The sequence below is a fragment of the Phaseolus vulgaris genome, chromosome 3, assembly GCF_051622355.1.
Source record: "Phaseolus vulgaris cultivar YP4 chromosome 3, ASM5162235v1, whole genome shotgun sequence".
NCBI classification, from domain to species: domain Eukaryota; kingdom Viridiplantae; phylum Streptophyta; class Magnoliopsida; order Fabales; family Fabaceae; genus Phaseolus; species Phaseolus vulgaris.
In genome coordinates this window covers 7,817,146-7,889,234 of record NC_143500.1, presented here as the reverse complement: position 1 = coordinate 7,889,234, position 72,089 = coordinate 7,817,146, and the positions used below count along the sequence as shown (strand labels likewise).

The following is a 72,089-nucleotide window of genomic DNA, read 5'->3' as shown; positions in this document are numbered from 1 at the left end:
ACAAAAATTATTTCCAAATTTAAAAATACTTTCCAAATTATATAATTTAGAATTTATATTTATAAATAAAAAAAATATTTTAAATAATAGAATTTGAAAAGTATAAATAAAAAATACATATTATAAAATCTAAAATATATATTTTAAAGAAAAAATAATATTTACTTAACCCTTTGGAATAGAGAAAAAGTTATGGAAGTGCAAGAACTCATGGCTTAGAAAATAGGATACTGTATATTTAGAATTTAATCATTATTTATTGTCAGTTTAAAATATTTTACATTACTAAAGGATGAAAGTAATTATAGATATAATTTTTAAAATATTTTTCTTCAAAAGAAATAAATTTATCATATCATGTATAGTAAGTTACAATTGAATAATAATATAAAATGATTCTATATTTAATTTAATTGCTTATTTTATCACTTAATTATTATATTTTTGCTTATTGTTTAGGAATATTTTTTATTATGCAGTCTAAAAGTCTTCCAAATTAAATAATTTGAAATAATAATTTTATATTCAGTGAAGTTATACGTTAAACTATTTGAATATTAATTCCAGGATTCAATATTATATATGTATTTATAATACATTGACTTTTAGATGACACAATTAGCATAAAACACCTCACTAAAAAAATTTGAGATTATCTAATTCAAAATTTTAATTTTAATTTTAAATTTTGGACCATCAAATGTATAAATTATTTTTGAAACATCAATTTGAAAATATAATTATAAATTTCAATTATTATTCCGAAAATACTTATGGATTAATTCATAATATATTTTATATATTCTAAATTAAACAATGTAAAAAATATTTTGAATTATACAATAATAAAACTGAATTACACGGATAAACTTGTAGGGTACCTCATTTACTTAATGTACCTCAAACTCAAAAAAAAAAAAAAAAATAACAGAAGATGGAAAACGTGGACTTGATAGCAAGGCCATTAACTAAGATGTAAAATAAAATGAAATTGTTATTTACACCTTTAATTTGTATTGTTAAAAATATTAAAATTTTATTTTAGTCCTTTTGAGAAAGCTTCTTTTGAAAGTCAATTTTAAAAAAGAAAAAGAAATACTTTTCATCATAAAAAAAAAGAAAAAAAGATAGTACATATTTCGAATTTAATGATTATTTATTGTTATTTAAAATAGTTAACACTAGTTACCTATCTAAATAATTATTGATATAATTTTTAAAATATTTATGTTTATCATGTATGTAAAACAATTCATGTACTATAAACTTATTAAAGTAAAGTAATTCAAAATATAAATTTAAACATATATATCATGTATATAAAATATAAATATTTATAAAAGGAGGATTAAAATAAAACAAAAATCTATCTTCCTCATATGTTTTTCCTATACTTCTACGTACTACAATCATCGTAATTCATAATACAAACAAATACATGCAAATATTAGCTATTGAAATAAATCTCTAATATACAATCACATAGATCTCACATGAATCTACACATCCAGGATATTCAACAAACAGAATAATATTTGACGCCTTCTGGAAGATACGTCTTAAGTAAGTCATACCAGAGACTAACACTTGATCCAAAGATTACCAGCGAATCCAATATAAATGATCAAGGTACGTTCAACACAACACAAATTGTGCATCTCATATGTCATGGTGTACATGAACTCCCCCATTAACTTATCACCACATGATATCTTAGTCTGTGTGACTTAGATTATCAGTGAAGCTTGGAGATCTCTGTTACCACATACACATCAATACTTAATACACAACAAACCTCAGTCCATGCATTATCCCAAATGTCGAAATTCAATTCCATACCATTTTCATCATACAATATCATTCAAAATGTGATCCACAACATTCAAAAGTATATTTAACATAAAAAAATAACACTTAAATACTAAACCATCAAAATCTAATATTTCTACAAGTTTAAATAATATATAAACAAACAACACAATATATAAACACACAACATCTCTATAAGAGAAATTGAATATTGGGACCAAGTCCCCTCCACATCTAGATCTTCTAGCCTAGGAGGATGCTATTCAAAATTAAATTTAGCTTCTCTTACCTTAATTGTTTGCTTTCCTAGAAACTTCTAAAATTTTATCCTCCGAGTCTAGATAAGCTTCAAGATTTAAGGGTCTAATGCAAGTTATCCAAACAGAACAAAAAATCAGTATATAGTAGAATAAGTTGGGAGGATTAATCTTCTCAATTGACCCCACCAAGATTGATGACTAAATCCTAAGGAAAAACATAAAACAAAGGATCTTTAGAGCAAAAATGAACTTACTTTGTTTGAAAATCTGATCGGGTAGAAATGTTTCTTAACTCGCCAGCTACAACGTGGTTCTATCAAATTCTAAAATAGATGAAGATTGGAAGAGGAAATTAAGAGAGAAGGGAGAGAAGAGAATATGGAGAGAGAGAAAAGAAAGAGGCAAAAAACTGTGGTGGGGGGCTTCTTTACACTTTTTCCTACGTTGTTACATATAGGTCATACATGGATCTATACATCAAGGATATTTAACAAGCAAAATATCATTTGATCCCTGCCGAAAGACCTGTATTAAGTGTGTCCTACTAGAGATTAACATTTTATCCAATTCAATACTTAGATTTCCAAGTGAATCCAATAATCACGGTATCAAGGTAAGTTTAATACAACTCAAATTGTGCATCTACATATGTCACAATGTGCTTGAACTCCCTCTCGATTTTCCACCGATTGATATCTTAGTTTATGTGACTTACACCATCAGTGAAGTTAGGCGATCAACATAAGTTTCAATACTCAATACATAATCGAACAATAGCTCGCACACTATCCCAAATATATGACCTCAATTTCATACAAATTTCACCATTCTCATTAACTATTTTCATACAATACATATAATATTAAAAAAAAATCACAAATCAATTGAATATACAAACTAATATTCTTTTTACATTTATAAAACTATTTCTACATAATCAGTTTCAAAAAGATAAGAAGAGTAGAAAATATTTTTTTTTTTATCTTGAGTGATGATAGTATGGTGCTCCATGACCTAAATTTTGTCTATAGCAAGGAAGTAACAAAGTCCACTCACTTAGTATCAATTGAGATGTATTCTTTATGTGTATTAATATCTTTATATAAAATGTGTGGTTGATAATTTCTTGAACTAAAAGCAAAGGTCGAATAATTTTAAATTTTATGAATAAATATAGAATATGATTTATAGATGAAGACAAGTCATTGGTAGGTGAAAGCAAGATGAGTGTTGAAGTTTTATAAGTTGAGTTATTCGCAAGTCTTTAATGAGTGTTTCCTGAATCCAGTGCCTGGTTCCCTTGACCCAAATTTGGGGAACTATCCCTTCATCCTATAATAATTATTCAAAAGAAAAATAAAAAATAATGCTTTAAACTTTATACACATGGCATTTTAATATAGAGTTTGACCAACATTTTAACTTCAACTACTTATCTCTAACAATTCTATCACTACTTTTATTCATATTTATTTTGCTAAATCATACTTGAAATTTATTATCGATTGACACTTTTATACATAATTCAACTTACAAAATCAGTTTATGAAATAAGATTTGGAATTATATTTCTATCTTATAATTTGATCTTATTTTTATTTAATTTGAGATTTTCAACTTTTGTTATAAAATTATTATTTTTGTTCCAATTTTATTTTATGTTCAATTATCCTTTATTTATAAAAAAAAAATAGTCTGTGGGTAAGTCTATTTATAACTAACAAAAATTAAACTATACAATGAGGGAACAAATCTCTCTTTTAGTAAAGAAGTTTTCTAAAATTTAATGTACCGATAACATCAATAAAAAAATTCAAATATTTTTTTAAATGGTAATATACGAGTATCAAACTAATAGTAAATTATTAATTTTAAATGACTTTAATAAAATTATTAAAAAAAATAAATGATCATTACGGGTTCTATATATAGTGTGGTATGTATTACAATACTAATAGACAGTTTTGTTAATATAGAATATGATAAATATTATTAGAACATCAACGTTAATAATTTTTGTGTATAATGATAATTACAATCTTAAAACCCATCACATTGTGCAGCAAACTATTCAATCTCCTGTCATACTATTATTATATAGGTTGATCACGTGGTTCTATATTGAATATCACTATAATAATCATATTTTAAATATGAAGCCACAAAATTTAAATACACAAAATATTTTATTAATAAAGAAATTTTATGTTTAAATTTTTTATTTTTAATATTCTATGACAATAAGAGTACATTCTCAATAAAAGATAATTTTGTTTCATATATATATATATATATATATATATATCAAAATTCTAAATAAACTGAAATCTTATGTAAAATATATTCGAAATCTTACCTCATTATTAAATAAACAATAATATATACTTTCTCAATAATATTTCAGATTAATAAACAAGTTTATGACATTAAATCGGATTTAAATTTTCCTACAATGATATTAAACTAACATAATTTCTTGAAATTATATTAGAGTAATTTATTACGGAAGTTCACCTAATTCCCTCAAATCCAAAAGTGCTTTTTCTTTTATTTATATATATATATATATATATATATATATATATATATATATATAAAAGTTATGTGTCTTAGTAATCCTTTCAATAAGTACAAATGAATAAAGTTTGAAGCAAATAAGCATTTTCCACTTGCTTTAAATGCACCTCCATAAGATATGGTTACATTTTTGTAATAATGCATTTATTATTTTTTATTAAACACAGGTAAATATATATCTTCAAAAATAAAACATAATAACTCTTATTATCTCTCATATATACATTTGAATGTACATAAATGGACAAGATAGTATCAGAATCCTAACATTTAATCTTAATAAAATAGTGTTCTCGATTTACAATAAAAATAAAATATACAGAATTAAAGTCCCAATAAATACTTAATTAAAACTAATATGACACAATTAAAATCAGTCAAAAAAAATATGAGAAGTTTCCTAATTAAAACTAATATATATATATATATATTTAAATTAAATTTGCTATAATATTTACAAAGTGTTTAAATACAATTTTTAAAAATATACATAGCAAAAATGTTACATTCATTACATATATTAATTATTAGAAGAAAATAATAAATAAATTATTAATGTGTATATTATTAAAATTAAAATTAAAATTAAAATATATTTTATTAACTAAATTTTTTCAAGAGTAATATTACAATATTTTTTCTATAAATTTGTTTACATTTCTTGAAATACCACAAGAGATATTTGACCTTTTTGCACACATTTTAGATTTTGAGAGGGAATTCGAAGAGTTGTGGAAAATATTGAGTTAAAAACTATTGGAATTATAATCATGGTCTTGATTTTATTGAGTTTTACACAAGCCTAATCAAATAGTAAAATTGATGCTGGAGTTTTTTGTAAAGTGAAGTATTTTCTCAAATGTAATGAATAAGTAATGCCTAAACCAAATTGTATACCAAATTGTGAATCACATTGTACTGAATGACTCTCTAATCTGATTTATAAATGTATTACTAGTTGTCAATTCACGAAGTCCATTGTCAGCAACATCAATATCTACTCTTAAAATATTTTCTTATTTTCACGATTTTATAATTTTTCTCTATATTTGATTTCATTAATTATTTTTTTCATAATCTAAATAATTAACTTTGCTTTGTTATGATTGTGACCATTGACTTTACTTGCTTCTCAGGTGCTCATGATCTTATGCACAACGTGATGAATACTTGCATGCAAGAGTGTGAAAAAAAGTTATAATTTGTAACAAGAATTTTTTAGGGAAAAATTCTTAGAAGAAATATTATTCCTACACAATTATGTGGAATAAATCTTAATCAGTAAATAATATTTGTTATTTATTTTTAAAAAAAATTCTAACTACTTTCCTCTATATTTTTATCATCATTTTTATTATTACAAGTTGGATATTAATAAATTATTATTTTTAACAAATATTATCATCAAGTTCTATTAAGAAAGACAATTAGAAAACATTCTTAAAAGAAAGTGATATATAAATTGTGTGAGAGAGATAATGACACGTCAATATATATCTATATGTATAAAATTAGGATAAATTTAAAAATATTTAATTAATTTATACTTTTCAAGTATAAAAAAAATTAAATAAATGAATAAATAGTTAAGCAATTTTTGCTAAGATTGTTAACATTGTAGTATATATGTTTATTTACATAAAGTAATAGGTTTTTTTGTTTCCATATAACATATATGAAGGAAATAATTTAAAATAGTACTTTAACTTAGTTCCAAAGAAAAATAGGAATTATAATAAATATAAAAATAACGATGTAAAATATTGTGTTGAAATAACCTTTGGTTATTTAACTTTATACTATCAAATCAATTCATTATTTTCCTTTACTTCAATTTTTTTAATGTAGTTAAAGTTACATATCCAAAAAAAAAGAGAAAATATAGAGATAAAAAATGGATTTAAAATTTCTTTTATAGGCTTTGAGCGTTCAGATTAGAAACTCACCATGGAGTGTTTCATCAAAATTTGTCCATTCCTTATAAGTACTACTTTGTTGGAATTTAATATATTATAAGAATTAATTAAGATGATCTATATTTGTAATTCTCATATCACAATCTTTTAATAGATCTCACTATATCACATATCTTTAAGATTTGATAGTTACTATGGAGGGTAGCTAATTTATCTTTATATATTTAATAATTTTTTTTTAATAATATTTATTATGTGATGACAAATGATTGTTGTTACTTGAGGTATCAGTATAGTTGAGATGTCAAGTTGTATCGTGATGCATAACATAACCGCTTTTATTTATAAAAAAAAGTTGATGTTAATAACAATTTAAATAGATATTTTCCTTTTAATCCTTTTAGGTGCTCCTAAAGATAAATCTGTGATGAAATTTCGAGTTTCAAAGTGAACAATACAGTAAATGTGGTGATCAATGATATCATCTCAAAATATTTGAAGTCGAAATATTGATATCATCTGCCAAAATAAAAAATATATTTCAAAGATAATTCTACTATAAGCTTTTTGTGGTATACCCAATGATCTCACATGCTTAAGAGTTGAGATAAAAAAAAAAATTTAAATACGCTTTCTTTCCGTAATTCTTCAAGATCCCTTTTACAAATGAACTTTAAAATAAATGATGTCTCAATTATGATAATTAACCATAAGAGTGTTATCTCACTAGACTTGATGTTGAAACATTAAATCACAATTATCATGATGCTTAAATTCCTACATTCTTAAGTGTTGGTTATAATTTTTTTAGTTAATGAGAAGTATTTAATTTAATAAAAACTATATAAAATGATTGAAAACTTAAAATCTTATATGATATAGTAAATTAAAAGATACCTAAAGGCATAAGTTTAAGTAGAACTACTATAAAATGGTGTAGAGATGCCTCATACATGCATCTAAAAAAGTGTTGCAGATGAAAGCGTGGGCATGGTTTTAGGGAGAGGTGAATATTGAAAAAATAAGAATGGAAGGACCACGCAGCAATCCACTTTGTAGGAGTTTGATTTGGACAAAATAATAGAGAGTACACGTGGTGACCAAGTGGTTGAACAGAGTGGAAAGTGATTCAATTATTAGTCAAAGGATTAGACTGCATTATCTTTTATCTTAAAAAATAATAGATTACACGAATCAAGCACAAAGGTTGTTCTTTCTTAGGCCCAATCACCAGCCCAACTACCCTTTCCTTGCTTTCCACACTTATCTTCTCACTCCACACACACTTTCCTACGTGGGACACCCTGCCATTGCATATGTCTCCCAATTTTCTAACTTCTTTTTCTTTCTACCATTTTATTTAAATAATAACTATATCTTTGGCTTCTTATCCACTTCTGTCTTCGTTTCATGTTTACTTTATTATTTCCTAGATTTTGTTTTAACAAAAAAAGTTCTGTTAAAAAAGTTGGATGCTCTCGGTTATCTTTTTATCTTCTTTTATGGTAGATGTTGGTTGATATGTCCTAATATCTTTTCTAAGGTTATGAGTTCGATTTGATGAAATATAATAAATGATTCATTTTTCGACTTTCAACTCATCAGTCTTATTGGTTTATGTATGAGACGGAGAACATGTAAGGTCATGGGTTTCCCGATGATTGATTATTTATGGGTCGTTTCTCAATTTGTGTATCTAACGTTATAAGGAAGCGCAAGTCAATGAATCTCAATCAATTAGTCTTAATCACTCAATTAAAACAGAATCATGACTAAAGTTGGGGAGGATACAATTCAGTCTATATATACTAGATTATGCTCTACAAAAAGAATTATCTAATACACAACACAAAAAATATTTCCAACTTATATTTTATACTATACTAATTATATTTTATGTTTTTACTGACTAGATCGTAAAAGTATCTTTTGCGGGTAGAGTCCTAGTAAATGGGTAGTTGCAAAAACATTCTTATGTCTAAATTAGAGTTCAGTATAAAGTAAGTGAGGATAATAAATATTGTTTAATTTATATTTTGTCTTAATTAGTGTATTTATTTATAAGTTATTATGAGCTTATAACACTGTTATAAGAAGTAAGCTTCGAAATTTAAATGTTATTCTCTATTATAATTACATTAAGCATAATATATTAACAAACATTGAGTTTATAAAATTTGTATCTACCACCTATGAAGTCTTCCGTCAGTATGATATAAATTTATGAGAAAAAACTTATAAAAATTCAATACATTATAAATAATCTCTACAAGAGATAACATAATACCTTAAAACAATATATTTATATCACCTTTTTCTTATATTATCTATTTGTTTAGTGAAAAGGCATCTAAGTTTGATAGAGGTTCCATTGATTTGCTTTCTGAAGCTCATCCATCAAGCACAACTAGGGTTCTTGATGTATCTTCATTTTATTTTTATTTTTTTTTTCAACAAAAAATTAATTAAATAAAATTGAAGGACATATGAATGTCCCAACCCTTATAAAAAAACCAAGAACCATACCTAACAGCTAAATTAAACTAACCTACTCAAACAAAACATGCCTAGGCATAAAAAAAAACAGGTTCAACAACATTCAAGACTAACAACTCTCAAAAAAAACCTCAAACCTTGCAGCAATGCTTTTAAAAAGAAGAGAGCTAATGTAGCCACTTCAGTGTTGGAGTCATAATTTAGTATTACCATTTCACGAATCACGATGCATGCCCAGTGCTTAACTTTTTACCATTAAAGCGTTTCACTGTGCTCATTAAGCTGTGTTCTTCATGGGAAATCATTTAAGCAGGGTGCCAGATTTCTTTAGGGCAACCAAAAAGGACCACCCTACGTTTTCTTTTCTGTCATAAAACCAGTATCAATTCTATTTAATTCTCTCTTCATTCACATCTATATTCTAGAATTTTCTTTTCCACACTGCCAAACAAAAATATTAACTAATATATTATCCACAATATTTACCTCAAATAACACTATTATTTATTCATCATCGATTTCACAGATAAACCAATTTAATCTCATTTTCAAATTCTTTTAAAACTAAAATTAAAAAAAGTTTTAAAATTAAAAGATTTAATATTTTATTACATTATCACAATTAAAATTTATTTTATAAAAATTGTTAAATATAATTCATATTGAGATTTTGTTAAAAAAATACCAAGCTTTTTATAAAAAAATGTAAATATTATTTAAATTAAATATTTAAGCAAATTTATAATTAAATGTATTTATTAAATTAATTAAATAACATGTGGAATACTGCTGTACATATTTAATAAATTAAATTTACTGTAATATCTTCTCTGCAATCAATAGCTAATATAAGATATACATATTTTTCTTAGTTTAATAAATATTTTAAAATTTGAATAAATATATTTAAATTAATGAAATAAATTTCAAGATATATTTTGATAATAATCATAACTTCATTTTTTAAAAATAAAATTGGTGTCTATAAATAATTTATTAAGTTATTCAATTGTGATTATTAATTATATTGAATTTAAGTATACTCTAATGACATTTTGTTAAATTTATTTCATTGAAGTAAAATAATAAAGGAGTATGTTAAAAAAGTGAGAAAAATAAGAAAAACTTTTAAAATGAAAATTAAATAGTATATTAATTATATTATCATTATTTTAATATTTAAATAATTTTATTAATGCATTATATGATATATTAAATCAAATTCTGATGTGATTACTAATAATATTACATGTAACAATTATTTATTTTTAATTTTTTACAGTATTTGAAAAATATGAGTTTTTATGTAATGAAATTTAAAAACAAGTAAAATTAAGTTGCTTATATGTGAGAAAATTATTTAATAATAAATTAAAAATTTAGATTATAATTTAAATTAATGATTTAACTTAGTATTATAAATATGCATTTCATTTTTTAATATTATAATTATCTTTCTAATATTGGAATAACTTAAAAGAATGAAATTTTGAAATGAATGTTGAAAACACAAATGTCATTCACTAAGAAGAATTGAAAAATTCAAAATTAATATACGTAACTACAGGTTGTATGTTTACTTCATGGTTAACTTTATTTTGAGAAAAATGAAAATTAATATATATAACTACAGGTTGGACCTATCATTTAATAAACAAAATTCAAATAAAACAATGATTAAATTCATAATTATTTTAATCACAAGTTTATACTATATAATAACAAGTTTGGACAAATAGTAGGCAGTTTGATTGTGTTATTGAAGTTATCAAGATGTCATCTACATTTAGAAATATCATGTCCTATCATTTTATATGAAGATAAAAATGGAGGCAACTTCTCAAATTCAATATATGCAATAAAAAGCAAAACAAGATCTTTCCACCAAAATTTGACTAGGCAAAGGAGATAGCATATTAATATCAACCAACATTCTAGCAAAAAAAAAAAAACTCTCTAGATTTATTCATGGTGTAGTCATCAAGAGAAAGAGGAGTACAGATCCCTCTCGCTCCAGAGAAAAGTTGCTTTTGATTGCCAATATTCCATAGAAAGACCATGGATCCTGGCCCAACATTGAGTTTTGGCCAGCTTCATGGAAGATGACACAAAGTCTTTTAGTTCAAGCAAAGACTTTCAACATACCCGGATTGAGATTCCAAGACCCCACTACTTGGACTCTTCTTTAAGTCTTTAAGGGAAGAAAAACCCTCTAGATTTATTCATGGTGCAGTCATCAAGAGAAAGAGGAGTACAAATCCCTCTCGCTACAGAGAAAAGTTGCTTTTGATTGCCAATATTCCATAGAAAGACCATGGATCCTGGCCCAACATTGAGCTTTGGCCAGCTTCATGGAAGATGACACAAAGTCTTTTAGTTCAAGCAAAGACTTTCAACATGCCCGGATTGAGATTCCAAGACCCCATTACTAGGACTCTTCTTTAAGTCTTCAAGGGAAGAAAAAACAACATTTTCCTATAGGAATGACTTTCCAAGATCCCAAACATTTTTAGGAAATATCCAGTTTTTTTTATATGTCCATATGAGTAAGAAGTTTGCCATCTTTAGGATAGTACTATTCTTCCATGAAGGTGATTCTTACAATCTTCAAGACCTGCGAGATACACATCTTCATCAATCTGAACAGATATCAAATCCCCTTTGATGCAATGAGAAGGTAGTTGTGAAACAGGAATATCACATGCATTATTCAAGACTTGTGCAAAAGTCTTTTTTTGTGCCCAAGTCACAAAAGATGTCTTGGCTTGTAAAGAGCAACCTTAATCCTTGAGACACCTAAAGGAATATGAAAACTCCATCCCCATCTTATAACACTAGTAAGAAAAACAACCTTAACCACTTAAAAAAGAAACACTACCATAGAAGAACAAAATCTTAATCGCCAATTAAATACTCACAAAACCTTAGCTATTATACATTCTTTCTAAAATTCTAGAAGAGCAAAATATGATATAAACAAGTTTATAATTTTAACATGTTTTATGCAAACAAAATTTTCTAACATTCGAGAAATTTAAATATATATATATATATATATATATATATATTATTTTATTTTTTTGGATGTGACACTTGTAGAATTTATGTAATACGAATGTAATTTTAACTAAATGTTATGCTATTAGTAATTTTATATGTAAATTAATTTTATTTAAGCCAACAGTTGAATTATATATCATCATAATTATTTGTATCAAATTTTATTAAAATTGAAAAAATAATAAAGTATAATGATTCAAATTTTAATATATTAAAAAATATATTATATCAATTTAGTATATATAAATAATATATATATATATATATATAATGTCTTATTTATATGTGATAAATTAACATAATATAAATGAATGATTATTAAATATATAAACAATTAAGTAATCGGAATATCTTAGTATAAATCATAAGAAAAGATAATCTTTTAGCATAATTGTAATAATGTTTAGTATCATGTCAGAACTTAATTATTATAATAATATATTTTATTACCTTACTTTTATTAACTTGATAGCATTACTTATAAAAGAACCTGTTTCAACGAAGTCAACAACTCTTTAATAGAATTCTAAGATTCTACTCTATCAACAGTAGAATTCTAAAACAATAAAAGCACGAATTTCATGACATCACCTTAATGATCATATATAACATTTCACATAATTTAAATTTGTGGGGACGTACCATCTTACAAGGAATATTTCATATTTCAATATCATTATTATATTATATTATATTATATATAACACTCCAAAAATGTATCTAGTTATTATAATACATATTTTACATACTTTTATATAAGTTTAGAGATTTTTAAAACACTCCTAATACATGATTAGGACTTATAGAAATATAAATATTTACAAATCCATAGCTTAAAATATATCTTTAAAGCCTTTAAGTCTCTCCTGTACTTTTATGGTCATTTACTCGTATATGTAGTATAGTCATCGCAGTTCGAACACGACAAGAAAAGCAAGAGTAAGCTAACGTAAAGAAATTTCATAACATAATTTATGCAAAAAGAACCAATTAGACTAATAATTTATAAACATTTCTTTAAATGTTTTCATATAAAATTTCAATACTAATTCTATCATTCATATAGACCACATATAAATCTATTTTCAATCACAATCATTGGATTTCATTTCAATGCATAACACTTTGATTTCATTTCAATCACACTGATTACACATGGATCGATCGTCTTCCGGAAGACTCATTAAGTATGCCCCTACCAGAGACTAACATCTGATCCAAAGATTACCAGGAATCCAAGAGAAAGAATCAGGATAAGTTCAAACATCTAATACCGAGTGTCTACAGCGGGACCCAGTGTGTATGAACTCCCTCTCAACTTCTCACAACCTGATATCTTAGTCCATATGACATAGATCATCAGTGAAACTAGAGGATATCCGTTAAACATAGATTTTTCATACTTAATGTTATCAAACAACAACTCATACATTACCCAAATGTATGAGATCAATTTCATATCATTTTCATCATTCATATATAATACATATCATTCAATCACATAACATTTGAAAAATCATACCATTCAAGAACTTTTCCAACATCAAAAACAATATTTAACTTTCAAACTATCAAAATATAATATGTTTACAAGTTTAAATAATATATAAACAAACAACACAATATATAACCACACAACATCAAAATCCTTGTAAAAGAAATTGAATATTGGGACCACGTCCCCTCCATATCGAGATCTTCTAGCCCATGATATGATTATCTTATCTTCTCTTTTATTTTTCAAGTGGAATCGCATCATATGAGTTTTTGCCACATTTTGACTATATCAGTGTTTTTACCACAAAGTTACTTTACTTAAGAACTAATATAAAATAGAATAGAGATGAACAAAAGAGTAGAAGGAAGACAAATGAAATGATATGAGAATGAAGATCTCTAATATTATTCTGTTGAGATCAAAACAAATAGTCTGAATATATACAAGCAGTACACTTTATTTTCTCTAACAACGTGACAATCTATTTCTATATGTTTTGTACGCTCGTGAAACACTGGATTTGTTGCAATGTATCTTGTTGAGTCATTGTCACAGTATAAAAGAGATGGTTGCTCAAAAGGAAATTTGAAATCTTGAAGAAGATAAGTTAACCATTGAATTTCACATGTAACAGTGGTCATTACCCTGTATTCAGCTTTACTAGAACTCTTTCATATTGTTCCTTGCTTCTTTCATTTCTAGGATATGAGAGAATTCCCAAGATACACACTAAAACCATATGTTTTTTTTTTCTTTTTGTTTGCTTGGCTTACTTCTTCCTGGTGCATATCAATGAATGCTTCGATGTCTTTTTCCTCCATTTTAAACAGACGATCTAGGTCAACCCCTAACTTTCAAGTATTTTGCAATATTTATGCTAAAAGGTTCTTGTCAAATTGCCTTAAGAGATTTTCATGTGACCTACCTCAAAGATCCACGACTTTGTTGTAGTCTAACATGAACAAAGGCATCTCACATCAGCCTCTCCGCAAGCATATCTCTAATAACACTCAAGTTGAGAGAAACACTTTTCTCAACTGACCCCACTAATATTGATGACTAAATCATAGAGAAAAATGGAGAATAAAGAAACTTTAGAGTAAAAATGAACTTACTCTATTTAAAAATCTGATAGGATAAAAATGTAGTTACAACATGAGGTGATTATATTTTGGAATAAATGAGATAAGAGAAAGAAATTAAAAAGAAAAGGGAGAAAGAGAAAAAGGAAAAAAAAAGCAGCTATGGATGGGGGTGCTTGCAGGTCTGTCTTTTTTTTTTTACGCTCATACACTATACACTAAGGATATAATAAATCTTTTAAATAATTTTAAAATTGTATAAAATTATATATATATATATATATTTATTGTATAAAATTTTGTCCCTTTATTTCGCTGTAGTTAAAAATCATTTATATAAAAATATTTAAAGAAAAATGAGAAACAATAATATAAATTGTTGTTTTTGTTTAATTTTTTTTCCTTGTTGTTATTCAAAAATGTTTATGTGACATTTGATGTGAAGAGTACGAAAAAACATACTTCAACGCTAAATAATTTGCTTTTTGATATTTCATGTCAACACTACTTTAAGATTGTGCAACCTTTTCCAATCAGTGGAAATTGGATCAAATTCAAGTCGAATTCACTACTTTTTTTTTTAAATAACTATATTTATATTTTTTAATATTGTGTTATAAAAAGACTTCAAACATTTCTAATATACTATAAATTATTTGTAATAAAATTTATTTACAAATAAAAATATTTTTTTATATAAATAAGTTATTTTTTAAATTAAAAAATATATAAATAATTTTATTAAACAATAAAATAATACTTTTATTTATAAATAAATTTTTTTTACCTAAATCCTAAATCTTAAACTCTACTGTCAAATAATACTTTAAGCTGTCTAAATTTAAAAATATTACTTTAAGATAGTGCCTACGAAACAGATAAAATACTGTTATTAAGTAATTATTGTTTGTTCTTTAAAAGAAACATTTTCAATTAATATTTATAATAATATATAATATTATATAATAAGATTATCTAGTTAGTTTATATATTTTAAATAATATATATATATATATGTATATATTTTAAATATAATTAACTTTTTCATAGATAAGATGTATAATTGTTAATTTTTTTTATTATCGCTTTATTCAATTTTTATTTTTAATATCTTATATATTATAATTGTTAATTTCCTAAAAAAAATTCTTTCAATTTTTATTTTTTAATATTCCATACATCAAATAAACAGAAAGATCAATTAAAATTTAAAAATCGTCTTTGATAAATTTTTAATTGTAATATTTAATAATAAATTGAATGATTATTTTTTCGTAAGGATAATATAGAAAAGAGTGAGTTAATTTCTTATAGAAGATCCACCAATTGATACTTTTAAATTTTAAAATGTTAAAATTGTATGATCGAAGTATAAAAGCATTGAACTTTTTTATTGATTTGTTTGCTGACTGTGCAAACTTTTTGTTCATTAGTTTGTTGAAATGTCCAAAGACCATCAACACAAATTTCAATGGAAAAACAGTGACAGTGTGGACTAAATTGAAAACTTAGAAGATAAGACGTGCAATAAACAGTAAAAATACTGTTTAAGATATGCTTCGTCGATAATAGACATTAATGTTGGAGAATTTTGAAATATTAGCAAAATAACAAAACTTTGAAAAGTATCCCGCGATAAAACCAGTATCCATCAAATCCTTAACATTTTGATTTTAAAAAAATCAAATCCTTAAAACAAAAAACTTTAAATAAATGTCGGAAATTTTTTTCACCATTTCAAGGTAATGATGCGTAATGTTGAAAAAGTATAATTGTACTGGTATGGTATGAGACACGAGATCGAGCTGAGCTCATCGTTTAGTCGATTGATACACTTAACTATTAACGTTCAAATTAAGATAAGTGAAATTAAACTATCATTAAAAATTAGGTAATGCAACAATAAGTGTGATTTATTCTACTAATCGGATCATTAAGTTAATTAAAATAATATAAATAGTGCACATTTTAAGAAAAAAGAGACGTCATTATTACTATACACACCCGAGTGCGCCGAATACCTTCTTTACTGACTTGAGCGTCGGATGCCTTCTGTAGGTACCTTCTCCATTTGACATTCATCCGAAATCGAGAGAGTCAAAGGAATAACACAAAGACCATAAGGATCACAACAAAACCTTAACAACCTACTCAGAAAGAAAAAAACGAAGTTTTCAATAGTTCAACAAAACCTTAACAACCTACTCGAAAGAAAGAGAAAAACGAAGTTTTCAATAGTTCTGTAGGTCTATCTCCCTAGGAACATCTCCTAGCAAGAACAATAACAAATTGGAGTTAATAGTAATAAAGAGTAAACATAAAATTTAATTAAAATTTCATTTATAAGATAAAAATTATATTGTTTTTATATATTATTAAATGTTGTTTTAATAACGTTAAATAAATAGTGGAGAAAGATGCATGGAAAGCACCATGATTGTTATCCACACCAAAGTTGTTTTAGCGAGAATGAAGAGGTGGTGGATCGACAACCTGGACCCTCTCCATTCTTTCTTCCAACCTCTTCTTCATCTTTGACCTTTGACTACCTACTGTTACCAAACCCTTCTAACCTAATCCTTTTCTCTATTTTCCATATCCCCCCTCTGCTTTCATTTATTATTCTATTATCATTCAATCACGGGTATCATGCAATTAAATTATTTATTTAATTGTTGCCTTAAAAGTTATTCGAGAAAAAAAAAATCTGAAATTATTGATGGGGAAAGTGCTTGGCAATAACTAGAACAGTGTTTTTGAAATTTCAATTTGTGTCCTGGTATAGAAGTAAGTGTTGTGGGTGTAGGGTAGCGAATCTAGGTATTATTATGTTGTGTTGGGGGAATGATACCCTATTAGCTATTGAGTTTGTAGATTTAAGAGGAGGATGTGTTGATTGATTTGAAAGTAGGTGTAAGAAAGGTGAAAAAGAGGGAAGAGGAGGGGGCAATGTGCAATGAATAATGAATGGGTGATGGTCACAGGAGTAAGATTTTAGGCAGAAGATGTGGGACCCAAGAGGAGGAGGAGGAGAGAAGAGGCATATTTGGTTTGACCAATATTTTGGCATTGGGGGAGGGTTAGATTCCAAGTTAGATAGATAGATGGCAGCACACGTGTGGGGGAAGGAGGAGTCAGATAAGGGGCAGGGGATGGCAGAACCAGTCCCTCTCTGTGCCTGTTGGGTATGTTCCTCTGTTTCATCTCATATAAGAGAAAGCAAAGCGTGACATACCTAAAGAGAATTTGCAGACCCTTCAGATTTAGCACAATTATTTTCTCAAATATTTTTTTTATCATTATTATCATTACAGATTTATCGTACCACTCACACACACTCTTCCACTCTTCCCACTACTACTACTACAAACAATGCCTGGAAGTTTAGAACCCTTGGATTTGGGGGTTCACATACCCTACCACTTCAGATGCCCCATCTCGCTGGAACTCATGAGAGACCCAGTCACCGTCTGCACCGGTCAAACCTACGACCGACCCAGCATCGACTCCTGGGTTACCGCCGGTAACATTACCTGCCCCGTCACACGTGCCACTCTCACCGACTTCACCCTTATCCCCAACCACACGCTCCGACGCCTTATCCAGGACTGGTGCGTGGCAAACCGCGCTTTCGGGGTCGAGCGAATCCCCACTCCCAAACAGCCCGCGGACCCGGCCTTGGTTCGCTCCCTTCTCAACCAAACATCCTCCGATTCCGCTCCAACTCACCTTCGCCTCTCCTCTCTCCGACGACTCAGACAACTCGCTCGCGACTCCGACAAGAATCGCTCTCTCATTTCCTCTCACAACGTCCGCCAGATCCTTCTCCCTATCGTTTTCCACGGTGCCAGCGAGTTGAACCACGAGGCGCTCGCGCTACTCGTGTTGTTCCCGCTCGGCGAGTCCGAGTGCGCCGCGCTCGCTTCCGATTCCGAGAAGGTTAATTATCTCTCGCGGTTGCTCTCGCACAACTCGCTCGACGTCCGAGTCAACTCGGCCGCGTTGATTGAGATCGTCGTCGCCGGCACGCACTCGCCGGAGCTTCGCGCATGCGTGAGCGAGGTTGATGAAATCTACGACGGTGTCGTGGACCTGCTCCGCAGCCCGATCTCGTACCCGCGCGCGCTCAAGATCGGGATCAAGGCCTTGTTCGCGCTTTGCTTGGTGAAGCAGACGCGGCACAAGGCGGTGGCCGCCGGCGCGCCGGCGGTGCTCGTCGACAGGCTCGCGGACTTCGAGAAATGCGACGCGGAGAGGGCGCTTGCCACGGTGGAGCTCCTTTGCAGGATTCCCGCGGGATGCGAGGCGTTCGCTGGCCACGCACTGACGGTGCCGATGCTGGTGAAGATAATCCTGAAGATATCGCATCGCGCGACGGAGTACGCGGCCGGAGCGTTGCTGTCGCTGTGCTCCGAATCGGAGCGGTGCCAGCGAGAGGCGGTGACGGCGGGGGTGTTGACTCAGCTTCTGCTTCTGGTGCAGAGCGATTGCACGGAGAGAGCCAAGAGGAAGGCCCAGATGTTGCTGAAGCTTCTTCGGGATTCGTGGCCGCAAGATTGCATCGGAAATTCTGACGATTTTGCATGCAGCCAGGTTGTTGTGGTTCCCTTTTGACCATTTTTAACTTTTGCTCTTGTAATAATCTCCATAATTTTAGTGAAAAAAAAAAATGAAAACTAGATTTGAAGATAAGAAAAATGGACAAAGTTTGTGAATTCGAAGCTTAATTAATTAGTCTTTTTTGTCTAGATTGGTAAATAAATAGAATTGTAATTCTGTATTTAATTATATTCCTTCTCTTTGTTTTGTATGTAAGGATTATTGTGAAGAGCGAAAGCAAAATGTCTGCTTCGTCAGAGTTTGTAATTTTTTAAAATGAAAATATCAAAATAGAGCTAACTTTCTGCTTTGTTTCTTTTTCTCTGCCATTGTTTGTTTCAACTTTCTGGTGATATAGTTTATGTTTGGGGAATTTAATTATGATCGAATTGGTTGGTCATTAGAATTGGTGAATATGGTTTGCATGTGGGAACCTTGTGGGTTATTGGGGAAAGGAAACATTCACTGGCATTGGGTGAAGTACACGTTTGTGGTAGCTCCATAGACAGAAGTGTTTTTGACTTCCGAGGAACATCATTTTGAATAATCATTATGTTGGGGAACCTAAGAAGAAAAATGTAGGTTTTTTCTTCTTCTTTTTTGATGAAGCTTTTTCTAATCCTTTTTTTGTGTACCCAATAAGATTTTAATTTATTTTGTGGTCTGAAGCATTTGATTGGTGGATGGATGAGGGTTGAATTGGAATATTTTATGATTGAGAGAGGAAGTGTATAAAGAAATAATTGAAAGAAGATGAAAAGTAGAGTTTGAGGAAGAAGAAGAAAAGAGAGGGGGCACATGTGAGGGAACATGGTGGGGTGTGGAGGGTCCTACAAGAAGGAGTGGGAAAATGGTTTATGTGGCTTAGAAATAGAGGGAGGAAGGTCACATGTTGGTGGGAATCAAACCATCGTATCACATGGCTCCTTGCTTATTTGTTATTCTCTTCAATCCTTTTTCAATTTTTGTGATGGCTACTACTACCCCTACTGCTGCTCGCACGTCACATGCCCACCCCAACTTTTTTTCTGTCCCACACTAGTAGGATATGCTTTGCTTCGATAGAGGAATGAATTTCTATTTTAAAGAGAATGAGGATTTTGTATTAAGGAAAATAGTGAAAAGTGAAAGAAAGTGAATAAATCTTGTTTTTGAGTGATATGATAGATATGGTTTATAAAAAAAGATTAATTAATAAAATTGTAATATTATAATATTCTTCTTGTGGTTAAAATTAATTTTAAATAAAATATGATTATTTATTTATTGATAGAACTTGTGTGTGTTTAAAACTTATTTCAACGATACTATGTAAATTTAGTTTTAAAAGATATGAATCATCTCATATTGTTAATACATGCAAAATTATTGATAAAATTAAACAAAATAAAAATAATTGCAGAAAATTTAACTGAAATTATAAATTTTGTAAAATTTAATAAAATAAATAAAAAAATAGTATAAAAATTCAGAACCTAATTAATAAAAATTTAAAATTATACAATACAATATGATGAGAAGATAGTTAAAATACAATAATTAGGCGAAAAAAAACATCAACAATCATTATGATAACTATTATTTAAAAGAATTTTGAAAATTATCAAATTTGTTGAAATTTGTCAATTCTTTGATGAACTCTCTCAAAACATTTGTTAACATTAATGTTTAAAGTATTTAATTCTTGTTGCAACTCATGAACACCATCCTAAATTTGTGAAAACATTTGAGCATCACGTGAGCTGGGGTTTGAGTTGCAATTCCTTCAACATTATTGTCGGGTATTGATGGATCTTGTTCATGCAATAATTGAGCAGAATTGTTGGCCCACAGAATCAATATGTTCACGAATACGTAATGCAATAATTTATCATTAATATTCATATTATCTACGACATTTCAACTATGCATCTTCGATTTGATCATTGAACTAAATGCAATATCACGATCGTAGTTGAGCTCCTCAAGGATGTTTAAAGATGACAATTTTTAAACTTGGTACTTCAAATAGCCAAAGTCAACCAATCTGAATTTGTGATTTTAATCTTCTTATTAACCTCAATTTAAAGGTTATCGAAGTTTGTGATTTTTAGATTGGAATAAAACACTTTCATCAAATTGTCAAAGTAAAAATCTTTCAACATGACAAATTGTTCCAAATCTTGAAATTGTAAAGGATTGTAAAGTAACACTTGATTGTGCAAAGAATAAGAAATTCATAATTTTAGGTGTCAAAACTATCTTGATGTAAAATCTCTTCATCTTAATAATTATTTGATCATGCTAGTTGAAGAAATGTGTTTGATGTAAGACATCCTTAATATCTGGAAGCTTTCTAGTAGGAACTCCATCAACATTATCAAGAATTTTTTAGAATTTTCCTGATGTTTCTCCGTCTTTTAGTTGATGAAGATGAAGTCATTGCTACAAAAAATTAAAACATATGAAAACACCAGTTAATGCACATTTCATAATATTACATAACAATATTTTAAACACACAGTTAGTAAGAATATAAACAATAATTTTAATTACATAAAATAAAATAGATCACATTCATGTTAAAGTACATGTGACATGATGGTATCATAATATTATATAGCCAAAAAGTAAAAAAAAAACATAACATTTTAAAAGCATGGTACAAATGAGAATTTCAACCACTACTAGTCACAATATTGAGTAACTTGTTAAAACGAAATTGTGGAGGCATGCCTAGAAGACGCTTTGCATGGGATGAGTTAATGCACAAGAATTTGTAGCACTATTCCATAATTTGGTCATCCTGTATATCATGTATGTTCAACTAACATGTCTCGAATGTCAATTTTAAAGTACCGGAAAGCTAAGTTACGATGCATCAAACTAACCTATTCACTAAGAAGTTCATGTCATTATTCAATTTCCAGGACTTGTCGTTCAAAGTATCGCACTTCTTGTTTAAACGCCATAACAACTTGTTTAGATGCCATGACCTATCTTTTAACAATGAAGACATTTTTTTTGTCAAGGCATTTCCTATTCCAATTGTATCAACAAATACATTTAGCTTAGTTGTAAGCTTGTCAAATTGAGTGTCCATGGCATCAATCATCAAGCTTTTCTTTTTGGACCTCACGATGATAACGTACCACCAAATGACACAATTGAGTCAAACTTGGGCTATTATGAATCCATTTGTGGTGGTGATGGAGGATCTTGATAAGGTGCATCATCAAATACAGGTTTCCAAGATGTATTTTATGTTGTCATTAATGTCCACAATGAAGTTTTTCTTGTGAATATGGTGTCAAACCTGCCTTAGTCCATGACATATGGCATAGTCAACTCCCCACAGTTCCTCCATCAAGTCGTAGTGCTTGATTGGATTAAACTCCCATTTAGTGAGAAAGGGGATTTCCTAAAATTAAACACGTTGAAGTACACCAGGATTTCCCTAATTATGGATGATGAAAGTATTTACTAGAGGTGTATACGTTACCTCGATCAATTCATGTAAAACTTCATCTTCAAACTTAATTTTTTTTATTGATTCATTTCATGCAAATCTACTAAATAGATCATGAATCTTGTGCCATCTGTCTTTAAGGCTCTAATATATTACATTTTTTTTTTATATCCCTACCAAACCATACTTATGCATAAACAATGTTACTATAGGCTTGGTTCGTCCAATTTTCATCGACCTTGTTTTCTAATCATGCCTTGTCCACCATTGTTGACAGAATTCGTAGGTTCTTCTTCATGGTCCATTTTGTCAACTCATAAAAACCTATGGATGACTCCAATACAACACTTTTTCATCGATTCATATTTTACCTATTGCAAAGCTTGTAGCAATACTCAATGATCCATGTTTGTTGTGTTTAGCTTCTCATCTTAATAATTACTATAAGATCTTATCATGAGTTGCTAAATTTGTCTTCTTAAGATTGGATGGTAATGTGATATTGTTAGAGTTATTGTTGTTTATAGATGCATGTTTCTCTTTTATATTCAAATTTCTTTTATCTAGCATTGTGCTTAATGGTTAGGAACAACAATTGATTGTCCATATGACATGGATGAGACCAGAAGGTGATTTCATGTTTCTGAACCCTATTCAGCCAACCATAAGATTCAATGGTTGCATAGTGCGGAGCTAAGACTATGGTGAACTGTTGTAACATCCCTATATTTTCTCATATCTAATAACCATAATCTGTATGAAATATTAAAATAAATATATAAACATAATACAAATATATCTACAATTTCATTATTATAATGTTTCAAATTATCTCTCTCTTAATAAGACTTGAAACACTTACATAAAATAAAATAAAAAAAGAAAATTTTAAAAAAAAATAAAAATTTCCATCATCCATCTTCTCACCGATGAACTTGATCACCTGTAACATCATCTACTCCCGTGTAAAATACACGATCATCACATATCAAAGAAAAACAACCACAAAAGAAAACAAAGGGTAAGCTAGATATTTTTAAAACTTATAACATAATATAACTTTAAACATCCACATAAATCCATCCTTTCTCATGCATTCCACATAACCATCAAGTGTCTATCAACAATTTCAATATTCATCTTTCTCATGTCAGACTTCTATTGACTCATAACACATAGACACTTGACTCATACTTCCGGAAGACTCATGCGTTGACTTAGACTCAGAGATCTGCACCTGTCATACTACATCACTGTGAAATCCACACAGCTATGCGCATAATTAATCTCAATATCATTTCTCTCCTAGTATGACAGGGTTAACTCATATAACAGGTCAAGTTAGTTATCTTTCAAACAACTTACCCATTCATATGAACCTCCTTCGACTCTCACCACCTGAATAACTTCATCTATATGATTTCATTATCTCAGTAGAGTCAGGATATCTTCTTCTAGACGAATCCCTAGTCAATGCACACCCTAAACAATCTTAACACGGTATTTTCTTTCCTGAAAATACTATGTCTTGATTAGAATTCACATTTTGAACCTTATAATATCCAACATCAAACAATCAAATCATACTAATGTTTAGAATTTCCAAAATACACAACAATTCATTGACTAATCATATAAATGTCTAATTAAATATATTTTCAATTAATTATACATGAAATAAAAGTTTGCATATTTTATAAGAAAAACTATATAGAAATAAATCAATCAATCTTTTAAAAGCAAATAAAATTTAGTTTAATATTTTTATTTTTATTTATTATTATTATTATTTTTATACTCTAGCTTGAGCTAGAAATTCGCCAGAGAGCAACCAGAATTTTAGCTTGAGCTAGAATTCGCTAGCTTGAGCTAAAATCCACCAGAGAGCACCCAGAATTTTAGCTTGAGCTAAAATTCGCTAGCTTGGGCTAAAATCCTCCAGAGAGCACCCATAGTTTTAGTTTGAGCTAGAATTCGCTAGCTTGAGCTAAAATCCTCTAGAGAGCACCCAAAATTTTAGCTTGAGCTAAAATTTGCTAGCTTGAGCTACAATCCTCCAGATAGCACCCAAAATTTTAGCTTGAGCTAGAATTCCCTAGATTGAGCTAAAATCCTCCAAAGAGCACCCATAATTTTTTAGCTTGAGCTAGAACTTGCTAGCTTGAGCGAAATATGCAGAAAAATTCTGCATAACTTAATATACCTATTAGATTTTAAATCAATATCTCATTCAATTCATAAATTATAAATCTACACATTACATTGACAGTTCTTGTTCAGCATGATACAATCACTCTCATTGAATCATTGAGCTATTATGTCCATCTATACATATATATTATTTCTAATTCCAAAACCATTTAAATCAAACAACCAATTATTAATCACAACACTTTCAATTTCAATCAAACTACAATCTCCTCAAAACAAGAAATCTTGCAACAAAATTTGGAATTTGTGACCACGTCACACTCACATTCAAATCTTCTAACCTAGGGTTCTATTGAAAATTTTAAACTAACTTCCCTTACCTGGACTTTAGCAGATGCTCACTAAAAGCTCCAAACCCACCAAAAGCTTAAGGACACCCTAACATGCACCACAAATTCCTGATCACAAATCTAACTATATCACTAGGACCCTGAGCTAATAGAGACTAATTTTGAAGATAAAAACCTCACATGCAAAGTTAAACTAACCTAACCAGATCAAAACTAACTAACTCAAAGGAAAAGAAGCCAAGAATGAACTTACTCTATCTAAGATTTTGATCAGTCAATCTTGTAGAGTTCACTGTCATGAGTCTAATGGCGGACTCCGATTGTTGATTTGATGAGCGAGGAGGTTGAAATTTTAGAGAGAATGTAGAGGAAAGGAAAAGGAGTTTTTAGAGAGATGATGGTTCTTTTAAAATGAAACCTGAATAACTAAATTTCTATTTATATAGCCTTTTCACTTTAATAATAAAATATTCAGGTGCCATTTTAATTGTACCATTTATACTCTAAGACTATTTTTCTCGATCCTTACAACTATTCCATATTAATGTAGAGGTATGTCATAACAATGACTTATTTTTCTAGATAACCTTGCGTGAGGGATAGACTTGGTTTGGCCAAAATAGGAACAAGGATTTTGAATAAAACATTGCATTTATAAATAACAATAACAAAGAAAATTCACAAAACTATTCCAATTCCAACATTTGTGTTATATTGCTTCTTTGCTTCAGTGATTTGTCTAACACTTCACCTCTTGATCTAAATAACTATTATTATTATTATTATTATTATTATTATTATTATTATTATTATTATTATTATTATTTATAGTTGCTATTTACAAATATTATATGCAAACCATTTGTCGATCATGTATCACTTCAACTAAAAAGATAATTATACTTTAATATCATTAATTCTTTTTGGATACAACAACATTCAGTTGTTCAGTTGTACTACGGTTGACTCGGTCCATTTTCTGAGTAAAATTGGGGGAGAGTTTAGTGAGCTAAGAACTATAATTTATATAAACCACCCGATGAACCCGATGTCAGTTTTTAGTGAGACATACTTAATATAAATTTTTCGGAGATATCCAGTGTGATAGATTAGTCTTATGTAATACGAAATACAATTGAAGATTTATGAACTCTTTAATCATTAGGAGTACTTTTTTTTATGATTACTAGAGTAAAAATGCATATGTTCTCACTATAAGAAAATCATTAAATAAAAACTAATTTTAAAGACAAAAATAATTAGTTACTATATTGACTAAATTAGAGACCATTTTAGAGACTAAAATAATTTTGGTTTCTAAATTAGTTTTTAAATGCTTCTAAATTGGTATCTAGTTAGCTACCAAGATTTTTGCTACCAAATTTAAAATCTAAATAATTGGTAGTTAAAACTTTGGTAGTTAAGTAGATACCAATTTAGAAACCAAAATTTTTTTTAGTCTCTAATTTAGTCACTATAGCAACTAATTATGTTTTGTCTCTAAAATTGGTTTCTATTTCATGATTTTCTTGTAGTGGTATTTAATATTTATATAAATAATAAACTTATATTAATAATATATGTATAAACTATTATATATAAATTTACATATAATAAGATATAATATATAATGAGTTAATATTTAATATTAATATTATTGATATTATATATATATATGTATATCAAGAAATTCATAATAGCTAATTTAAATGAAGAACATAAAAAATTATATACTTATTAATATTAATATATTTTATATTAATAAATATATAATAAGATATAGTTTATAATATCATATAACATTAATTTATTAATGTTTATGTTTACTAATTTTTATATTAACATATAATATCATTATATATTTATTAAGTTGATAGTATTTATTAAGATATAATTATAAAGTATAAGTATTTAATATTTGTCTATCAGTAATTAATGTATTAGTATATACTGATAAACTAATAACTATAAATTAATATAAATAAGTATATATTAATTCATTAAATTATTAAAATATAAATTAGTAACATAATATATAAATTCATTTATATTTTCTAGATATTAGAATATTATATATTAATAAAAATACGCTAATATATTAAATATAAATTAATTTATATTATTAATTATTAATAGTATTATTTATTTCTACTAACTCATATTAATACCAAGAATAATTTTGAAAATATAATATAATTTTAAGGCATTGATTTTGACTAATTAAATTGCTTATTTTTTTAATATTTTAAAATTATATAATCAAGTTTGTAACGTTCCTGTTAACCTATTTTAAATAAAATAGGATTTATAAAATATAAACCACATGCATAGACATAAAAGTTATTTTAAAATATTTAAACATTAGCAACTAAAATTTTTAATTTTTAAACGTAGGATAATCTTAGCAATTTTCTTAAGTTGAGTTCCACTTTTTTACTCTGGCAATTTGAATTCACTTAATTATAGTAATGTTGAGGGTTGTCATATCTACAAGAAATTAATAATATGAAAAAAAAGTTGGACATAGGTTGAATATAAGTTTTATAAATAATTAACTATTAGTAATAATAATACTACTAAATATATAGATGGAGAGGTGAAGCTTAGACAAATCACTTAAGCAATGATGTAATAGTATGTCAGAGATGTTGGAATTGAAATAACTTTGTGAATTTCGTTTGTTATTGTTATTTATAAATGCAATGTTTATTCAAAATACATGTTCCTATTTTGGTCAAACCAAGTTGATTCCTTGTGCAAAGTTATCTATAACAATAAGTCACTATTATGAGTTGCCTCTTCATTAAGATTAAACAATTCACCATTCTCCGTGCTCTATGATCATTGCATCTTATGGTTGGCTAAATAGGGTTCAAAAACATGAAATCGCCTTCTAGCCTCATTCATGCTTCATGGACAATCAATGGTTGTTCCTCACCATTGACCATTAAGCACAATACTAGACCCAATAAATTTGAATATAAAAGAGAAACATGCATCTATAAACAATAATAACTCCAAAAATATCACATTGTCATTCAATCCGAACAAGACAGATTTAACAACTCATAATAAAATCTTACAGTGAAAGTTCAAGTGTACAACAAACATGAATCCCTGAGTGTTGTGACTTGCTTAGGCTTCAAGATTTTCTTCTCCGGAGATTGACCTTTGCTTCTTTTGAGGTTTTGGCCTTGTAGCATGATTGGTTCTAAGGTTCAGACTCTCTGAGCCTAAATCAACAAAATATTTATATCCAAACCTCTTTCTGGATCTCACTTGATTTTTTTTCTACTTGATTCTCAAGTATCTTCTAAGTTTCTTACTAGCTAGGTGCCTTTCAATGCCTCTCGATGCTTTGAACATTTTCTCAAGTTCTCTATTTATATATTTTTTTGAATGGGATTCAAAGGGATTAAAGGGGATTTAACATCCGCTAAACGCAGGCTAATCCGCTCAACGGATTAGCTTTCTTCATCTTTAAGAAATCTTTGGGCTTCTTAAGATTTCTAGAGTCAGGGATTCGCTCCCAATCCAGCCGAAAACTAATATTTCTTTCTCATGAAGTAAGATTGGCTTGACTTAGGCTTCAAGCAAAATCTTCTAGTTCCCAAAACTGGTGCAATTTGGCTCAAGTCCTTTCTAAGCGAATTTGAGTTTTTTTTTTCATGGTTAAGGATTCTAATTCGCTCAACCCTTGATCTTTGGATTCTTTTTCATTTTTTTAACCTTCTCCGCGCAGTATATGCATATGCGTTTAGCATTTTGAATGTTTTTCATGGAGCTTGCTTTCTGAACTCAATTCGCTGAGTCATTCTTCATGTGTTGTGAGGATTGGCTCTATTGCTTCATCCTTGTTTGCTTGATTTACTGCACTTTTGTGCGTATTTCTTTATTTCTTCTTTGTCTTCATGTGCAGGTGTAGTTGGAGGTTCATTGACATGTTTCTTATTAGTTTGTGTAATAATTCTAACAATTTACATGCATATTGAACTATAAAAATTGCTATATTTTAACACTTATCATAATGAAAAGGTTAACATGGGCAGGAATGTCTCTGCATTTATTGTTAAACCTAAGGTTGAAATTCTTGAAAAATGCAAAGATCCAGCACTTTAATTATTCCTTGCATCATAGGTAAATAACACATTTGACAATGTTATACTTGATTTAGGAGCATCTATCAATGTTATGTCTTTATCTGTCTTTAATTCGTTGTCTCTTGACGCTTTGAAAACTACAGGTGTTGAAATCGAGTTAACCAATAGGAACACAATCCATCCTATAAGACTTATAGAAAATGTGTTGGTGCAAGTTGATGACCCACTTTTCCCTGTAAATTTTTACATACTGGACATGTAAAAAGGTTATTTACACAATGGAGTAACAACCATCATCTTAAGAAAACATTTCATGAAGACCGTCCAAACCAATATTAATATCATGCTGACAGATTGACCATGGATTTTGGTGACCATCTAATGCAATTTAACGTACTAGACCCTATAAAACATCTTGTTGAAAATTCCTCTATTTTCCATATTGATATACATTCTAGATTTGTTTATTACAATTTGCTTGAACTTTTAGACAATTTTAATTTTTTTTTATTCCACTTGTACTTACGATTGTGGTTTATGTTGTGATTCATTTGTATGGAACATTTGTGCTAAAATAATGAATCTATAATTAATGAGAAAGATTGTTTTTACTATCTTGTAAATTTGGATTCCAACCATTCTTTATGTGAACAACCCTAAAGAGACATAGCCAATTATGTATAAACCCTAAAAAACCTAAATTCCTTTGAACATCCTTCAATAAATCTATTAAATATGTATGCAAGAGTGAAATAATCGATTATATAACAAAATAATCAATTAATTGTAGATGTTTGAGATCAATTATAAAATAATAAACTATTATGGAGAATAATCAATTACATAATTGATGATAATCAATTAGATTAAGTGATAATTAATTAAAATGTTCTAAAAACATTTTTCAAATATTTTTAAAAATCTTTAAGTTAAAATAAAATCTTTAAAGCCAATATACCTTTTAATCTAAGATAAATACATACATTTAAAAGAAATTTATTACCTACTAATAATTATCTAGAGATTTTGATTTGTAGATAAATTACAAGTTACACAAAAATTTTAAAATCGAATTACTTATAAATTTTTTTATATAACAAAATTCGTATTTTTTAACGAGTTATTATTATTATTAATATTATTAATTATAATAATAATATTAATATTAATATTTCAATAATAATTAGTATTATTATAAAAATAATTATTATTATAATATAATTACAAAAATTTGTTTAAATTAGTAGTTAAATGTTCTATATATACCGACTTGTGTTCGGTTACACTAAAATGTTATAAAAATAATAATAATATTTTGCAATACGTAATTTTGAATTTAGTTCATGATTTTTAATAAAAGTAGGATTCAACTCTTATTTAAATTATGATTCATATGGCTTATAGTTTCCTGTGTACTTATAAACTCTTTTAGTACGACTATTTTGTTATGTTGGTTCTTTTTTGGTTCTCCTTCATGTTTAAACTTACATTATCTTATTCTAACAATTATTCACTAAATTATGTTATTCTAATCATTATACCGACATTAAAATATAAATGGTCGATAATTGTTTTAATCTAATTACAATTAACGTTTGAAAAAAAAAAACTGTAAAAGATATTTTAAAACAATTAATGAGTTAATAGCTTTTGAAATAAAATTAAAAAGTAATATATATATATATATATATATATATATATATATATATATATAATCATGAAGTAACAATGACATGTCGCTTTAAATTAAAACAAATTACAATAATGGATTATTATTGTATCCCATTCATTAAAAGGCCACTAACTTGTCATAAAAGATTGTTAACAAGGCATGCATATTTTAAAATATAGATTAGATATGTTTGTTGAACCTGACAATAAAAAAAAATCATCACATAAATCAATTTTAGGGATAAAAAATAATTAGTTGTTATAGTGACTAAATTAGAGATCATTTTAGAAACTAACATTTTTTTGGTTTCTATTATTTTTAAATTGGTATCTAATTAGTAACCAAAGTTTTTGCTACCAAATTTAGAATCTAAATAATTGGCAGTTAAAACCTTGGTAGCTAATTAAATACCAATTTAAAAACTATTTAACAATAATAGAAACTAATTTAGAAACCAAAACATTTTTAATTTCTAAAATGATTTCTAATTTAATCAATATAGCAACTAATTATTTTTTTCTATAAAACTGATTTTTATTTCATGATTTTCTTGTAGTGTGCAACCTGAATTTTATTTTTATTTTTATTTATAGTCTAATAAATAGTATGCTTTATGAAATATTGAAGTATATTTTTACGTAATGAATCAATATTTGCATCAGTAATGATCAGCATGAAATATTTTAATGTCATATCTCATATAGAAATTTCGTTTGTCACATAAAAGAATTGACAATGACTTATTTCAATAGTTTTATACAAGTACATCAGATGTTTAAAGTTTAGATTGAGGATGAAAACCAGTGGAAATATAAAGAAGAAAAACATATTTAACCATTTAAAATGTTAATAATACTTAAAATCAAATAAACTGATTTAAAATAAAATAAAAATAAAAGTAAACTATTTGATATAATTTTGATGAGTTTAACAAAGGTTGAGTTTGCACATGCTTAAACCACACACATAAAAGTGCACTAAAAGAAAACCAAACATATGAAACATATATTTATTTGCCTTGGGAACCATGAAGTTTAGGCATAAAAGGTTTGTAAGATGATATGAAGTATGAGTTTTTATCATCCATAATTTTAAGCGATCAATGGCATAATCTCTTCAGCAGCTTTCCTGTAAGTTTCCTCTGCTGAATTTTCATCCCAACCTTGTTTTCCCTATAACATAAACAATTCAATTAAGTTAACAAATTTAACTAAAAAGATGTTTGTAAAAAATTTATAAAGAATTTTTAAACACATAAAAAATAAACATATTTTTTCATAAATTAATAAAAGCTTTCTTAAATATATATTTTTAAAATTTTATTTTAACTTGTGAGTTATAAAATTATCAAACTCTATATCATTCTAAAATTATAAACTCTTTGTATTCTCTCTAAATTTATGGATTGGTAGTTTACTATTAGATCACACCTTTAAGGTGACATTTGTGAGAAAAAAAAAAGATAGATCAATTAGAATATTAATCTAAATAAGTTTTTTATTCTCCTATAGTTGCTTTCTTTCTTTTTCTTTGTATTTGGGGAATACTTGGTGTGCTTAAATCAATTCAAAGATGGAAACTTGTTGAACATCTAAAAAATAGAAAACTGCTAATTTTAAAATAGGCAGTTAGAGAACCACATAAACAAATTAAATCTACTAATTTAATTAAAAAGTGACTTTTTTAAAATAAATAAATTAGTCTTTATATATTTTTAAATAAAAAACATTACAAGAAAATCATTAAATAAAAACTAATGTTAGATAAAAAAAAATTAGTTGCTATAATGAGACCATTTTAAAAACTTAAAAAATTATTGGTTTCTAAATTTGTTTCCATTATTGATAAATAATTTCTAAATTGGTATCTAATTAACTACCAAAATTTTTGCTATCAAATTTAAAATCTAAATAATTGGTAGTTAAAATCTTGGTAACTAATTAGATACAAATTTATAAATTATTTATCAATAATAAAAATTAATTTAGAAACTAATAATTTGTTTAGTCTATAAAATGATATCTAATTTTTTTAAAATAAAAGTTTTAATTGTTAGGCATCACTGTGCAACAAAAAAATAGATGAGATGAGAGATAAAAAAAATAATTAATTCTTATAATGACTAAATTAGATACATAACAAAAGAATATTCCTTAAACATGCAAAGAAAGATGTATGGTGGGAATGGAGTTTTTGAAACTTACATGGACTTGAATCATGCATGTACTTCCATTTCCATTGGCTGAAATGGTGGCAGAAATGAGCTCTATGTTGTGCTTCTCCAGCACAGAAGCAATGTTGGTCATGAGTCCTGGCTTATGGACTGAGCAAATGGAGAATTGAGCTTCATTTCCTTGAATGTTGAGCACCATGTTTGAAGCAGCCCAAGTTTTATCAAAAGCTACTTTCTGCTTCCCAGAGACAGAAACTGCACCAGAAGTTGTTCCCATGATTTGTTTCAGACCACCTTCTGCCCTTTCTTGCTTCTTTCTCTCTAGCTTTTCCAGGGTTTCCTCCAGAACTTTTATGTAGTTCACTGCTTCATTCACAATGCTTGCTTTATCCACCTAAGAAACAACTACCATGTCTCAAACCATCTTAGAATAACATTCTAACCCTAACTTTCTTACTTGTCCTCTACTCACTAATTTTGGTACACACTTCTACTCACAATAATGACTCTTTATTTTAATATATTTAAAATCATCACTTTAGAGTTATCTTTCTAAAGCTTTGTTTGGATTAGGGAGTGAAAACGAAAGAGTGAATTTGAAATGATTTGAAGAGGAAGTGTAAAGAAAATTAAGGTGTTTGAATTAAGGTAAATAGAGTGGAAAGTGTAAGAAAAGTTTATAAAAGTTTGCGAATGATGTGATGGGTGTGATTAAAATTATATTTTTTTAATTGATAAAAATGTAATTTTACACATTTGCACTTACATTTAAAAATTGATAAAAAAATTATTTTGATTGATTATTTGGGAATTATAGGTAGTAGGTGATAGGTAATATGGTAAAACCAAATACTTTCTCATCAAATCTTCTCAATCCAATGGAGAAAGCTTTTTCACTTTCTGTGCTTTTCTTCTCCCTCTAATACCCACAAACTCCCAAATATAAACATGATCTTTCTTTTCTTTTCAATCCGGATGAACATTAATCACCAAGATGCAAAGAGAAAGAGAGGCTAAAAAAACTGTTTGACTTTTATCATCTATTTTCTCATCATTAAATAGGTATAATAATAATAATAATTAATAATAATAATGGTACCAAATTGGTACAAGCATATGCAATCAAACTTGGTTTTAAATTCTTTCTCTTCTCATTAATGTCAAGTCTCTCTTTCTTGTTTTATTAATTTTTTCTGATAATTACTCATTTAATTGAAGTAACAATAGTAATAACAAACAACAATACAAATTTGTTTCCAGAAAAAATTAATATATAAGATCAATCTGGAATATGGTTGTTTTCAAACATGAATTAATACATTTAGTAAATAACAGCTAGAAGAATGTGTTATATCTTATATTCAATGGCTTAAATTGAGTCATTTCCAATCATATTATTTGTAAAAAAAAAATAACCGGCCTAAATTGAGAGAATTCAAATACATTAAGTCAATAAAAATTTCTATATATTTTGGAGATTTGGTCAAATTATTTGTTATGATCATAATTTAACCCTCATCATACTTTGCTAAGATTCCTTTAAATTACTTTTAAAAAAATTATTCCTAGAAATCAATAAAAGAAAGGGTACAGATAGAAGATTGAAATGCATATATAACATGTGAGGATTGCATATTCTTTTTGTGATTGTAGGGTCATAAATACTATGATTCAATATTGTATTGGTATTTGGAAGATGTTTCTACTTGGTTAATAGAAATTTTGTATTTATAAGGTTAATTTTAAGAACACATAAATACAAAAAGATCATACAAGATACGGCATAATTATTGGGACACAATAGTACGTTAAATACTTTGAAGGTTAAATTCATAATTTCTAATGTTTTGACTTATAAGACTCCATTACAAAAAAGTATAAAGACATTATTTTCTATCGATAAAGAATGAATTCAATTGTTGCATAGTGATGCCTAACATGAAAACTTTTACTTAAAAAAAATGAATTCAATTAAATATGACATTTGAGGGATGTCACACCTTATATACACAAAAATTGAAGTCAATTTTCCCCAGGAAAGTAGAAAAAAGTTAACCTTTTGAAAACTTGTAAATAAACTCTTTTAGTAGGAAATGAATAATATGTATTAAATATTTTAGTAATTCGGAAAACTTATGAAGGGAATTTGTTTCAGGTTATATGTTTTGAGTTTTTAAGTATTACATACTTGTTCTCATGCTTTGATGGTTGTTCTGGATCAACTTGTTAATCTTCACCCCAAATTTAGTTTTGTATATGGATTGAAACACCACAAATACTCCATTTTATTTAACTATTTTTGGTGATAAAAAGGTTATTAAACAGTTTAATACTTTTGACGTAAATATTGATTATGTAAGAATGTAATGAGATCATTTGTGCAAGAAATATAATAGAGGGGGAAATTTTTTTGTCTCTAAAAACAAATCATAAATAAAGAGGAATATAGAGTGACATAATTTAAAAATTATGTTAAAAAATATTAAAATTATTAAATATCCGTAAAACCTTAAATAATGAAATACATACCTTTGAAGGAAGTTGTGGAAGTAAACCACTAAGATCGTCAAACATATCTTTCATTTTCTTCCGTCGACCTCTTTCGATCGATGGATGCACTTCATCGTTAATTTCTAGATCGTATGACCCTTCCTCACTAATAACAATTTTCTTCTCATTTTCCTCAAAAATATCTTGATGTGGCGTCTTATTCATAAGAATTTCACCTTGTTGTTGATTCGACGTCTTATTCACAAGAGTTTCACCTTGTTGTTGATTTGATAACGTTTCGTTTTTTGTAATTTCACTCGAACGATTAGAACTAGAAGAACTCCCTGAAAGATTTTCCAATAAAAAATCCATATCAAGTAAACATTGATTTTGTGCCTTGAAGGTGTGGAGAGAGAAGAAAAGGAGAGGCTAAGAGAGTGGAGTTTGAGGTTAGGGAGAAAGATTGGAGAATGGTTAATTTATAATAAGGTGACAAAGTTTAGGAAGGTGCAAAGAGAAAATATAAATGTAAAAGTAAGTAAGAACAACCCAAAATACCTTCGTAAGAACATGGCGTTACGTTGAATTCTAATAAATACATTAAATATATAGTTTAATGTTGTGTATCTCAATCTATTCTGATATCCACCACATGGTGACCCACTTGCTTCTTAGGAAGGATTTTGTTTAATTTATTTCATTCTTGAAAAATATAGTTTTTCTTTAAAACCAGTTAATTTTTTATACTATAAATATATTAAAATATTTAGCACATTTAATACATTATATGACTGTATTATCCTGCCCGTGAATCCGTGTAGTTAATGTCCATTAGATAATATGGATATTAATTATCTAGACTAATCTTGAATCATTGGTATTTGTTTGGTAGTTATTCTAAAGTAATCATGATGAATTTTGGGATGTGTATGTGAAATTTGGCATAAGATTAAAGCAATTATTTAAACACGTATTCAACTCTTATCTCTATAAATATAAATTTAGGAGGTATTTCTCACTCACTTCATATTTTTTTTTTATAAAAAGATTTTATGTTAAACACCATTATTATACAACTTGACATTTTAACTATGCTAACACTTCAAGTAATAATAATAATTTGTCATCACATAAAAAAAAGTATTATTAAAAAAATACAAAAATATGAAGGGCTAAACCAAAACTCATATGTTAACAAAAATGATACATAGGTAGACTATATCTATTGATAAAGAATTCTAAAAATAAACTAGATGGAAGACTATTATACCAATGAAATGATTCTCTATTAATAAATCTTAAATTAGCCAAATTATCAGCATATCACTTTCTTCACGAAAAAGATGAGTAATCTTAAACCTGATTTTTTCACAATAATAAACGCAACACAAATCAAGCCAGACATTAGTAAGGTAGAATCATGTTCACTCACTTGATACTTAATACTTGTTTACTACTTAAGAGTATTATTCTCTTACTGACTTTAGCATCGGAAAGTCTTTTGCAGTTGGACTTTTACTCGACATTAGTGATAAAGTTCAACAATCATTCAAAACGAAGGTCGATTATTACCAACAACTCAAATTTAATCCCTAACATAACTCAACACCAAAACCGATAAAAACAATAACATTTCTCATAAAGTTTAAAATATTTTGGTAAGATTATTAAGATAGAGTAGCAATAACAAAAATTTAATTTTACATATAATTGTGAAACTTGTCTGCTTTTGAATATTATTTTTTTTTTGTCTAAATCCTACTTGAAGATAAATTTGAAACCATTAAATGATGTTAATTGTTATTTTGATCAAAATTATTATAGTGGACATATCAAATTTGATTGAATTTTCTTTATCTTTCTCTTTTCTTCTGCATATTAAGTTTTTTTATCAGCATCATATTAAGCCTTTAAGCTCAATTCAATAAGAGTTTTTTCTTTAATGTGCATATAGATATATGATAAAAAAATAAAAATATTTTTTATACTCATTTTTTATTATAATCAACATTTATTTGGATGTATTTAAAAAAATAAAAATATTTTTTATACTCATTTTTTATTATAATCAACATTTATTTGGATGTATTTAATACTTTCACGTTATGTATTGTAAACACATAAGAATTACTTAAAATTAATATCACAAATTGGTTTTGCAAGGCTAATAAATATATATAAATTCACCTTTACCTTTTAGTGTATTGCGAATGAACTTGATTTCAATAAGAATTTAATTGGATCTTTTAGTTTTGAAAAAAGATTAGTTACTAATATTATTTAATTTTTAAAATAAAATATCTAGTCATGAAATTACATGTTAATCATTATTATTAATAGTTTCATGAATATCTTATATTAACAAGTGATATTTTTACTACCATAATTTTATGTTACTAAATGAATTATATATCAATAGTAGACAAAACAAATTGTTTAATTTTGGAAAATTATAAAATTAAATGTACAATTAAATTTGTATAAGAAAAATAAATAAATATAGGAAACAAAACTAGATTTAAGTTAATATAAAAAAATATTGTTTTACTTAAAAACACAACATTAAAGTTTCATTTGAATGATATGAAAGAAAGTGGAAGACAAGAAGAAATATAGAATGAAAAATGAAATTGTGTATATGTTATTAATAAATTTATTTATTATTTTTAATATCATTTTTGTAATAATTATATATTGATTAAATAAGATTATATTGTAGAGATAAAAAAAATTATTAGTATCTAAAGTAGTTTCTATTATCAATAAAATTTATAGACTAGTTTATAAATAGGTATTTAATTAGCTATCAATATTTTAGTTACCAGATAATTTAGATTATAAAGTTGGTAGCTAAAACATTGGTAGCTAATTAAATACCAATTTATAAGCTAATTATAGATTTTATTAATAATAGAAGTCACTTTAAATACCAATAATTCTTTATAATTTTTAAAATAATATCTAATTTAGTTAATAACTAATTATTTTGTTATTTTCAAAATTGGTTTCTATTTAATGATTTTCTTGAAATGTTATTATTATTTTATAAAAAAGAAATTACTCTTACATGTGGGTGATCATAACTAATTATGTTATTTTGATAATATCATTAATTATGTAATATAATTATTAATGAGTAAATTTTAAACCTCACTCAGTCTTATAAAATCAGTTTATAAAATAATATTTACACTCATCTATATACTATAAAATGTTTTTATTGATGTTAGATCTTCAACGATAATTAATAATTAAGTTATATTTTTACTTAGAAATCACAAGAAACAATGTAATGTAACTTCTTAAAACAACTAAAAATATGTGCACAATAAAATCTACAAAAAAATATATTCATAATCTACCTTACAATATTAGTTTTATATTATGCAATAAAAATATTAGTTATATTATTTTTAAAAGGTAAAATTATTATTATTTTTTAATATAATTTTTATATAAAATATTTATATTTTTAACTTCATCGTAATTCAATATCCAATAACCCATCCCTATGAAAAAAACAATTCACTAAATACATCCATAAAAATGTGAAACACTCACAAATTGGTACTTTGACAAAAATTACAAAATAGAAATCAAGTTTATAGTTAAAAATTAATTAATATATTGATTAAATTAAATATTATTTTAAATATTAAAAATTTATTATTATATAAAATAATTTATATTATTAATAAATAGTTTCTGATATATAATTAATTATCAATATTTTAACTATCTATTACTTTGTATTCTAACTCTTCCTCTAACTAGTCTAGATCGTTAATGATAACTAAAACTAAAATAAATTAATTTTATAACTTAAAATATACAGACAATTCTATTTTGAATTCACGATTATGAGAAAAAAGATTAAGCAGTAACAAAATAAAATAATTCTACATGATCGTGTAATCTAATGAAGACATTTATAAAAAGTTTAGTTATTTTTACAAAAATTACTTTAGAATTATACCATACTATTTTTTTATTGATGGATATAAAACCTTTTATACTATCCATAACCATTAGCTCCGCGATTATATACTTTAAAGGAATTGAAAAAATCCTTATAAATTAAGTTTGTTTTTAATGTGAATACAAAATTTATTTGTCTTAAGTTTTATATATTTATATCATGACTGGTATATTTTTATTTGGGCTTAGTTATCTTCTAAGTCTTTGCAGGACAAAAAATTATGATACGATCTAAATTTAAAAGTAATATTATTTTTTTAGGACTGTTATATTACAAAATCACAATTACAAAATAAATATAAATATTTTATTTATTTATTTTGATAATAAACATACAAATTTAGGTTAAACCTTAAACCACATATATTAAATATTCATAATAACTGGAGTTAAGCCACAAAAGTCTTCTAATACTTTTAAGAAAAACTAGTAATTACGCTAAACAGATAATAATAATAATAATAATAATAATAATAATAATAATAAAAGTTTTTTTCATCCAAAGTTTTAAGCTATCCATAGCAGAATCTCTCCTGCAGCCAGCCTATAAATTTCTTCCACTGAATTTGCATGAAGCATCTGATGTGAAGCTCGTTTCCCCTAAATCATAAAAAAGTTCATCTAAGATAAATTAACCCTAATTTTATGTTAATTAACATGCTTCTATATATACCAAAATCATGATATCATATTGTATCTTGTTTGAAACGATTTTAGCTTCTAAAAATATTTATCTTCGTATATTAAACTTAAATATTATAATAAAAAATATTCTATTTAAAAACCTACTTAAAAATTAAAAATGTATCTATATTTAAATTAAATATGTTTTTTATCCATGTATTATAACACGAAATTAGTTTTCATCCTAATTCAAACTTTACATCATTCATATACTATATACGTAAAATGATTGTTAATTTTGTTCAAAATTTGTTATTATTTTAATTATAAATTAATGTTCCGAAACTATTTTCAATCAGAAAAGTGAACTTCAAATTGAATCAATTCTACATATAGAATTATTTATTTTAATAATTTTTATATTATAAATATCTGAATAATCTAGAATTTTAAAAAAAATTAATCTCGTGTAATAGAAAAAAAAATATAATTAACAAAAAGGAAGTTTAAGAAAAACATTGAATTATTTTATGCTCTGTTTTGAAAGATTTGTAAGAGCGAATAATGTAAGAAGAATGCACAATATTCAATAAATAATTTTTTTAAAAAAACCAGAAAACAAGGAATTTTTTTTTAACTTTTTTCTTCGTGTAAATGGAAAGATTTAAGAAGAAAGTAAAGTTATTATCACGAAGATATATTTATTATATAAAATTTTATATTTTCATATTATTAATTTATTAATATTTATATCATAAAAAATAAATATAAATTATATAATCTAATATAAAAATTAATAATTGTTATTAAAATAATAAATATATTAATAAATATATAAAATAATAATTATAATAAATAATAAACTTATAAATTAACAATTATAATAAATAATAAAAATAATTATAAATAATAAATATAACTAAATAATAGTAATAATAATAAAATTAAAATTATTAATTAATTATAAAAATATTGTTTTTTATTTAGTTAAAATTAATTTATAATAATATTAATAAATAAATTATTATATATGTATATTATATTAAATATGTATTTTATAATAATTAAAATTTTACATAATACCTTTAAAAAGTCAAAATTAACCTTAATTTTATTTGAATCAAATATTTAATAATATAATTAATAAAATTAAATAATAATAAAAGTAAATATAGTTATGTATATAATAATATTATTATTAATTATAAAAATAAATAAAATTAATGAATTATTTTATTATTATTCATATATTTTTATAAATAAAAATAAATTTGTAAACCTATATTTTAAAATAACTAAAAAAATTTACACAAATATCACATCTTTCGCCGAAATTCAATAATTTTTCCTCATAAATTTATTCTAAAATATCTAAATCCAAACAATTTTATTTTCCACTCAAATCATTTCAAATTCATTTTCTAACAATCCTAATTCAAACACACAATTAAAATAAATGTCTGAATTAATGAAGCTTTTGTAGTAAACCTGTAGTAATTAATGAATTTAAGTTTTTTTTGTATTTTTAATAATTTAAAAATTACTTTATTTATAGGAAGTAATAAATGAAAAGTGCATTAGAGTTTGAAACTTACGTGAGCTTGAATCATGATTGCATTTCCATTCCCAATGCAGGAAACGTGGGCAGATAGAAGCTCTATGTTGTATTTATCCAGCACAAAGGCTACGCTGGACATGAGGCCTGGCTTATGGGCCGCGCAAATGCCGAATTGGGCCTCGTCTCCAAAAACATTCAAGACTATGTTTGAAGAGGCCCACGTTTTATGAAAAGCCACTGGCCTTTGCGCAGGGAACAAAAGCGCGTTTGAAGAAGTTCCCACAATCGCGTTTGAAAAGTTGTAATTAGAAGAAAGTCCCTGAGCAGTCATGAACGTGGAGCCACACTGGAGCCTTTCTTCTTTCTGTTTCTCCAGCTTTTCCACGGTTCTCTCAAGGCTTTTTATGTAGCTCACTGCTTCATCCACAACCGTTGATTTATCCGCCTACACAATGATCAAGCAAAAGCACGTTAATTAGAAGAAACAGTGAAAACGAAGTAACCTAATAAGAATGAAAATGGATTTTACCTTAGAAGGAAGATGGGGAAGCAAAGCATGAAGAGCAGTGAACATGTTTTTCATTTTCTTTCTCCTTTCTCTCTCAGTCCATATATGCATTTCATGATCCGATTCACGACTCTTTTCACCTTTTCCTTCTGCACTCGTAATCTTCTTCAGCTCCCCATGATTTCGCTTCTTCTTCTTCTTCATCGTCACACCTTCATCCTTTTCGTTCTTCTGCTTTTCTGCCTTCGTGTTTCCTTTGGTTTCACGCGAGTTATCGGAATCGGAGGGATCCCACCAGTGGTTTTCCCACAGGAAGTTCATATCAAGCAAACCTTCGTCTTCTGAGATCAAGACCATGATAGATAGATAGATTGAGAAGAGCTAGATTTGATGAGAAGAAGATTGGAAAAGATGGGTATATATATAGAAGTGATGAGAGAGCTTATAGGTGAAGATGCAAGAGAAGACATTAACCATGATGATTAGCCCTCTCCAAATTATAATCATAACACAATACGGTTACTTTGCATCAATACAAATATATTTAACATTTAATCTACCATGAATTTAGGAAGAGTTTTATTTAATTTATTATTCATTATTTTATATATATGTGTAATTTACTTTTCTTAATTTAATATAAATGCAATTTTAATAAGTCTATTGTATCTATTATTATGAGACATAGAGTAAATTTGGTGTATGAAGTTATAAATTATGATTTTCTTTTATATTCTTTCTTCATATTTTATGTATTTTTTCATTTACTTATATGATCAAATTATACTCTCTTTTTTTCAATGAAGGATAAAACATACATATTATTCTGAAATCAAATCACAATTATGTCATATGTAATTGTCAAAAAGGATATTATGTTCAAAACTCTCTTATCTCAAATATACTAAATTTTATTATGTTTGGTTACTTTTCCATTTCTTCTTCATATTAAAAGTCTTTAACTTCTTTAAATTACGAAGTTTTTTTGGTTGTGTGTGTATGAACATATGATAAACAAAAAAAAAATATTTATAATTATACTTAAAACGGAAAATTTATTTAGTAATTCTTTAAGCAATTAAAAATATATAAGAATAAAGTGTATCCTTTCACTTTATCATAGTAAAAATCCCTTAAATGTTTAAGAAATGGTTTCAATGTTTTCATTAAAAGTACAACTTTTATTGTGAACAATGTATTTCCACCTTGGTTTTTAATAAAAAAAATATCTATTGGTTTTGATAAATAGTTAAGAAACATTTTTGTGATATTTTATTGTGTCCAATTCCTAATAAATATGCATTCCCATTAAATTCTTCTTTTTTAAAAAAGTAATAATTAATGAGTTTTACATTTTTTATGTAATAAATATTTGTATCAATAAAACCTTTTATCTTCACCTCTAATCAATAGATATACATATCAATATTCACAATTAATGAAATATCAGTTCAATACTCGTTAACACATTATTCTCAATACAAGATTTACAGTTAAATCAAACAAATGTGAATTTATTAAATCGTATTTTCCATTAAGCTATATAATCATGCTTAGAAGATCAATATTTAAAGTCATATTATCACTTAAAAAAATAATATAATTAATTAAAAACAAAAATCATATAAATTGTATGCTTTAGATATTAATAATTTTTTAATTTATAAAATATATTTAACTTAATTAATATAATGATTAATTAATTTTAATCTCTAAATTAATTAACATTTAATTATTTTCTTGTAGTATTAGTTATATCCTATTAATAATACATATCAATTTCATAGTTATAAAAAAATATTATTAAAACTTACATTTTAAGAGTTAAATAATAATCTCTTTTGAAATTGAGATAATTATATCTTTACTTGTTCCTTTTATTTTTTTAATGCTCCTTATCTGCGTTACTTTAGAAAATCTAAACTGATAAACTTTATTTATGTGTTGTGTTAAACAAATTATTTATATTATCTTTGTAATAATTAAATAATATCCCCTGTAACAATTTTTGTTTCTATCTGCAACTCCAAATGATGGTGTTTTGTACATAAATACGTAAATATATACGTATTAGGCAATGAGTACACTCTTAGCTTTCCCAATCAGAGGAAAGATGCTAACGTTTTTTTATGGAGTAATGGTTTAGATGCATTTTGTTGCCATTCTCTAGGTAACTTATATCAACATAAAATAAAATAGAAATATTGAACATAGATTTTATTTTTAATTTAATATTTATTTTAATTTAATATTTATAAAACTGATTTAATAAAATTATATTATATTATACATATAATATTATAATTTAATCACTGTATCCTCATAAATCACGACCGATAGCAAATAGTCTAAATTAACAAATTTTATTAAAACAAAATTTAATACTATATTAAAAAATAAACTTTTAAATTTTAATTTTATAAAATAATTTATTTGAACTTCACTTAAATTGTCTTAAATAGTCTATCAATATCGAGTGACACATTTAACAATCCTATGAAAATAGAAATTAGAACACCAATTTTAAATTAACTCAATTTTACGAAATCGGTAAATTTAAGTTTACATCTATTTATAAATTATAATTATAATTTGATTGTCTTATTAATCATAAAACAATTTGATTTGTTTATTTGCCAAGCAAAGTGAGACGTTTACAAAGTAGTTTTCTAATGTTTTATTTATTTATTTTAACAAGAAAAAATATTTCAGCCAAAAAAATTATTAAATAGAAACTAATTTTATAAAAAAAAATTAGTTATTACAATTACTAAATTAGAAACCATTTTAGATATTAGAATAATTTTTTTTTTCTAAATTATTTCTATTATTGTTGAATAGTTTTTAAATTGGTATCTAATTAGCTATCAGAGTTTTAACTAATAATTATTTAGATTCTAATTTAAAAACTATTTAAAAATAATAAAAACTAATTTAAGAATTATTTTTTTTAATCTTTAAAATGTTTTCTAATTTAGTCACTATAACAATTATTTTTATTTTTAAAATTAGTTTTTATTTAATGAATTTTTTTTAGTGATAGAATATCTTAAACATGATTATCTTAGGAAAACTAACTAGATGGCTCCATTTAGTATAATCATATGTCTATATTTTCATGAATATGCTACTTTTAGATAATAAACATTACGTAATCTAAGAGTGATAAAGAGAGATGAGTAATTAATTGTATAAGTTTTGATGAAGTTAGAAAAGTTAGGTTTTCATTGATATATTGCATGCAACTGTGTAGTGGTTTGGTCACACTTGAGTCCACAATTAGAAAGCAAAGAAAAGTGCAACACGCAAAGTGGGCATAGTGAAACGGTCTTGTGTACGTTGGATTTGCATATTTTGCTTCCGTTTGATGATAAAAGAAGAGTTTCACAAACTTTTCTGAACACAATTAACAATCGTTAAAGAATGAACAGCAAATAATTAGTCATTCATTATTTGGATAGTTAAAGAGAGAGAGAGAAAGAGAAATTGCGTTATGAGTTTTGAGGAAACACGGTGGCGTGATCATTTCCATAAACGGCAGCACCGACTAGAAGCCACAATCCCAACGTTAGAATATCAAATAATAAGACAAAACACAATCACTTTTTGAACAACACAAACTACGGTTTCACTCAATCACTCATATGTACTTTCTTCTTCAAAACCAACTTTTCTAACGTTTCAGAAGCAGAAGCAGAAGCTTCAAATCAGCAACTAAAAAATGAGTGAGCATAGGATGGCTTAGAAACAAGAATATAGATTAATGATGAGGTAAGTTTTAATTATTTTTCATGAACTATACTAAGTATGAAATTTTTTCATGTGTTCATACATTATAAATAATGTTTTCTTATTGTTTATTTAAAATTAATTTTAAAATATAATTTATATCTCGTATAATGTATTTTAAAATTGATTTGGTTTAAAGCTGTAGTTTTGATTATTAAATTGTAAGAAAATTAAAGCACAAAATTATAATTTTAAATTGAATTATTAATGAAATTATAGGTTGAACTTTTAATAAAAACTATAATTATAAATGTACTGATATTTGTTTTATATATCTTTATTATTTCCTTGTTTTTTCAAGTGCACCCAGTAACAGGTTTCCTTCAAATATTAAAAAATTTCGTATTTGAAAGACAACCTTTTCCATCTATGAAGGCAGTTAACCATGAATTTCTGCTTTAAAATAAATTTTAGAAAAAGTTTTAATAAATAATAAGAAAAATTTATTTTAAAATAATTATATATACGTTCATATTAAAATTTGTTAATAGAACGTAATTTTCAGAAATTTAATAAAAAAATGTTCCCCAGTATACAAAATAATCCATCTACATTGATAAAATAGATAAACATGAAATAATTCTGACTATACATTGGATATTAAACTAATTTTTAGAAATTTAATAAAAAAATGTTCCCCAGTATAAAAAATAATCCATCTACATTTATAAAATAGATAAACATGAAATAATTCTAACTATACATTGGATATTAAAAGGAGTTTAATATTAGGTATAATATATTTCTTTAAAAAAATATTTTTAACGGGATTATATTTGATATTTTTTACGGTTTTAACCTCCGTTAAATGTGTTATCAGTAGTTTATTTTTTTCCTGAAATATTTACGGTCGTTAATGAATTACCGGTGATTTTTAGTAACCTCTAGAATGACTATTATTTTTCAGCGATTTTGTAAACTCATGTCACTTCCAGGAGTTTTCAGAACCTTTACTACTACCAAAGATCTCCAAAAACTCCTCATTACTACTAGGGGTTTTCGAAATTCCCACTACTACTAGGAGTTTTTGAAACCCCCGCTACTTTAGAACCTCCATTACTTCCAAGTTCCGTTAAATTTATTTTTTGTGTTTTTATAAATAGATTGTATTTTTTTGAATGTTTTTTTTTAATTCACATTAATTCTAAAACAACTGAAAAAATATAAAAGTCAAATATTTTTAAATATAACATTGATAAAGAAAAAAAAATTATAAACAAAATTCTTAAATTATGAAATAAATATTATAATTAAACTACAAGCATGTTAGGGTCACCGTTAACAACCATGTTTGTCACAATTAACAAGTTCACATCCATGTTAGGGTCTTCTTCTTCCACATTCTCCACCAAATCTCTAATAAACGCTGAAGAAATTTTTGGAGTATTTGTATATTGTCTTCTCTCTTAATCTACATTGATTCTACTAGGGTGTTGGTTTTTAGTCTCAGGAGTTGTGTGAGAGTCTTGGTTCTATAGGTAAAACTCTGAGGTCTACAACAAAGTGCACCAAACTCAACCTCGGAGGCAACTAATTTCGGCACACGAAGTTTGGTGCTGCCTCAATGCTATTTCTTTGCATAGATAATGGCATGAGACATTAGCCACAATTACATATAATTCTTGTAGAATTCCAAAGAGCCTACATCATGGATGGATTCCGTTTAAGTGGTAAGTTTTAAATTATATTAAACTTATAAAGTAACACAAATAAGAAATCAACGTCATTAAACTAGACCCAAGTATTGACTCAGTGGGGGAATTAGTCTATAGTATGTCACAAGTTGAACCTTATACAAGCACACACACATTCTGATTTAACATAAAATAATGCAAGTATTTAAACACATTTTTTGACATTTCAAAATACAAATAAACAACCTAAAAGTACAATAATAGATCACAACTGCAACTAAATATTTATAGTACAGTGTACAAATGTAACCAATGAGTTAGATTTGGACTCTTTCTCATTAAATCAAATAAATCTGAAACTTGACTTTTTTCTAGGGTCATTCAATTTTTTTCTCGGAAATATCATAATAAGATCATGTTATGAATATCACCCTATAAACATTTTTTTTCTTAAGTTAAGATTCATTTAACTTAAAGTTCAAAAATAAGTAATTTATTTTAATTAAAATTTTATTGGAGTTTAACTTTTAACTAAATCTCATAAAATAAAATATGTGGACAGTGTCTTACAATGTGTGTAATATTTTTTCTCATAGGTATACTTTTTCAAAACAAATACGATGCATTAAATCCATATTCGAATTTACCAAAAAATAAAAATAAAACATTTTTTTAAGTAAGATGCATTTAACTTAAGTTCAAAAATAAGTAATTTATTTTAGTTAAAATTTTATTAGAGTTTGAATTTTAATTAAATATGATAAAAATAATAATAAATATGTGGACAAAACGAAAAATTGGTTTGAATGTTCTCAGTGAAATTCAAATAAACATTTAATGTATTTCAGTTTAAATTTCAATTACATGTTTATGTTTTATTTTATTCTATAAGAAAAAAAACAGTTACACATTTATTCCTTAAATTTTAAATGTGATTTTAGTTTACTTATTTTGCTTGATTAATAATCGTAATATCTCAGTTTATGAAGAGAATTAATAAGGGTCCAAATTAATTACCCAAGACCCCAACTCCATTTAGGTAGAGTAATTAAAAGATGAGAGATACAAAGATATGGGGCTGTATAACATAGTTGTATTAGCAGAAATACAATCTCATTTAAGAAGCAAAAATATAGAGATGGAGACATAGATAAAAGCATTTACCCAATCTGATAAAAGATAGAGATGTTGATGTAAGTAGAATCTTGACAATGAAATAAGTAGTAAGACTTTACCTAAAATTTGTTGTGTAACAACCGTAGAGCTTTTGTTGATAGAAGGATCATTTGAAGTCTTCAAACTTTTAATATAAATCACTGCCTATCCTTCAGTCTATCATGAGCAACAATTTAATGTATAAGATAATGTATAAGATAGTTGAATAGTGAAAAAAAACAGATTATACCATGACGAATTAACTCATATTTGGGATGGCGCATCCATTTTTTGAGATTATCATTTGATCCTGTGAAGTAGTTATGGACAACAATGACTTGATTAGAAGTTATGTCAACAAAATAAGCTGTTAAAAAACATAATAAACTAATTATCTAACTTCATTTTTTTCATATTCCATCAATCTATCAACTAGGTAAGAACCAATGAATCCAACTCCTCCCGTGATCAAGATTCTCATGTTAGACTATTGTCAAGAATGAAAGAAATGTTAGTGAAACAAGACATCAAAAAATATGTTTCATAAACTAAGGACTCTTTCACGCAAAATCCTTGTTCATAAATCAATAATTGTAAGATGCATGCTTGCTAGCATACACATACTTCTGAATCATAGGTATACAAAAAAATAGATAAATCAAATGAGCAACTCAGTTTCACTGATCAGTATATCTTTCCCAAAATAACTGAGATGTAGCCATTTTGCAAAGTAAGCTCATAATGGTTCGATTTTCTAAAACTTCAGTATATAAAATATGGATAATTAGGATGTTACATAAATTATTAGCATTATGAATACTATTATCAATATTATTACTACTATATGAATGTAATGTTAAACTAATTTTATTAATATCATACCAAATTTAAACTAATTTTAGTAATATCATTCTAAATTTAAATTAATTTATAAAGTTATAAGTTTAATCCGTTAGTTTGACTCAACCTAATGGATGAAAGGTGAAAAGTTAGTTATTTCATCATTTCATCCAATTCGTGACATGTTGGACTAATTAAAAATAAACATGTTTAGATTTTAATTTACATTAATACAAATTTTTAAAAAATAATATAATCAAATAGCTCAAATCTTTATCAAACCAATTTTTTCAACTCTAATTAGTTTATTTGGTTGGTGTCCATATCTAACCACATTGTCATGGTCTTGGTTATTTATTTTGAAAGTTATGATAAAAAATTTTAAAACTTGTAACTAAAAATTATTCCGAAGGAGGCAAAAATTTCCAAAATAAAATGAATTGGAGATGCAGGGGATCGAACCCTGTACCTCTCGCATGCAAAGCGAGCGCTCTACCATTTGAGCTACATCCCCATATATTATAAGGTACAATAAATAAATTAATAATATTCTAATCATAGATTTAACATCCAAAACTATTTTGTAACTATGAAATATCATTTAATTTCGTTAATGATTGATATTTACTAAAAACATCCTAATCCAAATTTAATTATTATCAAATTAATTTCTGTTTCATGAATTTGAAATTTGTGATATGGTATATTTTTTATCTAACAATTTATGTGCGTATTTTTTTTTATGAGAGATTAAATATTATAAGATAATGAATATTGAACTTGCTATTAATAAAGATTTTATTGAAAGAATAAAATATTATAATATTAATATTTGTTAAATAAATCCATAGGTATCAAAGCTTTCAAGAGTTTGATTTAAGTTAAATTGAGAGTTGTTATAATAAGTTATATATATATATTATGTTTTTGAATCAATTTTAAAGATAATTTTATATTAAAATGAAACTTATGTGTTGAGATAGAAATTATATATTGAGATAATTAAGTGTAATGCATTTTAAAAAATAGTTGTATTATTAATCAAAGAGAAAATTATAAAATATAAGAAAAATATTAAATATAAAGAGAAACATTATAAAAAAATGTGAAAAAGTTAAAACTGATTAATTAAGAGATATGTCAATGAGAAAATATTAAAAACAAATTATTAAATAGAAATCAATTTAGAAAAAAAAATAGTTGGTAGCTATTATATATTAATTTAAAAAATAATTTATAAATTTTATTAATAATAGAAATTATTTAGATACAAATTTTTTTAGTTAATAAATAATATCTAATTTAATTAATATAGTAATTAAAATTTTTTTCTAAAATTTAATTTTATTTAATGATTTTTATGTGAAAAAATATAAGTGAATTATTAATAAAGTGTTTTCTAGGTTTGGTGTAAAATAAAAAATAAAAACTATATAATTACTGATAATGTATCTATATATGAAATTTCTTATTTGTTATTAGGGTGATAAAAAAAAAAATTGTATTGAGTCTCTATAATGCTGAAAATGGAAATGACAAGAACACGGAAAGTACGTAGGTTCATGTTCACCAAAATCATTAATTTTATATATGAATTTTTGTTTTATCCTTAATAATTATTTTTATCATTATTATTTAAGTTTCTTACATTTTATTTTAATCAAACTTTTTACATCCATACTTCATAACTTATTAAGTTTTAGTCTTCACTATTTACTCTTTTAGCAAGCTTTCTTTTAAAATATCTTAAAATTTAATTTAATCGTTTTTTTTTATGATTGTAGTTTATCTTTCTAAAATTTAGTTTCTTTTAATCATTGTTGGATTATTGTTTCTATTAACATAATGGATAAAAAAAATTTACGTTATAAAGATGAAATGTGTTCTAAAATTTAGAAATAGAAATTTGATTTTAATAAAAAAAATTTGTAACTAGTTATGTACACTCAAACATGTAATGAAAATTATAATACACAATACATTTTCAAGATCTTATTCAAAATACCATTATTAAAATAACATCTTTTTGAAATGTGATTTTATTCTTCAATTCCAACCTCTCTCTAAATAAATTGGGAAATTCTTTTAATAATCTAATAAAACAATTCACAAAAAGTTCAAAAAAACAATGTTTAAGTCATACTCAAATTCCTTTCTAAAATTACTTTTTACATTAAAATTTGAGATCCAAGAAATAATAGAGGGATGATTCTCTTTATTGTCGAACCAATGTGGCCTATAATTTGATTGTGACACTTGGTTCTAATTTCCACGAAATATTAATGATAAATGTTTTATTTTCTAGTTTTTATTTTATTTATTATTTTTTTATTATTAATAAAAAAAACTCAAATGGGAATTGATTTCATCAACATAAACTCTTAACATAAATTTGTACATCTCTATACTTTCTCATGTTCCTTTATATTATTATTTTTTAATTTCAACAATACTTTTTTTGAGTATGGTGGGGAGTGAATATTTTTCTTCATTTTCAAGTGGTAGTAGTTGCTTGTGGTAATGGTGATAAATGTTGGTGATTGATGTAAGTTTTGTGATGTTTTATTGATAGTGGTTGTATTTTCGTTCACTTATTTTTTTTTAAAACCACAAAATCCAGAAAAAAAAATCACAAAGGTACAAAAATGGAATACAAAATTAAAACAAAATTTATCTTCCTATCGAGAAAGTCAACTATAACAAATATTTTCACAAACTTTCTCAAATACACTCAAATAATAAAAATGTTTTTTAAAAGTATAAAGTGATTGATGAATAATAAAAGTATTGTGACGGTAAGGTTATTTAAAAAGTTAAAATCGTCTTTACTTTTCATATTTAATATTGATGTACATGGAGAAAAGGTGTTGGAAAAATTTGTCTTTTTATCAATAGTAGAATGATGGTGTTAGTGTTATAGGTTCATTCTTATACTCTAATAATATGTGAATTTTCTTGCTCTTATTTATTTTATTTAAAGATTATCTGCTTTTATTTTTAAAAATTAAATTGGGAAAAATTACCCTAGGTGTCAAAAGGGGGAGAGAAGAGATTATACAATATGACTGGACTGAATATGTTTAGGAAATACTATATTCTATTTTATATTGACCTTTATTTAATTATCTTTAAAATCTTACCAATATTAATATGGATTTTTGGTAAAGAATACTAATATGGGATTGGATGATACTCTAATGCTTATTAAACCTTTCTTCCTTAAACTTGATTATTTTAGAATATATAAGAAATATTTTTACTTTAATATTTTGTTTTTATCAGTTTCAGTTTGGATTGCAAGATGAAATATAAAAATAAATGTAAAAAATAAATAGAAATAAAAAAATTTAGACTAAAATTTAAAAATATATTTTTATTATAACATTAATTAATTTAATTTATTATTATATTTATAAAAATAAAAAGATTATTTGATAAATTATATTTATTATATAATTAATTAGATCACAGATATAATAGTTTTTTTTCATTTTTTGATATGTCTATGGAAAAAAAGACGTAATTTTTTTCATCTCTATTTTCAAACATTTTCATTTTTACTCTCAGAGTTCAGGAAAAATGGTGCTATAATTAATCCGTGGTGTGGGACAGAAAGTTGAAGCAGGCAAATTGGAAAAATAGCGCCATGTTTTCTCTTCTTCTCTAATTCTTTTGATTTCAACTACACACGTTTACATCACTTTGAGTCAAAGCAACTCAATTTTCATATTATTACTCTTCACCAAACCTTATGCCACATGCCACTATTGGTGTGCATATCATTTAATGGTCGAGATCATTCCAATCTCTTATCCACTTCACACAACAATTATTATTCTTACCACTACTATTATCATTATTATTATTATTATTATAAAACCAACTAGAAATAAATCAATATAGTATTCATTGAGAATATTTAAACTTTTAGGTTCAATACTATCATTTCTAGGTATCTAAGTGATAATCAACAACTTCTAATTCCCTTATAGTCATTTACATCATTACTCTTCCTCTTCAAGCATTTATATATATATATATAAATAGGGTATTTCCCCTCTTGTAAATCACACATTGAATTTTGAAAAGAAAAAAAATTCTGTCAGAGTGTTTAGTGAGTTGAGTCTCCTAAAGGTTCTTGGGTCTTATCTTGTGAGTGTAGTGCACTTTAAGTGACGGCTCTTCACTACTCATATTAGAAGCTCTCATCCTTCCAAGTGGCGTGATTCATCTTCCATTCCATAAGCTTTCTCTCATCTCTCTTTTTTTTCTTCCATTACGCCTTCCATAATTCCATTTCCATTTTCTTATTTGTTTTTCATTTCTTTTATTCGGTTATCATCTTGCTTCCTTCCATCTTATGTTATTTTAATTTTCGCACCTCATCATCATCATCACCTTATATTGTGTTTTTCTCTTTACCCTCTAGAAGTGAACATTCACACTTACTTAACGACTTGGTTAAGTTCGTGTCTAGTGAGAATCTTCTTTGGGTTTATTATCATATTCTACTTAAAAAAAAACTCATAAACAAAGTGTCATCATAAAATGTGCAATCCTAAAATCAACTCACATTACCTTCGAAAAACATTATGCTAAAATATTTACTAAAAACTAACCATATCAAGAATCATGGTAGGTTAATATGCATATATAATGAATGGACATGCACCATACATCTATGAATTCTTTGATAACTACTGATTATCGAGGAAATTCATTATTTTATCTAAACGTGTCATCATTTGTTTGAATAAGTCAATTCAATTAAAAATTATCATAACTGACATTAATACTAAAAATGTAGTTCACAAATTAGAATTGAAAGTACATTTGTCTTATTTAATCATTGTCATTCTTGTCATCATCTTCATTCTCGTTCTCTTTATCCTCCTCCTCATCATCATCAACTTCTTCTTGTTCTTCTTCCACTTCTTCATCTTCTTCGTGTCCATGTTCTTGCAATTGTTCAGGATCAACATCAATGTCTTGTAATCCAAATATACCTTAAACTTTAATAACTTTATTGACATGTGAAATTTCATCTACTTGGTAAGGGTCGTCCTCTTCCACACCACTGGAATCAATGTAACCTATAGACTTTGTTTTAATTTCAACATGTCAACCACATTTATCTATTCAAAATGTTGGATATTAGACATAGTAGACTTGTCTGACATTGTGTGCAAGAATAAATGGATAAAATGGTTGGTATCTTGAACTCAAAGGAAGGTAGGAGGAAGACGAAGACTACTCCATATGCTATGGACTAGGGAGCATCGTGTATGAGATAGTTTGTAGAAGACTGGATTTGACACATGTTGTTAGTGTTAGTTAGCATGTTCATGGCAAAGTCTGGACGTGCTGATTATGAAGCTTTGAAGTGTGTGCTAAGATATCTAAATGGAATAGTATGATTTGGTCTAGTGTATAAATGGTTTACCCATAACAAAGTTGCTATAGATGAGTTGTGGATGTTGATTATTTAGAGAATATCGATACTATAAAGGCCCTTTCTAGGTATGTTTTTACATTGTTTGGAATTGTAGTTTGTTAAAAATTCAATTTCTAGTCACTAGTGGATTTATCTAATGCCTAGGCAAATTATACCACACTCATAAAGAAGGTGAAAGGGGTATTGTGGTTGAAGGGGATGATTAAAGAGTTGAGTATTATGCATGACTATTCATTGTGATAATCTTGAACTTCTCAACCAAAAAAGAAAAACAAGTGACTTAAAAATAATCAAGAACCACGATCGACATTAAATAAAACTTAAAAAATAAAACACAAGTTTGAACTGAAAAAGAAAAAAATAATGACAAAATTATCATTAACCACTTATATAAAGAAGTTTGAGAAACTAAAAGAATGTCAAACAGAATAAAAATGCAAATGAAGAATATGGATAAAGTATTTCTCAATTAAATCCATATCTTAAAAATGAACATATGTTTGACTACAATACAATAAAGAAAAAAAAGACTCAAATAAAATTATTATAAATGATTCAATAAAAGTGTAAAAAATGATTATTATTATTATAATTAATACGGTATAATTACCTTTTTCGTCCCTACATTTAAGATCAATATTCAATTTACTACAGTGGTTTTTTTAAAAAATCAATTTGATCCAAAGGTTTTTAAAAAAAGTATGTGATTAGGTCCTTTCTGTTAAATTTTCACAAATGACGTTAACCGATTATGATTTGGCTCATTAATATGCAAACATGGACTATACACGTAGGCACTAACTTTTAGGGTTTTTTCCTTCTTCCTTCCATCCATTCTCCCCCGTCAGGACCTCCACCCCACCCTTCACCCTCACCGCTATGATTTTGGACCGAAAGTAATGGTGATCTAGCAAGTTGATTAGCAGTCAAACCCCTAACTTGTTGGCTATGAGCAATGGTACCAGTTGGAGGAACATTCCTAGCTCGAGAAATACCTTCAAAGAAAAAAACATTTATTGATCCACATAATAATCACAATGACCTATAAACCTCAACCCAAAGTTAGAGATCAAAAGTGTTTTCCCCTTCGCCGATTTGAGGGTTTTTTGACCTTCATGATCTTCACAACCGTCACAATGGATTCTCCCTCGCAATGGTTAGAGAGCTTCAATAGAGCGAAGATTGCGTTCTTCTAAGTGGACTTATCGTCAAACGCAGAGGCTAAAAGTTCTAGTAGAGGAGTCATTGTTCCCACTTCAATCAAACAAGCCCTATTGAAAATGTTGGTTCTAGCAAGCACGTGAATATTGTACGCAGCCTTCTGCTTCCATTCTTGCGTTCTGAACACCAGCCTCCGCGTTAGGAATCACGCCAGGAATTACACGGCGTGCGTCGCCGTGGGACTACCTGCAACGATGTTGCGGTTACGGTTAGATTGATTGTTGAGTGAAATGTCGTTGTCGGCGCAGAACTGTTGGATGAGCCTCTTGAGAGATATGTCGGGAACCAACTCTGTGTTTGCTAGCTTCTCCCCTGTTTTGGGACAGGTGGTGTTCCGTGAGTATCACGTATGGCTTTCAAAGTATCTACACTAGTAGAATTGGGCAAATAAATATGAGTAGAAGAGAAATTGTTAGATACCAGGGAATTATTTTAACCCTATGCTTGAGATTGGACTGGGAGGGCCTGAACAACTATTGGAGTTCTAATAATATGTCTTTGGCATTGATGATGACGTACCATACTGAATTCATATAATTCATCCACATCTGCAAATTGTTTGGTGTGAATAATTGATTCAATGCTAGAGAAACATGAGAAGTGTTGATGCAAGACTCTAATAGGATAGGGAGAATGGATGGAGGGAAGAGAAGGCGATTACACGTAGAGTGTAGTTATACATAAATTTGACATATTGTGTTTTACATCATCACCAATTAACGCCATTAGTGGAAAATTAACAAAAGGGACCAAATTGTAGATTTTTTTTGAAAAACTTTGGGACCAAATAATTTTTTTTAAAAACTACTGTATTAAATTGAATATCGACCATAAATGTAAGGATCAAAAAGGTAATTATACCTATTAATAAAAACATATGTCTACATTTTTTATGATAGTAAAGAATAATTAATATAATTAAAAAAATTACATAACAATTATTGTAATGAAAAATAGTTATTAAAATATAAAAAATAAAATTATAATAAAATATAAAAAGAAATTTGACGTTGATTTTTATAAATATATAATAAAAAACACTTTTAATTTTTTATCATCATTATTTCATAAGTAATTTACTGTAAATAATAAAAACTAAAAAAATAATTAATGCAAAAGAAAATCTTCATTGTTCATGATTTGTATGGACATTAATGATGAACCTTTTCCAAAACAACTACCATGTCTTGCATGCAATTGCACCCAATAAGATTAGCGTAGGAAACACACCTCAATCACATTCCTATATTTTGGAAAATCACATTCATAAATTTTGAAGATTGTTTTTCTGGATAACTATACAATTAAAGATACAAGTTTAAAAAAATGATGTAATTTTAAAAATCTCAATTTTAAAATTTTAATATATTTTTTTCTAATTATAATTTGGTGGAGTATTGTACTCTAAATTCGTGTTGATGAATTTGGTAAACTGAAAATAGAAAAAAAGTTTGGAAGACAACCAACACAGTAACTTCACCAACCCCACACCAACTTCAATAGCCATCCATGCCCATGCGTGGGACCTCCCACCACCACCTTTCTGAATTATGACGTATTATCAAAGCATAATAAATAACTGAAAAACACTTTTGGTAAAACTACACTTCAATCACCAAACTTTTAACATCATATAAAACATCCTAATTCATTAAAATGACGTCATAAATAACCTATTTTTTCATAAATCAAAATTATCTCTCCACCAACAAATTATGCAAACCATAGCCTTGACCATGCTCATTGTATTAGACAAACCTCACCTACCCCGGACCGGACCCCAAACGGTTCAACCAAACACCATTGTCCTTTTCCATTCACCCAACCGGTTTTGCTTCCTTATATTAACCACTCTTCACCACCCCCACCACTTCAAGCTCCCATTAACTCATCAACTCATTCAAAGAAGACATTGCAATGGCAAACAACGGTGAACAAAACCAAACTGAAGCTGGAAGGCACCAAGAGGTTGGTCACAAGAGCCTTCTCCAGAGTGATGCTCTTTACCAGGTACACCCAATTGCATTTTTCTTTTTTCCTGATTTTGCCCCCCAAATGTTTGTAACATGTCAACTATGGGATCTTGACAAAATGGTTATTTGGCTATGCTGTGTGCAGTATATTCTGGAGACCAGTGTCTACCCAAGAGAACCTGATTCCATGAAAGAATTGAGAGAGTTGACAGCAAAGCACCCATGGTATGTGTAATTCTTTGTTCAATTCACACCTGTTGCTTGCTTTCTCTGCTCAAGGTTGCTGATTTGCTGAAAACAACATCAGGAACATCATGACTACCTCTGCAGACGAAGGACAGTTCTTGAACATGCTCCTTAAGCTTATCAATGCCAAGAATACCATGGAAATTGGTGTCTACACTGGGTATTCACTGCTTGCCACTGCCCTCGCTCTTCCTGACGATGGAAAGGTATAAAAAACAGAGTTTAGCACCACCAATAATAATGAATCTAGTTTTTTCTCTATCAAAGCATAATTTCCTGACAAAACCATTTTCTATGCAATTATAGCATAGTCAAGTGGGTAGTTATTGATCAGGTTTGGGAAAGAGTAAGTGAATATAGTACCAGGTTTGGATATAAGTTACATAACTCACAATTTTTCTTTTTACTTCAAAAAGCTTCGTTATCAGCCTTGTACGTGAAAAGTTTTGTTTAACTTTTTCACAAGCTTCAAATTTCAATCTAATCACACACTTACTCATCAAATGGGTCCAATTTTGGCATCATTTGATAAGAGAAATGTCTAATCCCTGGATTACTGCTTATATTTTGCGCAGATCTTGGCCATGGACATTAACAGGGAGAATTACGAGCTGGGTTTGCCTGTAATTAAAAAAGCTGGTGTTGACCACAAAATTGAATTCAGAGAAGGTCCTGCTCTTCCAGTTCTCGATGAGATGATTACAGATGTAAGCTTTTTAATCTCTTATCTTCCCTGTCCCAATTGCAAGATGAAAAAGAAACACGGGTTGGAGGAGTGAAAAGAGGGTAACTGAGTGGTTATTGTGTGTGTGAATGCAGGAGAAGAACCATGGGAGCTATGATTTCATCTTTGTGGATGCCGACAAGGACAACTACATCAACTACCACAAAAGGTTGATTGAGCTTGTCAAAGTTGGAGGCTTGATCGGGTACGACAACACCCTATGGAACGGTTCTGTGGTGGCACCCCCTGATGCTCCTCTCAGGAAGTATGTTAGGTACTACAGGGACTTCGTGTTGGAGCTCAACAAGTCCTTGGCTTTGGACCCCAGGATCGAAATTTGCATGCTTCCGGTTGGTGATGGAATCACTCTCTGCCGCCGGATCAAGTGATTGCTTCTGTTGTTGCTCTGCTTCTTCTTCACGCCTCATGATGATGATTGCTTTGGTGATCATTGAGTTGCAGCTAATGGATTTAAAAGCAATGTATACTTTTCTTTTACTTTTCTGCAAGATTTGTGTCTGTATTTTTCTCTATTATTCATATGCAATTGCCAAGTGACTTTTATCTTATTTCATGTATTTCCACCAATTTGGTTGATTTGTGAAGCCAATTATCAGGAAATGATGCATATGTTGAGGAGAGGGTGGATCAAGAACTTCTGTTTCAAATAAAAAAGGATAAAGATGTTTTTACACCAATCTTCATATTTTACATTTTTATAACAATCATAAATAATAATAATATATGAAATTAAGTTATTTAATTAAAATATAAATTAAATTATTAAATATAAAAGTAATAAAATGGGTTGTAAAATAGGAGTGAGTTTTTTTTAGGTACTATCAAAAGATTCATTTTCTCTCATTTTGGACTTCATTGATATGGTACTCTTTATCTTGAGTTCTCTTTGTACAATTTTTCATAAGAACATCGGAAAAGAAAAATAAACACATTAAAAAATCAGAAGTTAATTTCATTTTTTTAAAAGATTTTATGAAAAAAATTGGTTGAAAGATCCATACACAGGCTTTTTTAGGTAATGTTGACTTGTGTAGTTATTGTGATGAGGGTTGATGACCAAAAAATAATTAAAGAGTTGAATACATCGGAAATGAGATTTTTAAGGACTGAACTATTGACAAAATGAGTTGAACCAACTCAACTGGTTTTCATGAAGAGAGATGGAGATGAAATTGGTGATGTATTAGCAGATTTAAGCAAGAAAAATGTTGCATAGAATATAAGAATCACTTTTCCAAGTGGACTCTCAATATTATGGAATAAAATTGCCCATAATTCCTGTACTAAAAGAAAAGGAAATAAACTAGTATTGAATGACTTTAACTGTTCAATCATTTACTTTTTGGGTTTTAGTATATGATTCACTTTAATTGGTTAATTGACACATTGAAAGTATGCAAAAAAAAAAAAAAAAAAAAACACTCAGAAATTATTTCCGGAATTTTTATTTTTGTTCACCTTTTGATTTCGCCTTCAATACCTTTCCTACTTTCTACCAAACATATTCCTACCTATAGCTCTCTTATTTTCAAGTTATTGTATTTTATTTAATTATTTTTTTAATAATTTTAAGAGTTAAATATATATTTTTTCTTAAAATTTATTTTTACTTATATTCTAAATTTTATATTTTTTTATACATGTATTAAGGAAACTATTTAAATAGATATTTATCAGAATTTTTTTAATGTTATAAACGAAATTTTATTGTATAATCTGTATTATAATATGTATATCAAAGATTAATCAGTATAAAATATTTTAACATTTTATTTATCATATAAAAAAATAATAAATATATTTTAATAATTTCTTTATTATAAATATGAAAAATTTAAAAATTAATAAAAGAAAAACATATTTAGCCCTAACTTCAATTCTACCAGATGCGACCCATTGCATACCCATATTAATTTATTTTAGTTAACTAGCATAATTAGAAAGACAAACCATATTGTTTACTCTATATAAAGAAGAGTACAGAGTGATACCTTTTCTTTACCAAGGTTGGAAAAAATCCATTGGTTGTGTTTATGTGCATAGAGCTTAACATTGCATTTCATCTAGCTATTTCAACAATTTCAAGAAATTAAAATGATTTATGATTGATTTTTTAAATATTTTTTTATATATAGAATAATAAAAATATTTTGTATTTCAAATTTGTTATTTCGATAAAGTAATTGAATTATTCTTTTAAGATAAAATTTCATTCCAAAAATATTTATTTTAAAATATAAATTTTAAAATTAAACTTTACAAACGAATATTAGTCAAATTTAAATATTTAAATAATATTTAGCAATTTAATTCTTTTCAACATGTGTTATAAAGAAAAAATTATTAATTATGGAATTTCAATTTTTTCCTTTTTAGTGAATTTAAAATTTTATTATTTTAATTATTTAAAATACTTTCTAAAATTTTCTTTTATTTTCCTCGTCCAAACAACTCATTTACTCCAAAAATAATTTAATTTATCAAATAAATGAATTATTCTCTTAAATTCTTTCATCCAAAAACATTATAAAATTAAATTATATTAAGGGAGTCTAATAGTTTTGACAACATGTGAGTTATATAGGTATTGGGCTGTAAAGTTTTGGGCTAGGCCCATGTGTGATTAGCAAAGGCCATTTTTATTGGTCCAAAAACCCTGATAGCATAACGGTATATAATCTCCCACCGGGCCCTTTCCAAATCCCATTTGAGTGAGTGTGCGAAATTAGGGTTTTTGGGAGAGTGAAACAAGAACAATGTCGCAGGGGCAAGAGCTGGAGCAGGTGCAATGCTTCGGTCGCAAGAAGACCGCGGTGGCCGTTACCTACTGCAAGCGAGGGCGCGGTCTCATCAAAATCAATGGCTGCCCCATCGAGCTCGTCGAACCGGAAATCCTCCGGTTCAAGGCTTTTGAGCCGATCCTTCTTCTCGGGAAGAGCCGGTTCGCCGGCGTGGACATGCGAATCCGCGTCAAGGGCGGTGGCCACACCTCCCAGATTTACGCCATTCGTCAGAGCATCGCCAAGGCTCTCGTCGCCTTCTACCAGAAGTATGTCGATGAACAGAGTAAGAAGGAGATCAAGGACATCCTCGTTCGCTACGACCGCACGTTGCTCGTTGCGGACCCCAGGCGCTGCGAGCCTAAGAAGTTCGGTGGTCGCGGTGCCAGAGCCAGGTTCCAGAAGTCTTACCGTTGAGAGAGGAGGAAGGTGTTTTCGTGTTTTGTTTCGGTTCATGTTTTATGCTGTGGAAAACAATTTTGTTGGTGATTTTGGTAGTTCTATAATTTTGATGGCTTTTTCTTATTTGTTGGATGGTTGGATATTTTTATTTAATAGGGACGAATTGAAATCTTGGTTTTCTGCTTGTGCATGATGGAGTTAAATTGTTTACCCCTTGTTCTGGGAATGTTGGAATTAAACGCCATTTAGTACTGATAACTTTTTTTTTCTTACGAGTGTTTTAATCTTTTGAGTATAAGGTTGTGTGCTTGGCACAAGGTGCGTGTTGTTCCTTGAATTTAGATGATGAGTGCCTAATTTATAATTTATTGGTTGAGCTTATTTTTATTGAAATAATTGTAACTGAATTGGGATCAAATCGTCAATAAGTAATTTTTAAACCTATATTGAAATTGGGATTCTTAGAATTCATTCAACGGAACTCGTTTTACAGATGGGATTCTTGAATCGTTTCATATTAAGTACCATGAATGTAACAAGGACCCAAAGGTATCTAGAGATACAGGGTCCTTTATTTTATCGCAACAAATCACAGGCACGAAGAGGTTTATAGTAATGCAATTTTTTAGTGGTTTAAATCTGCAAATTTAGGTTTATATTATGGTTTAAAAGTTAAAATATAGCGTGAGCTTACTTATAATGGACATGACATGGACATGAAGACTCGGTTAAATTAAAAAAAAATTATACTTAAATTAAAAAAAAGTAATGATATATTTATTAAAATGAAGAGAAATATTTATAATACGTGATTCTAGATAATACTCTTAAAAAAAAATTAGAGATATTTACAATATATTTACAATATTTAATTTGAACAAATTTGTTTAGGAAAAGAGATTTTAGAAATATATAAAAAAAGCAAGGTTGAATAGAGTCATTACACAAAATACATAGAGTAAAATATTCTTATTTTTGAATAAAATATTTCTTTGATTGAACTCATGTTTAGTATATATATATATAAGATTTTAACTATCATTTAAAATATTATTTAAATCACAAATAAGACATTGAGTATGAATTTTATTCTATTATGCAATTAACATGTCTTATTAAATCATCTATCACGAACATATGTTATAAACAATCATTGAGTCTATTGAGTATTGCAGTTGTAGAAACATTGCTTAGAACTTTCAAGATACAAGTAGGTAATTCAATTGATTTTTATTATCATCAAAACATAAGAATATAAACTTCACATATAATTTTCGGGTCATAGATCGTCTAGTGTCTCAAAAGACCGTCTAGGAGCTCAATAGACTTTCTAGGAATATTGTTTAAGGTCTCAACTTCCACCACAACTATTAGATTGAATGCAACACTCACTCATCATCTATATTTATTCCTCAAGTATAGAATTCTCAAACAAATTGATTACATATTGATTCCCGAAACATATATCAATTCATTCAACATTAAAATTTAGCTTTAAAACGATCAACATACTAAGATTTATTCCTAGACTATTAATATATCAAGTAATATCATTCAGATCCAAATCTAAGAAATAGTTTCCAGTTATAACTCATGTTTTTGTTAGAATAGATGGTCGAAAACAAGAGGAGAATAATTTTTTTTCAAAAGATTTTCGTAAAACTAGAAGTCAAATTAGAAATTATGATAAAATCAATTGATTTATTATTCTGTTCAACCGATTATAAATGATATCAATCGGATTTATATTAATTCAATCAATTGAAATACAATGAATATCATATATGCAGCAAATTGAAACAGTAAAAAGAGGGATAAAAAGACTCACATAAAACGAATTCATTAAACACAAGATAAAAAAGTTATACAATCAAGAGAATAATTCTAAAAAACTCTAGGAGAACCTATACTTATACACACAAAACAACCCACCACAAACTTGAAGATGTAGAAAAGGTTGATAACACCTATGAAACAACAAGTAACACCAATGTTGTACAAAATCAAATGCAACTTCTTTTCAACACAAGAATAATCCAAGAATAGCAAAGAGTTTCTCCAAGATTTCAGAAGCAAAATAATTGTTCTCTCTGATTAATTTTCGTAACTTGAAATGTACAACTAAAGCTCTTTTTAAAGTTTTCTTTATTAAAGACAAAAATGGTTTAATCATTTAAAACAATTTTATTACAAGAACAGAAAAATAGCTAGATTCATCAAGTTATTTTCTCGAAATAATAAACTGGTTTCTCTTAACATAGAAAATCAACAACTTTTAAACAAATTCATTTTTTGAAATAACTTGTTGATTTTACTAAATAGAGAGTAACAATTTTGACAAATAAAATCTTTTAAAAACAGAAAAAAAAGGTCAAGTAATTTTAACATGTTGATATCATAAATCAATAGATTAAAAATACTTAGCAATTTTGGAAATTAAAACATTTCTTAGAGAGGACTTAGATCATAATGCATTAGAAAGAAAAAAAAAATTACATCAAAATCTACCTTGACACACATTTCTGACAATTTTCAATGTAGGATTTGGAAACATCAAATGAAACTTTGATCTTCAAGGTCAACAGTTTTTACATCAGGACAAGATTGATAAAATCAAAATCAAGCATTAATAAAACAATAAGAGCACCAAGACATATAACCATGAAGAACAACTATATATATATATGAACCAATCGAAATATGAAAGAGTTTGATAATTATATTCAATCCCAAAAGAGATTTAGCTACTCGTGACAACCATTAAACACATCAAAAACGTGAACCAACAAAGAATATGAACATTCTACCATTCTCGTCTTCATTTTCACATGTTTCTCTCTTGGGTTCAACCATACTAAAAAATATCCTAAAAAAATATTCACATTACTTTAAACATGTTTTTGAGGAAGTGGATTCTTGTTGGAGCTTTGTTTCTCGCTTAGGTAATAAGAAAATTTCAACATGAAGAAAGTTGGTCTCGCTTGCACGAAATAGTTTCACTCAAGTGAAAATGTTTTAGTGACTTTCCTTAGTTTTTGTTAGATCCCAAAAGAGATTTAGCTACTCGTGACAACCATTAAACACATCCAAAACGTGAACCAACAAAGAATATGAACATTCTACCCTTCTTGTCTTCATTTTCACATGTTTCTCTCTTGAGTTCAACCATACTAGAAAATATCCTAAAAAAATATTCACATTACTTTAAACATGTTTTTGAGGAAGTGGATTCTTGTTGGAGTTTTGTTTCTCGCTTAGGTAATAAGAAGATTTCAATATGAAGAAAGTTGGTCTCGCTTGCACGAAATAGTTTCACTCAAGTGAAAATGTTTTAGTGACTTTCCTTAGTTTTTGTTAGATCCCAAAAGAGATTTAACTACTCGTGACAACCATTAAACACATCCAAAACGTGAACCAACAAAGAATATGAACATTCTACCCTTCTCGTCTTCATTTTCACATGTTTCTCTCTTGGGTTCAACCATACTAGAAAACATCCTAAAAAAAATATTCACATTACTTTAAACATGTTTTTGAGGAAGTGCATTCTTGTTGGAGCTTTGTTTCTCGCTTAGGTAATAAGAAGATTTCAATATGAAGAAAGTTGGTCTCGCTTGCACGAAATAGTTTCACTCAAGTGAAAATGTTTTAGTGACTTTCCTTAGTTTTTGTTAGATCAACATTTAATAGACCTTACCTTTAGTTTTGATTATGTGCTTAACAACAAAGTATAAAACATGATTTTATAAGCATAAAATCTCAATCGATGCAAAGACTTCGTCCGAACAAACATACACAAGAGGTTTGGTTATAGGTTTCATATAATGAGTTTTTGCTCGAACAGACAATAAATATATTTTGTTTGATAAGCTTTTTCTTGGATAAACATACACATACTTACTTCATCTGATAAGCTTTTGCTTGGACAAATACAAACTTTTATATTTGTCAAATAAGTTTTTAATTAAAAAATAAGTATACTTTGTTTGATAGACGATAACTTTAAAGCATTTCATGATACACATCAAATAGTTATAAATGTTTATTTTATGCATCCACAGAATGTTCATCCCTTTGTAGAAAACACCTAATGTTGTTTCACACACTTAGACTATTGCATTCAAACAACTTCTTTACAAATTTTCTGAAAAAAGCAAAATGTCTTGTTTACAAATTTTTTGAAAAAGCGTCAGTCCTGCAATAAATTGTGTTAGAACTTTTGTTTTACTCAACTTTAGAAAGAAACTACTTGACCTAGACTTAATAAACAATGTCATGTAGTTGAAAGTTGTGAAAAAAAACCTTATATATATTTATTTATTTATTTTAAATGTTTTTTAATAATTTGATTAATGAAAATTTTAAATCTTTTATATTTTTTTAAAATTTTTATATAAGCATTTTTTTTATAGATTTTTTATAATAATTTGATTAATAAATTAAAAAGATTAATTTATACATTTTCAAATTTTGTGTGCTTTCTTAAATTTTACATAAGTATATATTTTTTTTATTTTGAGGTTTTTTTTCTTGGATGTTTTGATTATTAAAATTATATAAGTGAATTTTATTGATTAAAAAAAATATATGTGACTATCTTGAAAAATATAATATTTAAATTTTAATCCATTAATTAAATTATAAAAATATATTTAAAAAAAATGTTTCTGTCAAATGAAAAAGCACAATTTATTTTAAATACATACTTAAAAAAACAGGACTTACTTCACTTGGGTAAATTTTCTTAAAAATTTATCCATTTCCATAAATTAAAATTAAAATTGCAGTTGTCTAAAAAAAACTAAAAATTATATCAATGATTTAAGTTATTTGAACAGAATTTGAGCTGTTTGTAAAAAGGAAACAATATCATCTTATAATAAAAGCAAACAAAAAAACATTCCATACACATATTTACATCAGTTATATTTACAACACCAAACCTTTGCTTTCAACTTCCAACCTCAATCATCTCCAATCAAAGAAAACGGATTAAACATGTTATGTTACACTAGAATCTAACAAAACACAAAAAACATGTTATAGCATAAGCATGTCTTAATATTCTGTGCAAGATCCTTCTTAGTCATGCTTTGGCTAATAACTTGGTTCCCTTAGCCCTCCCTTTCTTCTGTCTTGACAGCAGTTTTCTCAGAAAACCAAAGCCTACTTGTTTCTTACCGGCCACCATTGCCATTGATCCTGTGCCTTTGCTTCTTTCATTTTTTTCTGAAGTGAGACTTGTTTCTGGAGAATTAACCAAGTTATTAGGACTTTGCAAAGAGTTTTCGGTTTCAGATTGAACAAGGGGTGGCATCTGCACATCTTCTTCTCTCCTACTTTCTTCATTTTGGACAGACTTATAGATAATTCCTTTAGCTTCATCCTCAGCTTGCATTTGATTGCGTAGAGAGGATCGTTTGATCAAGTTCTTCTTCTGGGTTGGATTGGCCACAGTACTAGCTGTGGAGACAACCTTGTCAAAAATTGAGACTTCACTAGATGAAGCAAGTGCCTTGAGTTGTTTCCCGAGGTTTAAGATGGTTTCTTGACACTCTGCCAACTTTGATGAAGCTGTTGTGATCTCCCAGCCCTGAATTACATATTTATTTAAGTGTTCAAAAGTTGATAGAATTACCCTTCAAAAAGGAACATGAGTATAAGAAGTAATTTCTGTTGTTAATGAATAGATAATCAGTTGATATTCCAACCCATCCATTATTTATAACAAATATGCATGAGTTATTCATTTCTGATTCAAATTGATGAATGATAATGCCAAAAGAATGCATGCCCTTGCAAAGTACAGAACCTACCAGAGTCAATGATAACAGTTTAAGATAACAGTGTCATAGTCATACATGATACATATAGAATTAGCTGGGAGTTGAACTACTTACAGTTTGGTATATCTTTTCTACTTCGTATCTGCCATATGTTGGAGATTCCTTCTTTGCAATGCTGTAAATATTTTTTCATGTTCTCAAAGTCAGATTCATAGTGCATGCATGGCTAAAGAAAATTGTAGTGGGATTAGAAACCAGGTAACTTGTAAGAGAGGAAAAGAATAGAATCTTTACCTCTCCAATTGGAGTTGAAGTTCTAGACATGTCGCTTCTAATTCCTCACAGGAGTTATTTTTATCCTCTAATTCAACTTCTAAAGACGAAAACTTTTGAAAAATGTCATTTAACTTGGCCTGGGCCATTGTAAGCTGTGTATCAAGATCTTCATTTACGATCTTTTGTTTCTCAATCTGATCTTTCAGTGTCTCTATTTCTGATTCTAAACCTCTGATGTTATTCTGTGCTCCTTGACATTGTTTTGTCAAGTTCTGACTCTCATCAGTTACTGACATCAGCTTTTGTTCCAAGTCTTTCTTCGCAGTTTTTGCATTCCTCAAGTCATCTTTTAACTTTCTAATATCTTCAAGGAGATCACACTGACTATTCTTTGTGTTCAAGAGCTCACACTGATCTTCTAGATATACATATGAAGCTGATTGAGAAGACTGTTTATCTTCGTCATCTATTTTATTTTCATTTTGTGAAAAATGACTGCTAAAATGCTTCTTGATCTTATCCCTCGCAATTGCAGCATTTGTGGAGGTGGCACAGTTATTAACGCTCCAGTCCAAAGCAAATGCTACTTCCCCAATAAAATTTTCAAAGTCAGCTCTCCCTGTCAACAAATCTTTGCAGGTGTGAACAAGTTGGTGCAGGAGAGGATTTAAGTCTGTTACTTTCCATTGGAAAACATGAACAAAATAGTCTTTGGGTGTTGGTGACTGGGATATGTCTGAATGCTTATTCTCCCCCAAGCAATCTGGACAATTGTTGCACATAAATGACTTGGGAGCAATACCTTCAATGAGGTTGATAATCCTGTGGATTGACTTTCTCAAATTAGAATTGAGGCGTTGCTTGTTTTCTGCTTCTGTATCAGGTTTGCAAGCAGTTGGATGATTCATGCAATCCAAAGCAATTTTTATGTCATAAAACAGTTCATGAAGACCTCGTTTTGATACGATTTTCTCCTCTAAGATTGCATTCAAAACAATCTGAAGCCAGTCAAATGATTTTTCAGTTGTATGTTTGAATTGGATCTCCTTTTTCCTCTCACTGAAGCCAAGAAGATCTTGTTCAACTGGCACTAGCTCCCTACCACTTATATCAGAGAAGCATCCTCCTTTAGGTGTATCAATAGAAACTATAGCTCGTTTTTCCATCTCAACAAAATCATCCATGAAACTCATGTCTGAAACTTCAGTGGCTTTACTGCTCTTACGAACTTTAGCCTCTGAAGTTCTTAAATGTTCAAGTTCTGAAATAAGAGCATTCGCCCAGGATCCAGAAGAGATAGCCTCATCATCACTATAAATGTCACAGTTTGACATCAAAGGAAGTTCATTTGATGTGGGATAACACCGAGATAGCTCCACACACTTCTGATTTTCAGAAACCTTTCTAAGTAGAATCTCAGCCTGTGATAATCTGGAAGCTGTTTCAGCATACATAAGTCTTGAAGATTCTAGTTCAGAGTTTTTCTTGGTTAAAATTCTTTTGAGAGCCTTGTTCTCCTCATCCAGATCTTGCAAGCGTCTCATCATTAAGGAGAAACTTTTCTCAGATACATCAGCATCATTGTCTTTGTAGATCAATTCCCTGTTGGAATTTGACTTTCTTCTTCTCATCATTCCAACTTCATTCTTCATATTCACCACACCAGCAGAACCAGGTGATCTTTTTTGTAGCATAAGACGGAGTTTTTGAGACTCAGCTTCTAAATATGACACTTTCTGAGAGCACTCAAGGTACTGTTTATGAGAGGCATCTGCGTACTGACGGCTATAGTCTGTCTCCTCTTTCCGGATCTCAAGTTCCTTCTCCAGCACGTGAAACTCATATCTTAGGAAAGAATTTTCCTTTTCTGTGGTGTCTAACCTAGTCATCAATGTACTAAACTCAGCATCTGCTTCTTGCTTACATTTTACTAGGTCCCCAATTGATTTTTCCTTGGTTAGCAAGGCATTAGCAAGATGAGTATTCTCGGCAGTTAGGTCATCTATCATTTTACTTGTTTTCCTCAATTTCTCTTCCAATTCTTTCTGAATCTTCTCATCCTCTATTGATATCTTTGGAATGACGCCACTCAATTTTTTCTCTTGTTCTTCTTGAACACAGCTTGGTGGCTGCAAATGTTCCTTCAATGTTGCATCTACAGGAGAAACAGTCACAGTAGACGCTTTTTCATTGAAGTCTTTAACAGGTTTTACTTCCTGTTTTGTCTTGTCCTTGCCTATATATAATATTTATATATATACTTTTAATCAAAAGATTTGAAAGATAAGAATCAAAATCGTGTAGGAAGATGAGGGTATGAGCAGAAAACACTCATTAAAAAAGAAATCACTAAAGAAGCACCATAATGGTGGTAAAAGAAGGTGGAGGAAAATGTGACAATAAGATACCTTTAATTTCCTGTTGAGACTTTTGGACATGTTTTGCTAAAGGGTCATCTCCAGAATGAGAATCAAGAAGGACTGTTGCCAACTTCTCATTCAGACTTTTTGATGATCTTTCCGATCCAGATTCTTTAGTTAATGGAAGTTTGTATACCTGAAAAAGATAGATTACCGTCTGTCAGATCAAGCATTTTTTGTATGAATTCAGATCCAGTATCAACACCTCGGCAAAACTAAGCAGGGAGTAATCAACATTTCTGATGATTTGTAGAAAAATGAAAAAAAGAGAGAATAGATAACCAAACTTTGAGTACCTCTTCTTCAATGGGTCTAGAAGGACTGACAACTTTGTCCCCTGCCAAGATTGTTTTCTCCATAGATTTTTTCCTCCAAAGCCACGGCTTGTGGTTCATGATTTCAGGTACTATTCAAGAACCAAGACAAAATTTTCATGCTATTGAATGGTAACAATCAATAAAAGTAATTTCTTTTCCTGCACTGGTTTCTCTATCTGATCCTAAAAGTTTCAATACAACAGAAAAAAAAAAAAGACTAAACCAAAGAAATATGGGTTCAGGTTACATGTGCACGAAGTTCAAGATTCATTCCACCCATTAAAATAATTTGAAGATAAGCGAGAAAAACTACAGTGTTGCTCAACAGTTTTACTGACATCTTATCAATCATTTGAATCATTGTGAAAGTTCATCCTTTGTGGTTAACCTTTTGACTGGATGAAGCGGTAATTAGCTCTGAATTGCCAAAAAGTAAAAACCAACTCAAAAGAATTGTTACGAGTGCAAAAAAGAAGTGTGCTTAAATCTAATCGAATGGGATCCTAAATATACTGTAAGAACTTTATCAGCTTCAGTGATCTTCGTTCTGTTAATATTCTGAAATTATTAAGACCCACCAATGAAATCTAGCACTCAATACCCATTCCTTTTGTTTTTCTTCGTGCTGAAATTCAAAACTCAGTTGATAATGTTGAATTATCTAACATGGATACTTGGACTAACATACATACATGTTTTCA

General features: G+C 27.7%; 6 protein-coding genes and 1 non-coding gene across 7 annotated transcripts in view; 3 read left to right on the top strand and 4 right to left on the bottom strand.

The window, feature by feature from the left end:
* Positions 1–17,929: 17,929 nt before the first annotated feature.
* On the top strand, positions 17,930–20,452 carry LOC137806427 (U-box domain-containing protein 26). The gene is given in 3 exon segments (XM_068606546.2): positions 17,930–19,280; positions 19,709–19,745; positions 19,747–20,452. Coding segments are annotated over 3 exon segments (1,341 nt in total). The 5' UTR covers positions 17,930–18,070; the 3' UTR covers positions 19,841–20,452.
* An 11,605-nt stretch (positions 20,453–32,057) lies between these two features.
* Positions 32,058–36,070, bottom strand: LOC137839009 (transcription factor bHLH95). Its single transcript, XM_068648140.2, has 3 exons — positions 35,721–36,070; positions 33,223–33,585; positions 32,058–32,190 (listed from the first exon to the last, which is right to left on the bottom strand). The coding sequence occupies exons 1-3, from the start codon at positions 36,051–36,053 to the stop codon at positions 32,110–32,112; spliced, it is 777 nt and encodes a 258-aa protein (XP_068504241.1). The 5' UTR covers positions 36,054–36,070; the 3' UTR covers positions 32,058–32,109.
* Positions 36,071–40,165: 4,095 nt separating this feature from the next.
* Positions 40,166–42,712, bottom strand: LOC137805785 (transcription factor bHLH95). The gene is made up of 3 exons (XM_068605709.2): positions 42,371–42,712; positions 41,879–42,286; positions 40,166–40,259 (listed from the first exon to the last, which is right to left on the bottom strand). The coding sequence occupies exons 1-3, from the start codon at positions 42,704–42,706 to the stop codon at positions 40,167–40,169; spliced, it is 837 nt and encodes a 278-aa protein (XP_068461810.2). The 5' UTR covers positions 42,707–42,712; the 3' UTR covers position 40,166.
* Positions 42,713–50,208: 7,496 nt separating this feature from the next.
* On the bottom strand, positions 50,209–50,281 carry TRNAA-UGC (transfer RNA alanine (anticodon UGC)). Its single transcript has one exon. It is a non-coding gene; the product is annotated as a tRNA-Ala (tRNA).
* A 7,881-nt stretch (positions 50,282–58,162) lies between these two features.
* LOC137806426 (caffeoyl-CoA O-methyltransferase) lies at positions 58,163–60,076 on the top strand. The gene is made up of 5 exons (XM_068606545.2): positions 58,163–58,453; positions 58,562–58,641; positions 58,724–58,868; positions 59,238–59,369; positions 59,482–60,076. Exons 1-5 carry the CDS (start codon positions 58,361–58,363, stop codon positions 59,773–59,775), a joined length of 744 nt encoding a protein of 247 aa, XP_068462646.1. The 5' UTR covers positions 58,163–58,360; the 3' UTR covers positions 59,776–60,076.
* A 2,021-nt stretch (positions 60,077–62,097) lies between these two features.
* On the top strand, positions 62,098–62,847 carry LOC137806421 (small ribosomal subunit protein uS9). The gene has a single exon (XM_068606540.2). The coding sequence runs from the start codon at positions 62,164–62,166 to the stop codon at positions 62,602–62,604; it is 441 nt and encodes a 146-aa protein (XP_068462641.1). The 5' UTR covers positions 62,098–62,163; the 3' UTR covers positions 62,605–62,847.
* A 4,598-nt stretch (positions 62,848–67,445) lies between these two features.
* The window catches only part of LOC137806420 (filament-like plant protein 7), a 5,051-nt gene continuing 407 nt past the window's right edge, over positions 67,446–72,089 (bottom strand). Inside the window, exons 2-6 of the mRNA XM_068606537.2 lie at positions 71,368–71,477; positions 71,060–71,207; positions 68,670–70,887; positions 68,490–68,550; positions 67,446–68,182 (exon numbers count right to left, since the gene is read on the bottom strand). Coding sequence (XP_068462638.1) covers positions 67,676–68,182; positions 68,490–68,550; positions 68,670–70,887; positions 71,060–71,207; positions 71,368–71,466 — 3,033 coding nt within the window. The 5' untranslated portion in view covers positions 71,467–71,477 and the 3' untranslated portion in view covers positions 67,446–67,675. The remainder of the gene's footprint in view (positions 68,183–68,489; positions 68,551–68,669; positions 70,888–71,059; positions 71,208–71,367; positions 71,478–72,089) is intronic.

What these genes read in the sequence shown, in the direction of transcription:
- LOC137806426 (XM_068606545.2), top strand. Translation starts at nt 58,361, where the DNA reads ATGGCAAACAACGGTGAACAAAACCAAACTGAAGCTGGAAGGCACCAA. An exon ending in AGAGTGATGCTCTTTACCAG is followed by an intron (nt 58,454 to 58,561) that starts GTACACCCAATT and finishes TGCTGTGTGCAG; the next exon opens with TATATTCTGGAGACCAGTGT. An exon ending in TTGACAGCAAAGCACCCATG is followed by an intron (nt 58,642 to 58,723) that starts GTATGTGTAATT and finishes AAACAACATCAG; the next exon opens with GAACATCATGACTACCTCTG.
- LOC137806421 (XM_068606540.2), top strand. Translation starts at nt 62,164, where the DNA reads ATGTCGCAGGGGCAAGAGCTGGAGCAGGTGCAATGCTTCGGTCGCAAG.
- LOC137805785 (XM_068605709.2), bottom strand. Translation starts at nt 42,706, where the DNA reads ATGGTCTTGATCTCAGAAGACGAAGGTTTGCTTGATATGAACTTCCTG. An exon ending in TTCCCCATCTTCCTTCTAAG is followed by an intron (nt 42,287 to 42,370) that starts GTAAAATCCATT and finishes ATCATTGTGTAG; the next exon opens with GCGGATAAATCAACGGTTGT. An exon ending in CAATCATGATTCAAGCTCAC is followed by an intron (nt 40,260 to 41,878) that starts GTAAGTTTCAAA and finishes TTTATGATTTAG; the next exon opens with GGGAAACGAGCTTCACATCA.
- LOC137839009 (XM_068648140.2), bottom strand. Translation starts at nt 36,053, where the DNA reads ATGGATTTTTTATTGGAAAATCTTTCAGGGAGTTCTTCTAGTTCTAAT. An exon ending in TTCCACAACTTCCTTCAAAG is followed by an intron (nt 33,586 to 35,720) that starts GTATGTATTTCA and finishes GTTGTTTCTTAG; the next exon opens with GTGGATAAAGCAAGCATTGT. An exon ending in CATGCATGATTCAAGTCCAT is followed by an intron (nt 32,191 to 33,222) that starts GTAAGTTTCAAA and finishes TTTATGTTATAG; the next exon opens with GGAAAACAAGGTTGGGATGA.